At 47.0% G+C, this 60,948-nt stretch overlaps 1 protein-coding gene and 1 pseudogene across 1 annotated transcript; both read left to right on the top strand.

Annotated features, from left to right (window-relative positions):
• The first annotated feature begins 1,555 nt into the window (after positions 1 to 1,555).
• On the top strand, positions 1,556 to 26,951 carry LOC119923179 (olfactory receptor 14I1-like). The gene is made up of 4 exons (XM_038742688.1): positions 1,556 to 1,618; positions 1,740 to 1,808; positions 14,004 to 14,098; positions 26,720 to 26,951. Exons 1-4 carry the CDS (start codon positions 1,556 to 1,558, stop codon positions 26,949 to 26,951), a joined length of 459 nt encoding a protein of 152 aa, XP_038598616.1.
• A 22,153-nt stretch (positions 26,952 to 49,104) lies between these two features.
• On the top strand, positions 49,105 to 49,967 carry LOC119923178 (annotated as a pseudogene).
• The last annotated feature ends 10,981 nt before the right edge of the window (positions 49,968 to 60,948 follow it).

Below are 60,948 nucleotides of genomic sequence, written 5' to 3'. Positions count from 1 at the left end.
TTCCTGGCTCTGCCACTTACCTGCTCTGTGACCTTCGGCAAGTCACTTCACTTCCTCTGTGCTTCAGTTCTCTCACTGACACAATGGGGATTCAATGTCTGTACTCCATCTTACTTAAAATGTGAGCCCCATATGGGACCTGATTATCTTATTTGGAATCATCATGGCCTAGTGGAAGAAGCATGGTCCTGAGAGTAAAGGGATCTAGGTTCTACGCCCAGTTCCACCACTTGTCTGCTGTGTGATCTTGGGTAAGTCACTTAAATTCTCTGATCTTCATTTACCTCACCTGTAAAATGGGGATTAAGACTGTGAGCCCCATGTAGAACCATATTCCATATTCCACTGAGCCCAAACTGATTAGCTTGTATGTACCCCAGAGAATTGTACAATGCCTAGCACATAATAAGTGCTTAACAAATACCATAAAAAATAAAAGTAAAAATAAATAGTATTGATTGATTTATTGATCCCACTGCCTCCAGAAGTCCTTCCCCAATAAATTTCTAATCTTCCCATCTTATGTCATCTCTTGCAACCTCAGCCCTTCCACTCCACCTAAGGACTTGTCTCAGGTCCCATGAAACATATCCATATCGTATATACCCTATTACTCCCCTATCTGTAATTGATTTAGGCATTTGTCTTCTCTGCTAGACTTCAGGGTGAGGGACCATATCTTAAAACTTTTTGCACTCTTCTAAAAGCTTAGTAGAATGTTCTAAACCAAGTGTTTCCCCAATACATGGTATTAATGACAATGAAGTGAGGGAAGTTGTAAAACAGCTGTCCTGGTAAATATCTCAAAGTGGGAGCAAACCACCGAGTTTGTGATTTTTCATGGGAAGCTTGGGACTGGGAGTCAGGGGATCTGGGTTTCAATCCTAGCTCTGCCACTTACCTTCTGAGTGACTTCGGGCAAGTTACTTCTCTGTACCTGAGTTCTCTCATATGCAAAAATGGAAATTCAATATCTATTCTCTCTACTACTTAGACTGTGAGCCCCATGTGGGACCTGATCATCTTTTATATAATCCAACGCTCAATACATTGCTCAGTACATAGTAAGTGCTTAACAAGTACCACAGTTATTATTAGTGGGTAGTCCAGATATGTGAGAGTGAGGTACATTATATGGTTCTCAGTGGTCCCATCTTGTCAGATCTTCTGATCGAGATGATTCCCTTCTCTATGTCTGGTTAACATTGGCAGATCATAGTCAACAACACCACAGAGATGGAATTCCCCCTCCTGGGGTTCTCAGGAGTCGGGAGCTGCAGCTGGTCCACGCCATGCTGTTCCTCTTGGTCTATACCTGATGGTTCTGACGAGGAATCTCGTCATCGTCGCCATCATCACCCTTGACCAGCGCCTCCACACCCCCATGTACTTCTTCCTCAGACACTTGTCCATCCTCGACCTCTGCCTCATCTCCATCACCGTCCCCAAGTCCATCCTGGTCTATCTGACCACCTGCCGCTCCATCTCCTTTCTGGACTGTTGTTTGCAAGTCCTTCTGGTGGTTTTGATTGCCACTTCAGAGCCGTTCATCCTCATGGCGATATACTACGACCATTACACCACCAACTGCTGCCCCCTGCGCTACGAGGTCTTCATGGCCTGAGGGGGTCTGTGGGAAGGTGGCGACCGCTTCCTGACTCTGCGGGTGCCTCCTTGGAGCGTGCCTCTCAGCTGGTGCATTATCCTTGCGAATCTATGGGTCCCGTGAGATCCAACAGTTTTTCTGTGATGTCCCCTCCTTGCTGAAGATCTCTTGTTCGGAATTACATGCAAACCTCGATTTGACTGTAGTCATTGGTTTCTGTTTGACTTTGTTCTGCTTTGTTTCCATCGATGTCTCTCATGTGCACATCTTCTCCACTGTGCTGAGGATCCAGTCTGTAAAGGAACGGTACAAAGCCTTCTCCACCTGCCTAAACATTAATTACCTCTGTTCTTTTCACTACTTATTTGGCGCCTCCCTCAAAGTCCCCCTCAGCCATGGCTCTGTTGTTTACCGTGTTTTACACGATGGTGCCCCCCACCCTGAACCTCCTCATTTACAGTCTGAGGAACAGGGACATAAAGATCACACTGGGGAGGGTCCTCAAGGGGGAATTTAATCTCTGAGAAGAGGAGGCCCCTCCTTTTAGCATGATTTACCACAACATCACAACAGATGAGTTTCAGTTAATCGATCAATGGTATTTATTAAGCGCTTACTGTGTGCAGAAAACTATACTAAGTGCTTGGAAGATTACAACAGAGTTGCACTTCGTTCCCTCTTATCCAACTCTCAGACCCACAACACTTATGTCAATATCTGTAATTTACTTATTTATATTAACGTCTGTCTTCCCCTGTATATTGTAAGCTTACTGTGGTGAGGGAACGTCTACCAACTCTACGATATTGTCCTCTCCCAAGCACTTAGTATGGTGCTCCGCACATAGTATGCACTCAAAAATTACAATTGATTGATTGATTGGTAGACACCATTCCTTCCCACAAGGAGATTACAGTTTACAGGGAGATCCCCAGCAAAGACCATTCTGTTCTCTTTCAGTCTCTTCACTCCAGTTTTTACTGGCTGAATAGATTCGCAACCCACAATCCCCACCACATTCATGCACTAGAGCTTCTCCTCTTTCTAGTCTGATAATGTTCATAAATGACAAATCAATTGCGTGGGCCTCCACTCTCATGACCTCCCGCCTCCATCTTATTTTTATTCACTCTAATTCCAGCACTAACAATCTGTGGAAGGACAAGGCTCATCCTGCCAACTCTTCCTCATTTGTTTGACTCCTAGCCCTTCATCGATCTCATACCACTAACCCACAGCCCTAGGTCACGAGCACAGTCTGCCTCCTTTGCTCTTGTGAGTGAGAAGCAGAGTGCTATAGCTGGAAATATAAATATCAGGCCAATTTCGTCCACTTCATGTTTATCCTTGAGTGCTTTAACACTGCCCTCTTCTCCACCCTCATTGACACCCACGCCCATCACCCTCTCCAGTTGTTCCAGTCATTTAACTCCCTCTTCTGCCCCCCTGGCCCCCCAGCTCTCCCACCCCTTGTCCCCAAATACCTGGCCACCTATTAAGAAAATTAACACTATCAGGTGTGATCTTCCTAAAATCTTCCCTGTCCCTCCTCAGTCTCTCAACCCTCCTGCCCCCTCTTCAACATTCCCATCTTTACCAGCAGTATTTCTAGAGGTAATCTCCTGTCTTCTCTCAAATCCACCACCTCCACCAGCGCCTCTGACCCCATTTCTTCCAACCTATCGAAACCCATGTACTCTCCCTTCTTCTCACCCTAACAGTCATCTTCAACCGTTTGCTCTCCGATGGCTTTGCCGCTACTGCTTTCAAACATTCCCAACTCTCCCCTATCCTAAAAAACCCTTTCTTGTCTCCATGGCTCCCTCCAGTTATCACCCCATCTCCCTCCTACCATTGCTCTCCAAACTCCAAGAGCAAGTTGTCTAAACCTACTGTCTCAAATTCCTCTCCTCCAATTCTCTGTTCGACCCCCTCCACTCCACAGAAACCTTCCGTCCCCTTCACTCCACGGAAACTGCCCTCTCAAAGGACACCAATGATCTACTTCTTGCCAAATCCAACGGTTTCAAATCCATCCTAATCCTCCTCAACTTCTCGGCTGCCTTCAACACTGTCGTCCACCCCCTACTCCTGGAAACATTATTCATTCATTCAATCGTATTTATGGAGTGCTTACTGTGTGCGGATTACTGTACTAAGCGCATGGGAAGTACAAATCGGCAACATATAGAGACGGTCCCTACCCAACAACGGGCTCACAGTCAAGAATGGGGAGAAAAACAACAAAACAAAACAAGTAGACAGGTGTCAATACCATCTGAATAAATAGAATTATAGCTACATACACATGCTCATTGAATGACTCATCCTATCCCGACTGGATTACTGCATCAGCCTCCTCTCTGATCACCCATCCTACAGTCTATACTTCACTCTGCTGCCCAAATTATCTTTCTACAGAAACGCTCTGGGCATGTTAGTCCCCTCCTCAAAAATCTCCAGTGGTTGCCTGTCAACCTACGAATCTAGCAAAAACTCCTCACTCTGGTCTTCAAGGCTCTCCATCACCTCTCCCACTCCTACCTCACCTCCCTTCTCTCCTTCTACAGCCCAGCCCGCATCTTCCGGTTCTCTGTCACAAACCTCACTGTGCCCGTTCTCGCCTGTCCCACTGTCGACCCTCGGCCCACGTACTTCCCCTGGCCTGGAATGCCCTCCCTCCACGCATCTGCCAAGTTAGCTCTCCTCCTTCCTTCAAAGCCCTACTGAGAGTTCACCTCCTCCAGGAGTCCTTCCCAGACTGAGCCTCTTTTTTCCTCTCCTCCTCCCCATCCTTCCCGCCCTACCTCCTTCCCCTCCCCACAGCACTTGTATAAATTTGTACAGATTTATTACTCTATTTTACTTGTACGTATTTACTATTCTATTTATTTTGTTAATGTTGTGCCTATAGCTATAATTTTATTTGTTCTGACGATTTTGACGCCTGTCTACATGCTTTGTTTTGTTGTCTACATCCCCCTTCTACACTATGGGCCCTTGTTGGATAGGGACTGTCTCTATATGTTGCCGACTTTTACTTCCCAAGCATTTAGTACAGTGGTCTGCACACAGTAAGCGCTCAATGAATACGACTGAATGAATAAATGAATCATTAATAAAATAGAGTAATAAGTATGTACAAATATATACAAGTGCTGTGGGGAGGGGGAGGGGGGAGGGCAGAGGGAGGGAAGGGGGAGATGGGGAAGGGAGGAGGAGGAGAAGAAAAAGGGGTCTCAACCCTATCCAACCTTGGCTTCACTAACACTGTCCTCTTCTGGTTCTCCTCATCTCTCTGGCTGCTCATTTTCAGTCTTCTTTGCAGGCTTCTCCTCAACCTCCTACCTCCTACTTGTGGGGGTCCCTCAAGGTTTAGTTATGGGTGCCCTTCTATTCTCCATCTACACCCACTTACTTAGAGAACTCATTCACTCCAAATAGCTTCAAATACCACTTCTATGTGGATGATATCCAAATCTACATCTCCAGCCTTGATCTGTCTCCCTCTCTGTGGTATAGCATTTCTTCCTGTCTTCAAGACATCTTTACTTGGATGTCTTCCCATCACCTCAAACTTATCATGTCCAAAACAGAACTCCTTATCGTCCCTCTGAAACTCTGTCCTCCCCCTGACTTTCCCATCACTGTAGATGGCACCACCATCTCACAAGCCCATAACGTTGGTATTATCCTTGACTCTTCTCTCTCATTCAACCCACGTATTCAACCAGCACTAAATCCTGTCGGTCCCATCTTCACAACATTGTTAAAATCCACCCTTTCTTCTGCAACCAAACTGCTACCATGTTAATGCAATCACTCATCCTATCCCTCCCAGATTATTGCATCAGCCTCCTTACTGAACTCCCAGCCTTCTGTCTCTTCCCACTCCAGTCAGTATATCACTCTGCTGACTGGATCATTTTTCTACAGATACATTCAGGACATATTTCTCCACTCCGCAAAAAACTCCAGTGGTTGCCCAACCACCTCTGCACTAAACAAAAACTCCTCACCATTGGCTTTAAAGCACTCAGTCATTTTGTTCCCTCCTACCTCATCTCACTACTCTCCTACTACAACCCAGCCCACACACTTCGTTCCTCTAAAACCAATCTTCTGGAAGCAGCGTGGCTCAGTGGAAAGAGCCCGGGCTTTGGAGTCAGAGATCGTGGGTTCAAATCCCGGCTCCGCCACTTTTCAGCTGTGTGACTTTGGGCAAATCATTTAACTTCTCTGGGCCTCACTTCCCTCATCTGTAAAATGGGGATGAAGACTGTGAGCCCCATGTAGTACAACCTGATCACCTTGTAACCTCCCCAGCTCTTAGAACAGTGCTTTGCACATAGTAAGTGCTTAATAAGTATTATTATTATTATTATTATTATTATTATTATTATTATTATTATTATCTTAATCTCCTCTATCCCACCGCTGTCCCGTAGCCCAAATCCTGCCTCTTACCTGGAATGCCCTCCTTCCTCAAATCCGACAGACAATTACTCTCCCCCCATTCAAAGGCTTATTGAAGGCACCTCTCCTCCAAGAGGCCTTCCCAGACTAAACCCCTCTTTCCTCTTCTCCCACTTTCTTCTGTGTCACCCTGACTTGCTCCCTTTGTTGATCCACCCACACAGCCCCACAGCACTTATGTACATATAAGTTATTCATGTACTTATATTAATGTCTGTCTCCCCCATTAGACTGTATGCTTGTTTGTGGGCATGGAATATGTCTATTCATTGTTGTACTATACTCTCCCAAGTGCTTAGTAAAGTGCTCTGAACACAGCAAGTGCTCAATAAATACGACTGAATGTATGACAATAAATTTTAGACAGCCCTCCAATAGACAGTCCTTAATTTTTTTTTTCTAAATGGTATTTGTTAATTACTTGTTCTGTGCCAGGCCCTGCACTAAGTGTTGGGGCGGATGCACGTTAATCAGGTTAGACACAGTCCCTGTCCCACCTAGGGTTCACATTTACATTTATTCCCCATTTTGCAGATGGACAACTCAGGCACAGACAAGTGAAATGATTAACTCAAGGTCAGACAGCAGGCAAATGAAGGAGCCGGGATCAGAATCCAGGATAATAATAGTAGTAGTAATAATAATAACAATGGTATTTGTTAAGCACTTATTATGTGACAGGCACTGTACTAAGAGCTGGTGTAGATACAAGCAAATCGGGTAGGACAGTGTCCCTGTCCCATGTGGAACTCACAGTCCCAATCCCCATTTTACAGATGAGATAGCTGAGGCAAAAAGAAGTAAAGTGACTTGCCCAAGATTACACAGCAGACGAGTGGCAGAGCTGGGATTAGAACCCATGACCGCCTTTGATTCTCAGTCCTATGCTCTTTCCAGTACGCCATATTGCTTTTAACCTAATCAGTCTAATTTATTGAATGTTTACTGTGTGCAGAGCACTGTACTAAAGTTGGTAGACATGTTCCCTGCCCCCCCGCCATGAGCTTACAGTTTAGAGGGGGTGACGAGCATTGAAATAAAAATCAGATGGAGAAGTATTTACTCCTCATTTTACAGAGTTATACCTGAGGCACAGGGAAGTTAACTAACATGCCCAAGGTCACAGCAGAGAGTGGTGAAGCTAGGACCAGAACTCCAGTCTTCCAGGGATATATTTGCTGTCCACATTAGCCATCTCTTTTGAGGGATTTCTACTGGATCCACCCACCTCATACAATACTGATTCTTCGATCAGAAACCTCCACCACAGATGGCCCAGTGCCAGCCAGCTGAGATGGGGCTTGAAGTGGCCTAGTGGATACAGCCCAGGCTTGGGTGTCAACAAGACCTGTGTTCTAATCCCAGCTCCACCACTTATCTGCTGTGTGACTTTGGGCAGGTCACTTCACTTCTCTGTGATGCAGTTACCTCATCTGTAAAATGGGGATTAAGACCGTGAGCCTCAGTGAGGGACAGAGACTGTGTCCACCCCGTTTTCTTGTATCTTCCCCTATGCGTAGTTCAGTGCCTGGCACAGAGTAAGCGCTTAACAAATGCCAAAGCTATTATTATTAATATTAGTTAAGGATCTCTCAATTCCCAGGGGCAGGTTCTGTCCCCCAGACCCACAGCAGCGTGGTCTAGTGGATGGAACATGGATTTGGGAATCAAAAGGACCTGGTTTCTAATTCTGGCTCAACCACCTTTCTTCTGAGTGACCTTAGGTAAGTCACTTCTCTTCTCTGGGCCTCAGCTACCTCATCTGTAAAATGGGGATTAAAACTCTGTGCCCCATATAGGACAGGGACTACGTCCAACCTGATTAACGTATATCTACCCCAGCACTTAGAACATAGAACAGTGTCTGGCACATAGTAAGCCTTTTAGCAAATACCATAAACAAAGCAAGCAACAACAACAGCAGGGCTTAATGGAAAGCGAACTGACACTCTGGTGACTGTTCATTTTCCCCGGGGAGCCACCAGGACTGGGCTTGGGGCCCTCCAGAGAAACTCACCTATAAAGCTCTTCGATGACTTGCCAATAATGAGGTACCTGTCCCATCCCCCAAGGAGGCCCGTCCGCCATGGAATCCTGGCCTATCCTAATAAGAGGAAGTTAGAAGCAGTCGTTGATCTTTTTGTCCTTGATGAGCCAAGGTGAGTGGGGACCAAGAGGTCTGGAAAGCCTCTTCCTCCTCACCAAGGGTTTCCAGGCTCAAGCATAGAAACCAGAGATGTGAACCATTATGAAAACTGAAGCCCAGGCCTGATTCTGTGAGTCGAATGGAGGTACCGGAGGACAGCAGGCCAGGGAGGGAGTTTCACAAAAGAACTGCAATTGGCGAAAATGAAAATACGAAACTCATTTCCTTGTAGAAGACAAGACAAATAAAACCATACTCCCCATCTTCATCCTCCTCATTAATAATTATCGCTTTTATTGAATGCTTTCTATGTGTCAAACCCTGGCCTAAGTGCTGGGGTAGATTCAAGATAATTAAGTTGGATACAGTCCCTTCCCCAAGTGACTTTCACAGTCTAAGTCAAAGGGAGAACAGGTATTGAATATACATTTTCCAGATGTGGTAAGTGAGGCAAGAAAGAAGTTAAGCAACTTGCTCAAGATTACACACTAGACAAGTGGCAGAATTGGGATTAGAACCCAGGTCCTCTGACTCTCAGGCTTTTGCTCTTTCCACTAGGCCACGCTGCTTCCCAGGAATTATCTTCTTCCTCTGCTTCTTCCTCCTTTTTTTCATTTTTTAATGATATTTGTTAAGCACTTACTATGTGTCAAGCACTGTTCGAAATGCCTGGGGTAGATTCAAAGTAAGAAAGACAGACACAGTCCCTTTCCCATATTTGCCTCACAGTCGAAGTACTCAATCCCCATTTTACAGTTGAAGAAACTGAAGCACAGAGAAAATAAGTGACTTGTCCCAGGTCACACAGCAATCAAGTCGCAGAAGTATGTTAAGAAATGTGCCTTCTAAAGGTTTTGAATATGAGACAGACTAATTGTCTGTCGGATGTGAAGAGGGATGGAGTTCTAGGTCAGAGGCTGTGAGTCCACTGTTGGGTAGGGACCGTCTCTATATGTTGCCAACTTGTACTTCCCAAGGGCTTAGTACAGTGCTCTGCACACAGTAAGCGCTCAATACATACGATTGAATGAATGAGGCAGGACATGGGCGAGGGGTCAGCAGTGACGTAGATGAGATTGAGGCATAGTGAGTTGGCACTAGAGGAGCGAGAGTAGTGAGGAGAGATAGAAGGGTCAAGGTGATTGAATATTTTAAAACTGATGGTGTGGTGTTTCTTTTTGATGCAGATAGGATCCACTGTTCAGGTAGACCAGTGAGAGAGAGAGAAATATTGAACACTCTAATGGGCATTCCAATGAATGGTGTAGGGAAACTTGAATCAACTGTCCGTTAGACTGGTAAGATCATTTTTTGTTAGGGGCCATGTCTACCAACTCTGTCGTATTGTACCCTTCGTGAGCTTAGTGAAGTGCTCTGCACACAGTGAGTGCTCAATAAATACAATTGATTGATTCATTGATGTAGTATAATTTCGGGGGTAAGGTTTCTGAACAAAGTACCCCCTGGGGCCTTGTGGGTAGGAAACGTTTCTATCAACTCTGTTTCTTTCTTTAATGGTATTTGTTAAGTGCTTACTATGTGCCAAACACTTCACTAAACACTGAGGTAGATACAAGTTAATCAGGTTGGACACATTCCCCGTTCCAACTCGGGGCTCAGTCTTAATTTCCATTAATCCCCAAGGTCACACAGCAGACAAGTGGCAGAGCCAGGATTAAAATCCTGGTCCTTCTGATTCTCAGTTTCAAGGCTCTCCATCACCTCGCCCCCTCCTACCTCACCTCCCTTCTCTCCTTCTACAGCCCAGCCCGCACCCTCTGCTCCTCTGCCGCTAATCTCCTCACTGTGCCTCGTTCTCACCTGTCCCGTCATCGACACCCCCCGGCTCACGTCCTCCCCCTGGCCTGGAATGCCCTCACTCCGCACGTCCGTCAAGATAGCTCTCTTCCTCCCTTCAAAGCTCTACTGAGAGCTCATCTCTTCCAGGAGGCCTTCCCAGTCTGAGCCCCCTCCTTCCTCTCCCCCTCCTCCCCCTCCCCCATCCCCCCGCCTTACCTCCTTCCCCTCCCCACAGTACCTGTATATATGTATATATGTTTGTACATATTTATTACTCTATTTATTTATTTTACTTGTACATATTTATTTTATTTATTTTATTTGGTTTATATGTTTTGTTTTGTTGTCTGTCTTCCCCTTTTAGACTGTGAGCCCACTGTTGGGTAGGGACCGTCTCTATATGTTGCAAACTTGTACTTCCCAAGCGCTTAGTACAGTGCTCTGCACACAGTTAGCTCTCAATAAATACGATTGAATGAATGAATGATTCCCAGCCTCATGCTCTATCCACTAGGCCACGCTGCCTTTCAACCTAATCAAACAATCATAGTTACTGAGCACTTACTGTTTGCAGAGCTTCTCTGTTATATTGTACTTGCCCAAGAGCTACGTACAGTGCTCTGTGAAAAGTAAGCACTTAATAAATACCACTAAGTGCTTCCATGAGGTTCATCTGGAGTCTTCATTAAGAGTTAGCTAATGTGAGAAGGGAAGAACACAACTTTTGTCAAAGCAACTACCAGTTAGATCGTGGCACCTTGATACCAGGGAAGAAGTGTGACCTAGGGGAAAGAAAGAACACAGTCCTGGGAGTCAGAGACCCTGAATTTTAGTCCCTGCTCCACCAGTTACCCGCTGGGTGACTTAAGCAAGTTACTTCACTTTTCTGTGTTTCGGTTTCCTCATAAAAATGATCTGTGCAGCTGAGTAAAGTATGGACTGGAGTGCAGAGAAACAGGAAATAAGTAGGTCAGCAAGGTGGCTGATACAGCAATCAAGGCAGGAGAAGGTAAGTGCTTGGATTAGTGTGGTAGCAGTTGGGATGGAGAGGAAGGGACAGATTTCAGCAATGTTGTGAAGTTAGAACCAACATGATTTGGTGACGTTAAATGTGAGAGTTTAATGAGAGAAATGAGTCAAGGATAATACAAGGGTTATGGGCTTGGGAGACTGGGAGAATAATAATACTGCCTACAGTGATGGGAAAGATAGGAGAAATCAGGATTTGGATAGGAAAATGGGGAGTTCTGTTTTAGATGTGCTACGTTGGAGGCATCAGTGGGACATCTAAGTAGAGATGTCCTGAAGATAGGAGAAAATACAAGACCGCAGAGAAGAAGAGAGGCCAGAGCTGGTGATGTAGATTTGGAATCATCAGCATGGAGATGATAGTTGAAGCTATGCTAGTCAATGAGCTCTCCAAGGGAGAAGGTGCAGATAAAGGATAGAGGATAAATGAATATGTTTGAAAGCAGTGGGGAAGGAACCATTGGAAAGGGAATTGTTAAAGATCAAGGTAAGGAAGGGAAGAAAGGAGGGGGCAAGTGATTTTACAAAGAACAGAAGGATGGAGTTGGAGGTGCAGTTGGAGGGGGTGGATTTTGAGAGGGCTCAGGAGAGCTCCCTGAGATATTGCTGGGAACGATGGGAGACACGAAGGATTCTTCAACATCCTTTATCCTTCATACTCTCCCTTTATTGTTAATCGTACTTGTAAAGAGCTCACAATGTGTCAGGCATTGAACTAAGCGCTGGGGTAGATCAATCAATCAATCAATCAATCGTATTTATTGAGCGCTTACTGTGAGCAGAGCACTGTACTAAGCGCTTGGGAAGTACAAATTGGCATTAGATACATTCATTCCTTCACTCAATCGTATTTATTGAGTGCTTACCATGTGCAGAGCACTGTACTCAGCACTTGGTGAAGTACAATACAATAATAAACAGTGACATTGCCTGCCCACAACGAGCTTACAGTTTAGTCTTATCTGGAGACAAATACAGTTTGGCCACCACACAACATTTAATACAGTCTCCTAAAGGATGGGCTGGCCTCCTTGATTAAAATTTCTAATTTCTCATCTATCATTTCATTGTGGGACAGCGTGCTACCGTGCTACCTAAATAGCAGAATTTTGTGATGGCATCTAGCCCTGTGACCATAAAAAGTCTTTGATTGGGTGTAGATGTAGGCTGATTCAGCAAAACAGTTTGCAATTATCTGCAGATTGTCTTTGGTGTGTGATTCTAGGGCACAGCCATGTCTAAACAGCTATTCATGAATGACCATCTCTAGGATTTTGGTTGAGGATCCAAGTCGGTTGAGTCCCAAGAGCTACCCAGAAGAGTGAAAGGGTGTTGTACCACCTGCATCCATGTCTCTTGTCGCATTTTCCAGCAAGGTTGAGTGGTATAAGTTTAACACCAGGCCCATACGCAAGCCTGCTTCACTCCACTGGTGGTCGGGAAATGGATAATAATAATAATAATAATAATAATAATAATAATAATAATACTTGTGGTATTTGTTAAGCACTTACCTATGTGCCACGCACTGTACTAAGTGCTGGGGAGTATATAAGTAAATCTGGTTGGACACAGTTCCTGTCCCACGTGGGGCTCACATTTTACCCCCATTTTATCCCCATTTTACTGATGAGATTACTGAGGCACAGAAAAATGAAGTGATTTGCCCAAGGTCACACAGCAGGCAGGTGGCAGAGGCTGGATTAGAACACATGACCTTCTGAATCCCGGGCCCGTGCACAGCATCCCTGTCTCTGCCTTAATCTCAGAATCTGAATGACATTTTGAAGATGTATTAAGGTCATTTTCAGAGCCCAGATCTACTGATGCTGACAACGGCTTTCAAAAAATCTACTACGACATAACAGCTCAATGAACTTGTGAGGAAAAAAAAGCACTTGTTTTGTCATTTCCTCACAACTGTTTGATCCAGAGAGGGATAGATACTAGACCCGAGTAAGGAGCATTATAGAACCGGGGCCCTGGTGTTCTAGGCTCATTTAGTCAGAACTGTCTGGCAGTCATTTAAAGGGTCCTAGTTCCTTTAAATGTTTTCCCTGCTCTGCGGGAGGTTTAGAAGGAAAAAACGTTGCTTCAGTACAACTGAGTTTACCTAAGAAGAAGCCAGACAAGTCTCCCAAATCAGTTTTGTGTAGAGTTCTAATATGCAGAGCTGCCCAATTTTAACTTGTACAAGTTGAAGTGAGAGGAGAGTAGCAGGAAAAACACATATTCTACCTAGAGGCATTCTCCAGTAACGACATAGCAGAGGAACAGTTGCCCAGTATCAGTTCATGAGTTCCCATTGGTAATCAGGTTATACACAGTCTCTGTTCCACATGGGGCTCACAGTCCAAGTTAGAATCTGCCACCTTTCTCCATTGTTCTCTTCATCCTCCATTGTTCTCCTTCATCCTCCATTATTTTCCATCATCCTCCATCAACCTCTATCTTCCATCATTGTCTGTTATCCTTTGTCATCCCCCATTTTTCTCCACTGTCTTTTGTCATCCCGCATTATTCTCCATCATCCTCTGTCATCCCCCATTATTCTCCATACTCCTCAGTCATCCTCCATTATTCTCCATCGTCCTCCATCAACCTCCACCATCTATCATCATCTGTTATCTTGTCATCCTCCATTATTCCCCATCATTATCTGAGATCCTCCAGCATTCTCCTTCATCCTCCAATATCCATCGTCTTCTGCCATCCATCATCCCCTATCCACCATGTTGCACCATCCTCCATCCTTCGTTTTCCTCCATCATCCTTCATCATCGGTTATTCAATCTTTCAGCCAATTCTTTTATGACAGTTACTACACAAATGGCAAGTGGCCTCAAACTTTTGAATAGGGTTTTCTGAAAAGCAATATGCTAATTAACAGATCTTGGGTATCTTTCTTCTTCCTCCCTCAGCAGGTAACATGGAAGGCTCTGGTAGCTGAACAATCACACCTCAGTAACCAGATTCCTCCTTCTGGGGTTCCTGGAGGTCCGGGAGCTGCAGCTGGTCCACGCCACACTGTTTCTCCTGGCTACCTGGCAGCCCTGATTGGAAATTTCATAGTTGTCACCGTCACCGCCCTCGACTAGCCACTCCAACTCTGTGTCCCAAAACAGATCCATCTCCTTCCTGTGCTATGTCTTCCAGGTTTTGCTAGTGATTCTGTTTGATGCTTCGGGGATGTTTGTGCTCACAGTGATGTCCTACGACTGCTACGTGGCCATCTGCCACCCCCAGCGCTACGAGGTCGTCATGGACTGAGGGGTCTGTGTAAAGATGGTGATCGCCTCATGGCTCAGCGGGAGGCTGTTTGGGGTTTTATTCTCCACTGATGTATCCTTTCTGCCTTTCTGTGAGTCCCAAGAGGTCCAACAGTTTTTCTTTGACAACCACTCCTTATTGAAGATCTCTTGTTCTGATGAATATATGGCCGAAGACATAAGCATTGCCATGGGGCCATCTTCTCCTTTTGATTCGTATTCATTTCTTACATTCACATCTTCTTGGCTGCACTGAGGATGCTGTCTTTAGATCGGCGGTCAAAGCCTTCTCCACCTGCTCACTCCACCTGGTTGCGTTTTCACTCTTTTTGATCACTACAGGGGCCTATGCCTACCTGACACCACCCCTCGGCCTCCCCTTCGACGCTGAACCTAATGGTGTCCGTGTTCTACACGGTGCTGCCCCCCACCCTGAACCCCCTCATCTACAGCCTGAGAAACCAGGACATGAGGGCCGCCCTGGGGAGGGTTCTAGGATCTCATAAATGGTTCATTCTAATGTCATGAGCTTCCAATATGTAGAGAGTTTTCCCTCCCCATCCACTTAACGCTAACTGCATAGCACTTTTCCGGAAACTGCTAATCCCCTTTGCCTTTCAATCAGTGAAACAGTAACACAATCATATTCACTGAGCAACTATTAAGGGGGAAATCATTACGCTTAGCACTACAAGTGCTACTCCGGCCACCTGTGATTCTGACCCCATTCCCTCTCATCTAATGAAATCTCTCGCTCCGTCCCTTCTCCCCTCCTTAATTTCCATCTTCAACCGCTCACTCTCCACTGGTTCCTTCCCCTCTGTCTTCAAACATACCCATGTCTCTCCCATCCTAAAAACACCCTCTCTTGACCCCACCTCACCTTCCAGTTATCGCCCCATCTCCATCCTACCATTCCTTTCCAAACTCCTTGAACGAGTCGTCTACACACGCTGCCTCGAATTCCTCAACACCACTCGCTCCTCGACCCCCTCCAATCTGGCTTCCTTCCCCTACATTCCACGGAAACTGCCCGCTTAGAGGTCACCAATGACCTCCTGCTTGCCAAATCCAACGGCTCATATTCTATCCTAATCCTCCTCGATCTCTCAGCTGCCTTCGACACTGCGGACCACCCCCTTCTCCTCAACACGCTATCCAACCTTGGCTTCACAGACTCCGTCGTCTCCTGGTTCTCCTATTATCTCTCCGGTCGTTCATTCTCAGTCTCTTTTGCAAGCTCCTCCTCGCCCTCCCATCCCCGTACTATGGGGGTTCCCCAAGGTTCAGTTCTCGGTCCCCTTCTGTTCTCGATCTACACTCACTCCCTTGGTGACCTCATTCACTCCCACGGCTTCAACTATCATCTCTACGCTGATGACACCCAAATCTACATCTCTGCCCCTGCTCTCTCCCCCTCCCTCCAGGCTCGCATCTCCTCCTGCCTTCAGGACATCTCCATCTAGATGTCTGCCCGCCACCTAAAACTCAACATGTCCAAGACTGAACTCCTTGTCTTCCCTCCCAAACCCTGCCCTCTCCCTGACTTTCCCATAACTGTTGACGGCACTACCATCCTTCCCGTCTCACAAGCCCGCAACCTTGGTGTCATGCTCGACTCCGCTCTCTCATTCACCCCTCACAACCAAGCCATCACCAAAACCTGCCGGTCTCAGCTCCGCAACGTTGCCAAGATCCGCCCTTTCCTCTCGATCCAAACCGCTACCCTGCTCGTTCAAGCTCTCATCCTATCCCGTCTGGACTACTGTATTAGCCTCCTTTCCGATCTCCCATCCTCTTGTCTCTCCCCACTTCAATCCATACTTCACGCCATTGCCCGGATTGTCTTTGTCCAGAAACGCTCTAGGCATGTTTATCCCCTCCTCAAAAATCTCCAGTGGTTACCAATCAACCTGCGCATCAAGCAGACACTCCTCACCCTCGGTTTAAAGATTCTCCATCACCTCGCCCCTTCTTACCTCACCTCCCTTCTCTATTTCTACAACCCAGCCCGCACCCTCCGCTCCTCTGCAGCTAATCTCCTCACCGCTCCTCGCTCTCGCCTGTCCCACCGTCGACCTCTCGCCCACGTCATCCCCCTGGCCTGGAATGCCCTCCCTCCCAACATCCGCGAAGCTAGCTCTCTTCCTCCCTTTAAGACACTACTGAGAGCTCACCTCCTCCAGGAGGCCTTCCCAGACTGAGCCCCCTCCTTCCTCTCCCCCACCCCTCCCTCTCCATTCCCCCACCTTACTTCCTTCCCTTCCCCACACCACCTGCATATATGTATATATGATTGTACGCATTTATTACTCTATTTATTTATTTATTTTACTTGTACATATCTATTCTATTTATTTTATTTTGTTAATGTGTTTTGTTTTGTTCTCTGTCTCCCCCTTCTAGACTGTGAGCCCACTGTTGCGTAGGGACCGTCCCTATATGCTGCCAACTTGTACTTCCCAAGCGCTTAGTACAGTGCTCTGCACACAGTAAGCACTCAATAAATACGATTGATTGACTGATTACAAGAAAACCAGAACAACGTTCTGGTCAAGTAATACGTCCACCAATGGTATTTATTCAACACAATAAATAAGATTGAATGAATAAACACTTATTGAGAAGCAATGTACTAATGGATTTGGAACATATTGAACAGGACTGAACAGCTGTCCAGAAAATCAATGTCTAGTCTCTGGAGCTGGGGACAGGAATCATTTATTGGTGGAGAAAACACTTGAAAGAGTGGATGGAATAATGGAAATTTTTAAGAGCAGTTTTGGAACATTGGCTAAGAACCATTATCCTTGGAGGAGTGAAAGAACAGATGGAGGCCAGCCCTATTCAACCAGTAGCAGTAGTAGTAATAGTAGTATTCATAGTAGAAAATGGTAGCAGTAGTGATAGTAATAGTCATAGTAATTGCAGTAATAGTAGTAGTAAGAATAATAAGAACTGTGGTATTTGTTAAGCATTTACTATGTTCCAGGCACTGTACTATGTGCTGCGGTAGATACAAACAAATCATATTGGACTGTCTGGGTCCCACATCAGGCTCACAGTCTTAATCCCCATTTTACAGATAAGATAATTGAGGCACAGAGAAGTGAAGTGACTTGCCCAAGCTCACACAGCAGACTAGTGTGAAAGATTCAAACCCAAGTTCTTTCTGATTCCCCGGCCCTTGCTCTGTATACTAGGCCATGCTGTTTCTCTTAGGAATTAGTAGTATTACTAGTAGCAATAGTAATAATACTAACGATAGTAGTAGTAGTAGTCGTCATAGTAATAGCAGTAATAATAATAATAATTGCATTTATTAAGTGCTTTCTATATGCAAAGCACTAGTGTAAGCGCTGGGGGGATACAAGGTGATCAGGGTGTCCCAAGTGGGGCTCACAGTCTTAATCTCCATTTTAAGATGCAGTAACTGAGACCCAGAGAAGTGACTTTCCCAAAGTCACACACTTGACAGGTGGCGGAGCAGGGATTTGAACCCAAGACCTCTGACTCCAAAGCCTGTGCTCTTTCCACTGAGCCAATAGCAGTAATAGTAGTAGTGGTAGTAGTAGTAGTAGTAGTAGTAGTAGTAGTAGTAGTAGTAGTAGTAATGATAGTAGTAGTATAGTAGCAGTAGTACCAGTAGCAGTAATACCAGTACTAGTAAAGTAATAGCTGCAGTAATAGTAGTAACACTAACAGTAGCAGTAAGAGTAGGTTAATAATAGCAGTGGTAGTAGTAACAACAATAGTAGTATAGTAATAGTAGTAATAAATTTATTTATTGAGTGTAAAACACTTTGAGTGTAAAACACTGTGGTCAAGAAAGCACAATGGAAGGACGAGTAAAAGTCTTTGCCTACAAGAAGTGCTAACAGAAGGTAGATACTGATAGTGGAATCAGAATATATAATCGACTACACATTCATGAATCAAATCAATGATAGCAATCTAATTGATTGATTCATTAAATTCTACACATCTTGATGACAGGACAGTACATTTTGTATTCTCCTGTTACTCTTTTAGCACAAAGTACTAAATAGGCACTTAGTAGGTGCTCAATAAATGCCACTGGATTAAAAAAATTGAATATGCATCTAACCAAAAGTGCTATGACAGAGGGAAAAAAGATCTAGAATACTAGAACAACCAATATTTGTCGAAAATGAAACCAATCTTCCCTATTCCAGACTGACATTATTGGTCGCATGTAAGTCAGTCAATCGTATTTATTGGGCACTTACTACGTGTAAAGTACTGTGCCAAGCACTTGGGAGAGTACAATATAACAATACTACAGCCACAGCACATTTCCTGCCCATAAAGAGCTTACAGTCAAGAGGGGGAGACCAACATTAATATAAATAAATTACAGATATGTACAGAACTGTTGTGGGGCTGGGATTGGGGGGTGAATAAAGAGAGAAGTCAGGGTGATGCAGAAAGGAGTTTAAAAAAAGGAAAAGAAGGCTTAGTCAGGGAAGGCTTCTGGGAGGAGATGTGCCTTCAATAAGGCATTGAAAGTGGGGAGAGTAATTGTCTGTTACGAGGAGGGAAGGCATTCCAGGCCAGAGGCAGGACGTGGGCAAAAAGTCAGCAGTGAGATAGATGAGTATGAAGTAAAGTGAGAGGGCTAGCATTAGAGTAGAGAAGTGTGTGGGCTGGGTTGCAGAATGAGAGTGACGAAGTGATGTAGGAAAGAGAGAGGTGATTGAGTGCTGTAAAGCCAATGGTGGGGAGTTTCTGTTTGATGCGAATGTTGGATGGGCAACCTTTGGAGGTTTTTGAGGGGAGGGGAAACATGGCCTGAATGGGTTTTTTTTTAAACTGCTGTCAGTGGGAAGCTGTTTCCACAGAGCAGCAGAGTGGCCTAGTGAGTAGAGCACTTCCTTCTGAAAGTCAGAAGGATCTGAATTCTAAATCCAGCCACTTGTCTGTTGTGTGACCTTGGGCACTTGACTTAACTTCTTTGGGCTTTCAGTTTCCTCAACAGCAAAATGGGGATTCAGTAACTGTTCTCCCTCCTACTTACAGACTGTGAGCATCATGTGGGACAGGGACTGTATCTATCCTGAACAATTTGTAAATACCCCAGTGTTGAAGGCAGTGGGCACTCATAAAATCCCATTACAGCTACTAGACTGTAAGCTCACTGTGGGCAGGGAACAAGTCTGTGAATTCTGTTGTATTGTACTCCCCCAAGCACTTAATAAAGCGTTTTGTATCCAGTGGGCACTTAATTAATGCAATTACTCATTGTGGGCAGGGAATGTGTCTATTGTTATATTGTGCTCTCCCAAGTTCTTAGTACAGTGCTCTGCACACAGTAAGCGACAAATCAATACAATTGAATGAATGAATGAATGAATGAATAAACTCTGCGGCTACTGTTACTACTGTTGCTGCAATTATGACCACTATTTGGCCCCAACATTTATGTCATCGTACACATGCACAGGCAAAAGTCACAATCAAACATCTCAGGTGCACAGTTGGGACTACAGTGAAAATAGCAGGGAAGGTCATGCCTCTAAGTTGCTTTGTTAAGTGGTGGTAACTTCCCCAGTGGATCTATAATCAAAAATTTATCCCAGACATGTTTCTGATTTAGGAGCCTCTCTCTACAGCCCTCAGTTAATACCATTTTTTTTAACTCCTTAGAAACAAATCACCAGACTCCCCTAGGAAGTTCACTGGCATCCTCAGCTCTGCCCTTCTTAACTAAACTTCCATAAGTCCCTGTCCCCCAGGCCGGGAGGGAACAATACATTCTATTTCCCAGAGGCCCTTGACTCAATGCCCTGGAACCAGACATTATAAGGGACCAACGGATCTATCTTCAGGCTCACCGGCAGCCTCCTTTTTCTTGTTCCTCAGATCCCTTTGAGCAGCAGGCGGGCTGAGTCTGAAAGCTATGTGGAGACTCTCCCCTTACCACGGTTAGCATCCTTGAGCTGTAGAGAAAGGAGGCCAAATCAGTGCAGCCCAGACGACCCCGATGCTGCACATCTTCTGGTGAGTGCAGAACCTGAATCAACGATTAACCATTGTCACCGTCCCCTTGCCCCTCACATCCACACAGAGACCATTCTGGGCCCCACTCTCGACCTCACAACAGAAAGTGCAGAGTCAAACCAAGGGGACGGTTTAAGTATACATCATTCAGGCAAACGTCCACTGTCCTGGGGTGTTGTTGGGTGATTTGTGGGGTGTTGGGAACTCCCTCCAGGCACTTCAGAGAGCCCATGCCCCTACTTAGCCAGCCCCAGGATGAATTCCAATCCCCAAATCGGATCCCAGGGAGTGTGCCCATGCTGCCCTACCTTCTCCGGTGCTCCATCCTGGGAGTCAGGAAGCAGCATAGTCTAGGGAAAGAGCATGGGCCCTGGAGTCAGAGAGCCTGGTTTGCAATCTAATCTCCACTAGTTTTCTGATGAGTGACCTGAGGCAAGTCACCTAACTTCTCGGTAACTCGGTTTCCTCATGTGCAATATGGGGATTAAATCCTCCTGTGTCTGATTTAGACTGTGAACCTCGAATGGGACAGAGATTGTATCCAACCTGATTAACTTGTATCTACCCCAGTGTTTAGTACAGTGCCTGGCACGTAGTAAAGACATAGCAAATACCATTAAAAGCGAAACAATCTGGGTAGCTGGACCGGGGCTGGAGTTGGTGCTGGGGCTGGTGAGGCCAAGGTCAAAGGTCTTTGAAGGGTGGAATCTGCTCAGAAAGATGGGAAGTGGTGTGAGTGAGAGGTGGGTGAGGAGCAGAGGCTGTTTTGTCATGACCTTGGAGATCCAAGCTCTCCAGGTATTGAGGGTGAATAATAATAACAATTGTGGTATTTGTTAGGCTCTTACTATGTGCCCAGCATTGTACCACGCACTGGGGTAGATTCAAAATAATCAGCTCCCATAAGTGGCTGACAGTCTGAGCAAGAGGGGTAAAGCAGCACAGCTCAGTGGAAAGAGCACGGGCTTAAGAGTGAGAAGATGTGGGTTCTAATCCCCTCTCTGCCCCTTGTCTGCTGTCTGACCTTGGGCCAGCCACTTCACTTCTCTGTGCCTCAGTTACCTCATCTGAAAAATGGGGAATAAAATTGGGAGCATCAATAATTGTGATTACTCTGTTTCTACCCCAGTGTTTAGAACACTGCTTGGAACATAGCAAGCACTTAACAAATGCCATTATTATTTTATTATTATTAAAAGTTATTGAATCCCCATATTGTAGATGAGGGAACTGAGGTACACAGAGGTAAAGCAACTAGCCCAAGTTCACACAACAGACAAGTGACAGAACTTGGATTTGAAACCAGGTCCACTGAATCAGAAGAGATTCTGCTTCCCGTTTCTGTGCACCTAGAGGTTGGGCAAACCCATTTAGACATTCACCTGTTTGGAGACCGAGGGCTTGGTCCAAGAGAGCTGTTGTGGTCACTTCATCCTCTGGACGTCCACTATTCCAGAAAGGTCACAGATCAGAATGTTAAAATGAAAAAAAAAATTTAAAAAAGATGTGCAGCTCTTTCAGGTGGAAAGAACTGGGAGCTGGAGCTGGAGGACATGAAGTCAAAATGTTGGAATTGACTGTCATAAATCATCTTTGCCAGACTTCTACCTCCTGGCTAAAGTCTAGAGAGTGGTGGCCGCCTTCAATGGGAGAGGAAAGCACTGTCAGTTCTAGCCTGGAAGTTCTAAACTGGAAGCTTCCTCACTGGACTGTAAGCTCCTTGTAAGCAAGGAATGTGTCTACCAACTATGTTATATTGTACTCTTCCAAACGCCTAGCACGGTTCTCTGCACATAGTAAGCTATAGATACCAACGATGATGATGAGTATTATTTCATCCCTCAGAGAAGCAGTGTGGCTTAGTGGAAAGAGCATGGGCTTGGGAGACAGAGGTCGTGGGTTCTAATTCTGGGTTCGCCATGTCAGCTATGTAACTTTGGGTAAGTTACTCAACTTCTCTGTGCCTCAGTTACTTCATCTGTAAAATGGGGATTGAGACTGTGATCCCCATGTGGGACAACCTGATTACCCCGTATCTCCCCCAGCGCTTAGAACAGTGCCTGGCATATAGTAAGTGTTTAACAAATACCATCATCATCATTATTATTATTATTACCTTACACTTTTGATGGTAGAAATCAATCAATGTATCAATCTTATTCATTGAGCACTTGCTACATATAGAAACCGGTCCTAAGTTTGCAGGAGAGTATGAGAGAACAGAGTTGATGATGATAATAATAATAATAATAATAATAATAATAATAATAATAATAATAATAGCAAGGGCATTTGTTTAGTGCTTACTATGTGCCAAACAGTGTTCTAAGCATTGGGGTAGATACAAGGCAATCAGTTGTCCCACGTGGAGCTCACAGTCTTAATCCCCACTTCACAGATGAGATCGCTGAGGCACAGAGACCTTAAATGGCTTGCCCAAGGTCACACAGCAGACAAGTGGTGAAGCCGGGTAGATAGGTTCCATTCCCACATCTAGTTTATAGTCAAGAGGGGGAGAGAGATATATTAATATAAATAATTTATGTATGTATCGCCTCACTCCCCACTCTTCAAAACTCTTCAATGCATTCCCATTCTTCTCCACAATCAAAAAGAGACACCATCTTCATCTCTCTCCCTCTTACTTATCCACACTCTTCTCCCACTAAAAGCCCCAGCTTGCATTCTTTGTGCATATTCATCTTACTAGGCCTAGTTCCTTAATAATAATAATAGCGGTATTAAGCATTTACTGTGTCAAACGCTTTTCTAAATGTTGGTGAGAGAAACAAGATAATCGGCTTGGACACGGCCCCTGTCCCACAAAGGGCTCATAGTCTTAAACCCCATTTGTCAGATGAAGAAACTGAGGCACAGAGATGTGAAATGACTTGCCCAAGTTCACAAAGCAGACAGGTAGGGGTGCTTCTGACTGCCAGGCCTGTGCTCTATCCACTAAGCCACGCTATTTCTTCTTTCCTAGTTTTATCCCCAAGTTCACACACTCCGTCAGAACTCTTCCCACTTCAAAGCTGCCATACCTCAGCTCTTCCATCTTCAAAAGCCCTTTGGAAAAACCACCTCCTCCAGGAAGTTTTTTTTTAATGGTACTTGTTAAACACTTATTATGTCCCAGAAAGTATACTAAGTCCTGGGTTAGATGATACAAGATGATCAGTTTGGACAGAGTACATGTCCCACATGGAGCTCACAGTCTAAATCAATCAATCAATCAATCAATCAATCAATCAATCGTATTTATTGAGCGCTTACTGTGTGCAGAGCACTGTACTAAGCGCTTGGGAAGTACAAGTTGGCAACATATAGAGACAATCCCTACCCAACAGTGGGCTCACAGTCTAGAAGGGGGAGACAGAGAACAAAACCAAACATATTAACAAAATATAATAAATAGAATAGATATGTACAAGTAAAATAAATAGAGTAATAAATATGTACAAACATATATACATATATACAGGTGCTGTGGGGAAGGGAAGGTGGCAAGACGGGGGGATGGAGAGGGGGACGAAGGGGAGAGGAAGGAAGGGGCTCAGTCTGGGAAGGCCTCCTGGAGGAGGTGAGCTCTCAGTAGGGCCCCGAAGGGAGGAAGAGAGCTAGCTTGGTGGATGGGCAGAGGGAGGGCATTCCAGGCCAGGGTGATGATGTGGGCCGGGGGTCGACGGCGGAACAGGCGAGAACGAGGCACGGTGAGGAGATTAGCGGCAGAGGAGCGGAGGGTGCAGGTTGGGCTGTAGAAGGACAGAAGGGAGGTGAGGCAGGAGGGGGCGAGGTGAAGGAGAGCCTTCGGTCAAACGATAATTAAAGGTCCTTTATAAAGAAGCAGGCAAACATTGCCGTTTCCCAGATACAAGAATGCGTGGACAGTGCCCCAGAACACTGGGGTCATCGCCCAGACACAAAAGTCAACCATCCAAATGTGAGGTCTAAACTGGAAGGACAGCAGAAAAATGGTGAAGCCAGGATTCATTCATTCAGTCATTCCTTCTTTCATTGTCATTCCTTCTTTCAATCATTTACTGAGAGCTTACTGTGTGCAAAGCACTGTATAAAGTGCTTGGGAGAGTACACTGCAACAATAAACCAGACACATTCCCTGCTCACAGCGAGCTTAGTCTAGAGTGGGAGAGACAGACATCAATACAAATAAATAAGTTATAGATATGTACGTAAGTGCTGTGGGGCTGGGAGTGGGAAGAACAAAGGGAGCAAGTCAGGGTGATACAGAAGAGAGTGGGTTAAAAGGATGGGAGTGTTTAGTCTGGGAAGGGCTCTTGGAAAAGATGAGACTTCAATAAGGCTTTGAAGGGGAGAAGAGTACTTGTCTGTCGAATTTGAGGAGGGGGGAGTTCCAGGCCAGATGCAGGACGTGGGCGAGTGGTCGGCGGTGAGACAGGCGAGACACAAGCACAATGAGAAGGTAAGCACAAGAGGAACGAAGTGTGCATGCTGAGTTGTAATAGGAGAGTAGTGAGGTGAGATAGGAGGGGGGCAAGGTGATGGAATGCTTTTAAGCCAATAGTAAGGTGCTTTTGTTTGATGCAGAGTTGGATGGGCACCCACCGGAGTTTCTTGAGGAGTTGTGTGGCATGTCCTGAAGGGTTTTGTAGAAAAATGATCCGGGCAGCATAATGAAGTATGGACTAGAGTGGGAAGTGACAGGAGCTTGGGAGGACAGTATGGAGGTTGATGGAGTAATACAAGCAGGATAGGATGAGCGATTGCATTATCGTGGTAGCAGTTTGGAAGGAGAGGAAAGGCCGGGTTTTTGCAATGTTATAAATGTGGGACCAACAGGATTTAGTGATGGATTGAACATGTGGGTTGAATGAAAAGGAGGAGTCAAGGATAATGCCAAGACTATGGGTTTGTGAGCCAGGAAGGATTCATTCATTCAATCGTGTTTACTGAGCGCTTACTGTGTGCAGAGTACTGTACTAAGCGCTTGGAAAGTACAATTCGGCAACATATAAAGACAGTCCCTACCCAACAACGGGATGGTGGTGCCAGCTACACTGATGGGAAAGTCAGGGGGAGTACAGGGTTTAGGTGGGAACACAAGGCGTTCTGTTTTGGACATGCTAAGCTTGAGGTGTTGGGAGGACATCCAAGTAGAGATGTCTTGAAGGCAAGAAGAAATGCGAGATTGGAGAGAGAGAGAGATGGGTGGGGGGAGAGAGAGAGACCAGGGCTAGAGATACAGATTTGGGTATCATCTGCATAGAGGTAGTAGTTGAAGCCATAGGAACGAATGAGTCCTCCAAGGGAGTAAATGGAGAATAGATGGGGATTAGAACTCAGATCCTCCGACCCCAGCCTGGACTCTTTCCACTAGGCCACGCTGCTTCTCTTGACCCAAATCCTTTCATAAACACCTGGAATGCCCTCCCTCCTCAAATCTCCCAAGCAATCACACTTCCCCCCCTTCAAAGGCTCACCTCCTCCAAGAGTCCTTCCCCGACTAAGCACCCCTATTCGTTAGCTCCCACTCCCCTCCATGTCGCCCCGACTTGTTCCCTTTGCTCTAACCTCCGCTCCCTGCCCCAGAGCAACTGTTTATATATGTACATATCTGTAATTTATTTATATTGGTGCCTGTTTACTTGTTTGGATTTCTGTCTCCCCCTTCTAGACTGCAAGCCCCTACTGAGAGCTCACCTCCTCCAGGCGGCCTTCCCAGACTGAGCCCCCTCCTTCCTCCCCCCTTCCTCCCCCTCTCCAGTCCCCCCGTCTTACCTCCTTCCTTTCCCCACAGCACCTGTATGTATGTATATATGTTTGTACATATTTATTACTCTATTCATTTATTTATTTTACTTGTACATATCTATTCTATTTATTTTATTTTGTTAATATGTTTGGTTTTGTTCTCTGTCTCCCCCTTCTAGACTGTGAGCCCACTGTTGGGTAGGGACCGTCTCTATATGTTGCCAACTTGTACTTCCCAAGCGCTTAGTACAGTGCTCTGCACACAGTAAGCGCTCAGTAAATACGATTGATTGATTGATTGATTGCAAGCCCGGTGGAGGCAGGGATTGTCTCTCTTTATTGCTAAATTGTGTTTTCCAAACGCTTAGTGCAGTGCTCTGCACGGAGTAAGCGCTCAGTAAATACGATCGAATGAATGAATGAATGAATGAGAAGTTGAGGAATAGTGTGTTTTAAAATTGGGCATCCAGCTGGAGTTTGAAATGAATTCCAGTCATCCACTTACTCATTTCCTGTCCACATTATTCCCAAGAAATCCAAGTAGAAAATGGCCATTGTCTCCATGGTGACAGAATTCTTCCTTCTGGGTTTCTCGGATGTCAGGGAGCTGCAGTTGGCCCACGCTGCGCTGTTCCTCCTGGTCTACCTGGTGGCCCTGACGGGGAATCTTCTTATCATCGCCATCACCGCCTTTGACCAGCGCCTCCACAGTCCCATGTACTTTTTCCTCAGGCACCTGTCCGTCCTCGACCTTTGCCTCATCTCCGTCACTGTTCCCAAGTCCATCCTCAACTCCTTGACCAACAGCAGATCCATCTCCTTCGTGGGGTGTACTACACCGCTACGCAGCCATCTGCTGCCCCTTGCACTATGACATCATCATGAACCGAGAGGTTTGTGCGAAGATGGCCGCCGCCTCCTGGCTCAGCGGGGGTCCCCACTCCCTGATGCACACGGCTACCACGTTTTCCTCACGCCTTTGCGCTCCTCGCATCATCCACCAGTTTTTCTGTGAAGTCCCCCAGTTGCTCAAACTCATATGTCTTGGAGAGGTCCAAGCAGAGGTCACTGTTCTTGTTGTCAGTGTTATTTTGTTTTGGGGGCTTCTTTGTATCCATCCTCGTGTCTTATGTCCACATATTCCTGGCAGTGCTGAAGATGCCAGCCACGGAGGGCCGGACCAAAGCCTTCTCCACCTGCCTGCCTCACCTAGCCGTGGTCTCTGTTTCTTTTCACGAGTGCGTTTGCCCACCTGAAGCCACCCTCATCCTCCCCATCGACGCTGGTCCTGCTGGTGTCCGTGTTCTACACTGTGCTGCCCCCCACCATGAACCCCTTCCTCTACAGCCTGAGGAACAATGACATGAAGGCCGCCCTGGGGAAGATAGTCTCTGTCCACTTCATTTTCGGGTAAACTGATCCTCTCTATTTGCTGTGGATGTGTACAGAGAGCTCTCCTTCAGGGAGGGTTTGGCCAAAATGGTCCTCAATATAGAGCTTTCCCTTTCCCTTCCCTCCACTCCCCCCTGGCATTCCTAACCCTCTAGATAAGCAGTGCTCAATAAATACCATTAAGTGATTGAATTATTAATTTATTGATTAGGATAGTACAATGCAGCAGAATTGGTAGACAGGTTGCCTGTGCACAAGAAGCTGACAGTAGAGAGAGTAAAACTTGTTATGGGCAGGGAACATCCCTGTTAATTATGTTGCATTGTACTCTCCCAAGCACTTAGGTCAGTGCTCGCATAGCAAGCACTCAATAAATACTATTAAAAAAAAGAGATCATGTGAGAGAAGAATCTTCTTGGTTATTTGGCAAGAAGGTCAGGCAAAGCCGAAATCCTAAAAGCGATAGTAGTAGTAATAATATTTATTAAGCACTTACTATGTTCAGGGCACTGTATTAAGTACTGGGAAGGAATAAACAGATAATAATAATAATAATAATAATGGCATTTCTTAAGCGCTTACGATGTACAAAGCACTGTACTAAGCGCTGGGGAGGTTACAAGGTGATCAGGTTGTCCTTTGTGGGGGGGGGGGGGCTCACAGTCCTAATCCCCATTTTACAGATGCGGTTACTGAGGCACAGGGAAGTGAAGTGACTTGCCCAAAGTCAAACAGCTGACAATTGGTGGAGCTGGGATTTGAACCCATGACCTCTGACTCCAAAGCCCGAGCTCTTTTCACTGTGCAACGCTGGAAATTAGACATGGTCCCCTCCCCAGGGGATGCTCACAATGTAAGATCGCTCATTACAGGGGAACCCATAGCTGTGGAACTTACCAAATGATCATTTGGGATTTTTATTTTGTTTTATTTTTATGGTAGTTGTTAAACACTTGCTATGTTTCAAGTCCTGGTTTAAGTGCTGGGTTAGATACACGTTCATTAATGGCAGAGCATTGACATTGGTTGTGGCATTAATGGCACCACCCGGAACAGTGCCAAGCACTTAGAACAGTACCCTTAGCTTAGAACAGTGCCTGGCACATAGTAACCGCTTAGCAACCACCATAAAAAATAAGGAACATTGGAACTATGTTCTAGTCCTTTGAATATCAATGGAACCTAATAATGATCGTATTTGTTAAGCGCTTACTTTGTGTCAAGCACTGTCTCTCAAACACCAGTGAGTAGGTATAGTGAATACACAGGCATTGGAGGAGTGAACTGTTGTAGTAGATGAGCCAAGTATTGTAGGAGGGGGCAAGCTCCCTTCTCTATACTCTAAGCTCAGTGTGGCCTAGTGGACAGATCCCGGGCTTGGGAGGCAAAATAACCTGGGGTCTAGTCCCATTTCCACGATCTGTCTGCAGTGTGACATGGGGCAAGTCACTCAACCTCTCTAGGCTTCAGTTACCTCATCTGTAAATTGGGGTTTAGGACTGTGAGCTACATGTAGGACATGGGCTGTGCCCAAACTAATTACCAGCGTGGCTCAGTGGAAAGAGCACGGGCTTTGGATTCAGAGGTCAAGGGTTCAAATCCCGGCTCTGCCAATTGTCAGCTGTGTGACCTTGGGCAAATCACTTAACTTCTCTGTGCCTCAGTTACTTCATCTGTAAAATGGGGATTAAGACTGTGAGCCTCCTTGGGACAACGTGATCACCTTGTAACCTCCCCATCGCTTAGAACAATGCTTTACACATAGTAATAAATGTGCACTTAATAAATTCCATCATTATTATTATTATCTACCACAGTGCTTAGAACAGTGCCTTGGCATATAGTAAGAACTTAAAAATTACCTTAAAGAAGTTCACTGTGGGCAGGGCATGTGTCTATCAATAGGTTACATTTACCCTCCCAAGTGGTAGAGCTCTGCAATGTATTTATTTATATTAATGTATGTCTCCCCTTCTAGACCGTAAGCTCGTTGTGGGCAGGAAAATGGATTGTTGTATAATACTCTCCCAAGCACATAGTACAGTACACTCCACACAGTAAACACTCAATAAATACGGTTGAATGAATGAATGAAGGGGAAGCGGCATGGCTTAGTAGAATGACCATGGGCTTAGGAGTCAGAGGACCTGAGTTCTAAACCCAGCTCTACCAATCATCCGGTGGGTGACCTTGGGCAAGTTACCCTCTCTGAGCCTCAGTTTTCTCATCTGTAAAATGAGTATTCAATACCTGTTCTCTCCTACTAGACTGTGAGTCCCAAGTGGGGCAAGGACTTTGTTTATCCTGATGAACTTGTATCTACCACAGTAGCTTGGCACAAAGTTTTCTGTGGGCAGTGAACCTGATACCAACTCTACCAACTCTTTCACATTATACTGTCCCAAATGCCTAGTATAGTGTCCTGCACAAAGTAGATGCTCAATAAATACAACTGATTGATTTAGTAACAAATGCCACAATTATTATTAGTAGTAGCAAAAATGTAGAAGGATGAAAAATAGCTGAATAAATCATAAAAATACGAAATATATGAAAATATACGTAAGTGCTAAATTTAGGAATGCCATATATATTAAACAATGGGCTGGAGAAATTGGGGTCCTGTGAACTAATCAGGGGAGGATTTCTGAGGAAGAGGGATTTGACATTTGGGAGAGTTGTGGGGTTGGATTGGGATATGGGTAGGAAGGTGATCAGACTATTAAAGTCTTCTTAAATAATCTGGAGGACTGAGTGAGAAGCAAAAATCCTCACCTACAAAATGGGGTTCCTTATCTGTTAAGTAGGTTTCAGTTCTGTTCTCCCTCCTACATAGACAGTGAGCCTTACATGGGACAGGGACTGCATTCAACTTGATTAACCTGTATCTACCCCAGGCTTAGACCAGTGCTTGACATTCAATTCATTCATTTTTATTGAGTGGTTAGTGTGTTCAGAGCACTGTACTAAGCACTTGGAGAGTACAATAAAACAATAAACAGACACATTCCCTGCCCAAAACGAGTTTGTGATCTAGAGTTGGATATAATAAAGGCTTACGGCACATGGTAAGCACTTAGCAAATGACATTATCATCATCAAAATATCCAAGTTCACCCTAATTGAACTTGGAGTTGATTTTCTTTTGTAGCTACATGTTCTAAACTAGGATTTATTCCAGAACCCATGGGAAAAGAGTATGAAATTCCACTTTGTGCTATGTTCTTTACATTAACATTGAACTACTGTTTAATCTTTATTAAGTAGCTCATAGCATAAAGAGTTCTATTACTGAGATGCAGCATGGCCTAGTGGAAAGTGCCAGGATTGTGGATTGTGTTCAACCTGATTAGCTTGTATCTACCTCAGCACTTAATACAGTGCCTGACAAATAGAAAGCCCTTTACAAAAGCCATTAAAAAAGGAGGATACCGAAGGTCCTGGAAGCTGGTGGTCAGCAGGATTCCAAAGGAATCGGGGATCTGTTTGGTCCAGAGACAAATCAGTAGTGGCTAATGGCTATGTGATTTGAGTATTTATTAAAGCACTTACTATGTGCCAAGCATTATGCTAAGTGTTCTTAGTGACTGCTAAGAATAGCAGTCTTGCCTAGTGAAAAGAGAATGGGCCTGAGAGTCAGAGGATTTACGTTCTAATTCTGGCTTCACTACCTCATTCATTCGTTCATTCAATCGTATTTATTGAGCGCTTACTGTGCGCAGAGTACTGTACTAAGTGCTTGGGAAATACAAGTTGGCGACATACGTGTCAGCAGTGTGGCTTTGGACAAGTCATTTCACTTCTTTGTGCTTCAGTTACTTCATCTGTGAAATAGGAATTAAGATTGTGATCCCCATTTGGGTCACCTGGTTAACTTGTATATACCCAGTACTCAGTGCTTAGCCTGGTACGTAGTTAGGACTTAACAAATACCATAAAGAATACACCAGTGAGAATTAGAAAGGGATCCTGGACCTCAAGGGGTTCATAGCCTAATTAACTTGTATCTACGCCAGCCTTAAGTATAGCATTTGGCACATAGTAAGTGCTTAGTTAAAGAAGCAGCATGGTCCAGTGGTAAGAGCCCTGGCCTGGGAGTTAGAAGTCCTGGATTCAATCAATCAATCGTATTTATTGAGGGCTTACTGTGTGCAGAGAACTGTACTAAGCGCTTGGGAAGTACAAGTTGGCAACATATAGAGACAGTCCCTACCCAACAGTGGGCTCACAGTCTAGAAGGGGGAGACAGAGAACAAAACTAAACATATTAACAAAATAAAATGAATAGAATAGATATGTGCAAGGAAAATAAACAAATGAATAGAGTAATAAATATGTACACACATATATACATATATGTATATATATATATGTGTATTAAATGGACGCTTAACCGATGCTTCACTGCTTTTGTACTTCGTTATTCATCCATTTATTCAGTCGCATTTATTGAGCACTTACTGTGTGCAGAGCACTTCCAAAGCGCTTGGGAAGTACAGGTTGGCGACATATAGAGACGGTCCCTACCCAACAACGGGCCCCCAGTCTAGAAGGGGGAGACAGACAACAAAACAAAACATTTGGACAGGTGTCAAGTCGTCAGAACAAATAAAATTATAGCTATAATGCACATCATTAACAAAATAAATAGAATAGTAAATATGTACAAGTAAAATAGAGTAATAAATCTGTACGAACATATGTACAAGTGCTGTGGGGAGGGGAAGAGGTAGGGTGGGGGGATGGGGAGGAGGAGAGGAAAGAGGGCCTCAGTCTGGAATGGCCACTTGGAGGAGGTGAGCTCTCAGTAGGGCTTTGAAGGGAGGAAGAGAGCTAGCTTGGCGTATGTGTGGAGGGAGGGCATTCCAGGCAAGGGGGAGGACGTGGGCCGGGGGTTGACGGAGAGACAGGCGAGAACGATGTACAGTGAGGAGGTTATCGGCAGAGGAGTGGAGGGTGCGGGTTGGGCTGTAGAAGGAGAGAAGGGAGGTGAGGTAGGAGGGGGAGAGGTGATGGAGAGCCTTAAAGCCGAGAGTGAGGAGTTTTTGCTTGATTTGTAGGTTGACAGGCAGCCACTGGAGATTTTTGAGGAGGGGAGTAACATGTCCAGAGCGTTTCCGCACAAAGATGATCCGGGCAGCAGAGTGAAGTATAGACTGAAGTGGGGAGAGACGGGAGGATGGGAGATCAGAGAGGAGGCTAATGCAGTAATCCAGTCGGGACAAGTTGAGAGGTTGAACCAACAAGGTAGCAGTTTGGATGGAGAGGAAAGGGCGGATCTTGGCGATGTTGTGGAGGTATGACCGGCAGGTTTTGGTGACGGAATGGATGTGAGGGGTGAACGAGAGAGCGGAGTCGAGATGAAACCAGGGTTGCGGGCTTGTGAGACGGGAAGGATGGAAGTGCCGTATGCATTGATGGGAAAGTCAGGGAGAGGGCAGGGTTTCGGAGAGAATATAAGGAGTTCAGTCTTGGACATACTGAGTTTTAGATGGCTTGCAGACATCCAGATAGAGGTGTCCTGAAGACAGGAGAGGACACGAGCCTGGAGGGAGGAAGAGAGAGCAGGGGTAGTGATGTAGATTTGGGTGTCATCAGGGTAGAGATGATAGCTGAAGCCCTGGAAGAGAATGAGTTCACCAAGGGAGTGAGTGCAGATAGAGAACAGGAGGGGACCAAGAACTGACCCTTGAAGAATCCTTACAGTGAGAGGATGGGAGGGTGAGGAGTAGCTCGCAAAGGAGACTGAGAATGAACGGCCGGAGAGATAAGAGGAGAACCAGGAGAGGACGGAGTCTGTGAAGCCAAGGTTGGATAGCGTGTTGAGGAGAAGGGGGTGTTCCAGTGTCGAAGGCAGCTGGGAGGCCGAGGAGGATTAGAATAGAGTAGGAGCCGTAGTGACCTAGGAGAGGGTAGTTTCGGTGGAGTGAAGAGGGCGGAATCCAGATTGGAGGGGGTCAAGGAGAGAGTTGGCGTTGAGGAATTCGAGGCAGCGGGTGTAGACGACTCGTTCAAGGAGTTTGGAAAGGAATGGTAGGAGGGTGATAGGGTCAAGAGAGGGTTTTGTTAGGGTGGATAGAGGAAGTAAGGGTAGGAGGGAGATAGGGCGATAACTAGAAGGGGAGGTGGGGTCAATAGAGGGATTTTTATGATGGGGAGACGTGGGCATGTTTGAAGGCAGAGGGGAAGGAACTAGTGGAGTGTGAGCGGTTGAAGATGGACGGTAAGGAGGGAACGAGGGAAGGGGCGAGAGATTTCATAAGGTGAGAGGAATGGGTTCTGGAGCACACGTGGATTGAGAGGAGGGAGGAGATCTCATCTGGAGATACAGCTGGCAAGGATGGAAGAATAGCGGAGAGGGTTGAGAGCGAGGGGGTTGGAGATGGGGGAGGAGTGACTTTGGGGAGCTTAGACTTGATGGAGTTAATTTTACTAATGAATTAGGAGGCCGGATCGTTGGGGGTGAGGGATGGAGGAAGGGGAGGAATAGGGGGCCTGAGAAGGGACTTAAATGTACGGAAGAGCTGAAGGGGATGATGGACATGGGTGTCAATAAGGCAGAAGAAATACTTTTGCCTGGAAGAGGAGAGGGCAGAGTTAAGACAGGAATGGATAAACTTGAATTGAACAAGTTTGGCTTCGTGTTTACACTTTTGCCAGCAGCGTTCAGCAGCTCAAGCATAAGGGTGAAGGAGGCGGACAGTGGCAGTGATCCAAGGCTGTGTGTTAGTGGTACGAGAACGGCGAAGAGAAAGGGGAGCGAGCGAGTTGAGTTGAGTAGAGAAGGTAGAGTTGAGAGCAGTAATTTGGTCTTCAAGATTGGGTAGAGAGGAAAGGGAGGCGAGGTGGTGTGTGATGCGCTGAGAAAGATCGATGGGGTCGAGAAAGTGGAGGTCTCTGTGATGTAGTAATATAGATTTACAGGGGAAAGGAGTGTGAGTGAGGAGGCAGGTGAGAAGGCTATGATCAGAGAGAGGGATTTCAGAGTTGGTGAAGGTGGAGATAGTGCAGTGGTAGGAGATGATGAGGTCCAGGTGAGTGGGCGAGGTGGGGTGGAGCAGGAGGTTGGCAGCATCAAGGAGAGATAGAAGGCAGGCGTCAGAGGGGTCATCAGGGACATCCATGTGGATGTTGAAGTCTCCGAGGTTCAGAGTGGGCATGGAAAATGTATATATGTTTGTACATATTTTTTACTCTATTTATTTATTTATTTATTTTATTTGTACATATCTATTCTATTTATTTTATTTTGTTAGTATGTTTGGTTTTGTTCTCTGTCTCCCCCTTTTAGACTGTGAGCCCACTGTTGGGTAGGGACTGTCTCTATATGTTGCCAATTTGTACTTCCCAAGCGCTTAGTACAGTGCTCTGCACATAGTAAGCGCTCAATAAATACGATTGATGATGATGATGAAAAGGAGAGAAAGAAGGCGAGAAAGGGGACAAAATCGTTAAAGAAGTTGGAGGTGGGGCCGGGGGGCGGTAGATGATGGCTACAAGAATCTGGAGGGGGTGGTAGTGGCGAATAATGGAGGGGAAGGAAAGGGAAGTGGGAGGGAGGATAGTGTGAAAGCGACTCTGGGTAGCGAGAAGAAAACCTCCTCCTTTTCCGGTGAGTCTGGGGGAGTGTGAGAAGCAGAGGCCTCCACTGGAGGGAGCAGCAAAAGAGACCGTGTCACCCGGAGGAGAGCCGTGTTTCAGTTAGGGCGAGGTGGAGTAGAGATCTGGAAAGGAATAGGTACAGGATGAGAGGGAGCTTACCTGTAATGAATAGGGGGTTCCAAATGCCACATTTAGCAACAGCTGTGAGGAGGGGAGGGAGGGTGAAAGGTGTTAGGGGTGGGTGGGGAGGGTTTGGATTGGGATGAGTTGTCTGGGGCCTGGGCGGGGAGAGGGGGAAAAGAGGTGGCAATGAGAAAGGAGAAGTGGGATGGGGTGGGGGCGGGGAGGAGGGTAGGGAGGGGTTGGAAGGGAGGACTTGAGGGTTGGCGCTGGTACAGAGGGATTCTGGGGAGGGGGTGAGGGTGAGGGGTGGGGTGTGGGAAAGCGAGGGAAAGAGCTGGGTGGGAGAGGGGAAGGGTAAGATGAGGAATGGGAAGGGCAGTTGAGAGCAGGGGAATTGATAGGTCATGGTGAGGTCAGCAAGGTACTCCTCACTCTTGGCTTCAAGGCTCTCCATCACCTCGCCCCCTCCTACCTCACCTCCCTTCTATCCTTCTACAGCCCAGTCCGCACCCTCCGCTCCTCTGCTGCTAACCTACTCACTGTGCCTCGTTGTCGCCTGTCCCGCCGTCGACCCCAGGCCCACGTCTCCACTTGGCCTGGAATGTCTTCCCTCCGCACATCCACCAAGCTAGCCCTCTTCCTCCTTTCAAAGCCCTACTGAGAGCTCACCTCCTCCAGGAGGCCTTCCCAGACTGAGCCCCATTTTTCCTCTCCAACCCTCCCACCCGACCTCCTTCACCTCCCCACACCACCTGTATATATGTTTGTACAGATTTATTACTCTATTTATTTTACTTGTACATATATACTATTCTATTTATTTTATCAATGATGTATATCTAGCTTTACTTCTATTTATTCTGATGAGTTGACACCTGACCACATGTTTTGTTTTGTTGTCTGTCACCCCCTTCTAGACTGTGAGCCCGTTGTTGGGTAGGGATCGTCTCTATACGTTGCCAACCTGTACTTCCAAGCGCTTAGTACAGTGCTTTGCACACAGTAAGCGCTCAATAAATACGATTGAATGAATTAGTGAATGAATGAAATGACAGTATAGCGGGTAGTTTAAAATTAACATGCAGTAGCAATATCGAAATAAGTAGGCTATGACACCACAGAGAGTGTTTAACAATTAACATGCTATGGCAATAATAAAAGAAGCTGATGATGATGTCACAGAGAGCAGATAACAATATGTGATGGCAAAAAACACAGAGATGACATCACAGAGAGCAGTTAACGATTAACATGCGATGGCAGTACAATAAGTAGGTGATGACATCATTGAGAGACGTTAACAACTGACATTCGATGGGAATAATAAAATGAACAGATGATGACATCACAGAGAGAAGTTAACAATTAACATGCAGAAGCGACCATAAAATAGGCACATGATGCTCAAAGCAGAAGGATGAATTGTCCATAGGTCAGTCAAATCAAATCAAAGAGGTTAATGGCAAGGAGAGTCCAGGGGCTCGTAGCAAAAATGCCTCTGATGTGGAGGAGGATGGAGTCCTATGGACGACAGTTCTGGAGTAGGGTGGAACTGTTAAGGGGTGTTATGGGAGAGGAGATGCCTGGGGAGAGGAGTAAACAGCCAAATCATCATCAATCGCATTTATTGAGCGCTTACTGTGTGCAGAGCACTGTACTAAGCCAAATAGCATGGGTGGGCTGACTAGGTGCAAATGAGATTGTTGTTAAAGTAACAAAAAGGGCCTTTCTCCCGGGGAAGGGGAGCGGGGGAAATCAGTCAGGTCCGGACCGGGAAAGGCCGGGAAAGGCAGAGTGGCGGGGGGGGGGCTCCTCAAAAAGGTCGCTTATGGAGTGGGGGGGATGGAAGCAGGGGGACACAATGTCCACAATCAAGCAGGGAGACACAATATCGCACGATCCCAGTTGGCTGTTTAGACAGAGTGGAGGTGGCTTCGAGGGGTGAGTGTAGTGATGCTGGGGGCCTCGGGCCTCGGCGTCCTCAGGCGGGGATGCAGATGTCCTGGTGGGGGGGGGGGGGGTCGGCCAGGAGCCCGGTCGTGGGACATGAGCGCCCGGTAGCAGGCTGCTCGGGGACGGACGGATGGAGGGAGGGAAGGTGGGGGAGCCCCGGCCCTCGCGGCGGTGTCCGGAGGAGAGGATTCTACCGGGATCGGCAGGGGCCGCGCGGTGTGATGGCGGGCGGGCTTCTCAGGATCGGGATACCAGGCTCATATGGCGGCGCTCCTGGCAGCGCTCTGAGGAGAGGATCCTACAGGGAGCAGCAGGGCCGCGCGGTGTGATGGTGGGCCGGCCTCACACTGTATTAAGCGCTGGGGTCGATACAAGCTAATCAGGTGAGATACAAGCCATGTAATAATAAGAATAATGATGATGGCATTTATTAAGCGATTACTATGTGCACAGCACTGTTCTAAACGCTGGGGAGGTTACAAGGTGATCAGGTTGTCCCACGGTGGGCTCACAGCCTTAATCCCTATTTTACAGATGAGGGAACTGAGGCACAGAGAAGTTAAGTGACTTGCCCAAAGTCACACAGCCGACAATTGGTGCAGCTGGGATTTGAACCCATGACCTCTGACTCCAAAGCCCGTGCTCTTTCCACTGAGCCACGCTGCTTTTTCACCCACATGAGCTCACAGGCATAATTTCCATTTCACATATGCGGTAACCGAAGCCCTGAGAAGTGATGTGACTTGCCCACGGTCACCTAGGAGACAAGTGGTGGAGCCAAGATTGATATCGTATCGTCGGAGGAGCTCTCCTCCATCCTCTCAAGTGCTACTCCGGCCACCTGTGCTTCTGAGCCCATTCCCTCTCATCTCATGAAATCTCTCGCTCCGTCCCTTCTCCCCTCTTTAACTTCCATCTTCAACCGCCCACTCTCCACTGGTTCCTTCCCCTCTGCCTTCAAACATTCCCATGTCTCTCCCATCCTAAAAAACCCCTCTCTTGACCCCACTTCACCTTCTAGTTATCGCCCCATCTCCCTCATACCATTCCTTTCCAAACTCTTTGAACGAGTTGTCTACACGCGCTGCCTCGAATTCCTCAACACCAACTCTCTCCTCGACCCCCTCCAGTCTGGCTTCCTTCCCCTACATTCCACGGAAACTGCCCGCTTAGAGGTCACCAATGACCTCCTGCTTGCCAAATCCAACGGCTCATATTCTATCCTAATCCTCCTCGATCTCTCAGCTGCCTTCGACACTGCGGACCACCCCCTTCTCCTCAACACGCTATCCAACCTTGGCTTCACAGACTCCGTCGTCTCCTGGTTCTCCTATTATCTCTCCGGTCGTTCATTCTCAGTCTCTTTTGCAAGCTCCTCCTCGCCCTCCCATCCCCGTACTATGGGGGTTCCCCAAGGTTCAGTTCTCGGTCCCCTTCTGTTCTCGATCTACACTCACTCCCTTGGTGACCTCATTCGCTCCCACAGCTTCAACTATCATCTCTACGCTGATGACACCCAAATCTACATCTCTGCCCCTGCTCTCTCCCCCTCCCTCCAGGCTCGCATCTCCTCCTGCCTTCAGGACATCTCCATCTAGATGTCTGCCCGCCACCTAAAACTCAACATGTCCAAGACTGAACTCCTTGTCTTCCCTCCCAAACCCTGCCCTCTCCCTGACTTTCCCATAACTGTTGACGGCACTACCATCCTTCCCGTCTCACAAGCCCGCAACCTTGGTGTCATGCTCGACTCCGCTCTTTCATTCACCCCTCACATCCAAGCCATCACCAAAACCTGCCGGTCTCAGCTCCGCAACGTTGCCAAGATCCGCCCTTTCCTCTCGATCCAAACCTCTACCCTGCTCGTTCAAGCTCTCATCCTATCCCGTCTGGACTACTGCATCAGCCTCCTCTCCGATCTTCCATCCTCGTGTCTCTCCCCACTTCAATCCATACTTCACGCCACTGCCCGGATTGTCTTTGTCCAGAAACGCTCTGGGCATGTTACTCCCCTCCTCAAAATCTCCAGTGGCTACCAATCAATCTGCGCATCAGGCAGAAACTCCTCACCCTCGGCTTCAGGGCTCTCCGTCACCTCACTCCCTCCTACCTCACCTCCCTTCTCTCCTTCTACAGCCCAGCACGCACCCTCCGCTCCTCTGCAGCTAATCTGCTCACCGTGCCTCGTTCTCGCCTGTCCCACCGTCGACCCCCGGCCCACGTCATCCCCCTGGCCTGGAATGCCCTCCCTCCCAACATCCGCGAAGCTAGCTCTCTTCCTCCCTTCAAGGCCCTACTGAGAGCTCACCTCCTCCAGGAGGCGTTTCCAGACTGAGCCCCCTCCTTCCTCACCCCCTCTTCCCCTCTCCATCCCCCCGTCTTACCTCCTTCCCTTCCCCACAGCACTTGTACATATGTTCGTACAGATTTATTACTGTATTTTACTTGTACATATTTACTATTCTATTTATTTTGTTAATGATGTGCATTATAGCTATAATTTTATTTGTTCTGACGACTTGACACCTGTCCACATGTTTTGTTTTGTTGTCTGTCTTCCCCTTCTAGACTGGGGGCCCGTTGTTGGGTAGGGACCGTCTCTATATGTCGCCAACCTGTACTTCCCAAGCGCTTTGGAAGTGCTCTGCACACAGTAAGTGCTCAATAAATGCGACTGAATAAATGGATGAATAACGAAGTACAAAAGCAGTGAAGCATCGGTTAAGCGTCCATTTAATACTCCAGAGTTACCACAAGATGGCAACTGTCCGGATTCATCTGGCCCCGAACGGCTCTTCTGGATTCCCAGAGCCCCGCCGTCATCGAAAACAACTAGCACCACCCTCGAGAAGCAGCGAAGCGAGTTGGAAAAGGCGTCGTACTGGGATGTGGCAGACGTGGTACCATGTCCCAGTTGCGACACTTTTGTGATGTGTGACCTTGGCCAAGACACTTTGGAATCCATGTGCCCCAGCTGACACTCCTGTAAACCTGAGGATGAATTGCGTGTTAAGCCTCTTCCACAGGCTGCGAGCCCCAGTGTGGGACGCAGGCTGCCTTTGCTTTGATCATACTGTCCCCACACCTGTGATTGGCCTAGAGGAATCACTGAACCAACAGGATTGCGAGAAAGTGGAGGCAACAAAGGCCAGTCCAGACACCCACCCAAACAATGCGGCCAGGTCGCGGTGGGAGGGAGCGTGCCGTGCCATATGGGGGCACAAAGACCGCTGGGAGTCGTAGGCTGATACTCGCTCTTGATTGGCGTTCACCTCTGCCTCCCGAACATCCAGTAGTATCGTGCCCCGCGGCTGGGCCCGAGGCCATGGGCCAGAGAGCGGAAGGTATGTGCGGCGGTTGTTTAGAAGATTTTCCAATTGAGATCGATATTAATTATAGTATTTTTGAGTACTTCATACCACTCCCTGTGAGGTGTAGCGCAGAGAGCTCAGACACCCCAAATTCCGTCCAGATCAGCCTCCTTTCATCACATTTGATCTAGCGGGAGTTTACCACACAACTAACCATCAAGTGGTTCCGTGTAATGAAGGCTGTTCCCTTAAATCGGGAGGGGGTTTACACATCCTTTCATTGGCATGAGGCTGCTCGCCGCTGGTCCAGACAGCTGCCCTTGGCTCTCCCCAAGGTGCTTCCACGGAAGCGAACCCTCATTAGTACCCCGCGCCCTCCGTCTGATCCCCCATGGAACCCAGCCCAGGGACCGATCCAGTCAATCACCTGTCGGGAGGGTTCTATAGAGGCTTGAGGCCCAAAGCCTTCTGGGAATTGTAGCCTTATGCTATCTCTACCGAACTACCATCCGCATCGGGCTGGTTCGGAAGCCTTTCCCATGCTTGGGGCACCCGGGCGACCTCTCTCCGGCGTGGATTTCCCAGGGCCCAAAGAGGATTGGCCCGTGGTTGGAGGCTCTCTCGGGGTCACTGTGTTGGAGCTGGTTCTATCTGTTGAGCGTCCCCGGGTGCTCCGCCAAGTCGGAGGAGGTCCGCAAGGTTTTCCGACACTCGGGGCTCTCCTGGGGACCCTGTCCGGTGGGCCTGTCACCAGAGCCTCTCCCGCAGGCACTGGCTTGGTCCGGTTCCTCTCCCGCGAGGGTCCCCAGGTGGGTGACGCCCCCGGGGCCCCGTGTACACGCGGCCGACCGGGGGATTCCCGGCCTCGAGGACGCTGCGGCCTTGGGCCAGCCGGGACCGGTAAGCGCAGCCCCGCTTGTAGTGGGCCGCTCGGGGCAGGGCGATGGAGCACAGCCTCGCGGTGGTGCGATCCTTGCTATTCGTGTCTTTTCCTGTGGGGGCTCCCCCTACCGGGGCCGGCGGCCGAGAGAAACCTACCTGCCGAGCGGGGATTCTCTGCAAGCTCCCACCATGGGATCCGTCCGGTGGCTGTGCTTCTCGCCAGCGGCCGTCTCCTCTGTCCGTCGGAGACCAGGACGCCTCTGGCTCTGCCTCCAAAACGTCAGGGTCAGGCCGCCACGGTGGGGTCAAGGGTCCGGTGTCTCCACCTGATGTAAGAGATAGGTGAGTCGGGGTGGCCAGGGAGGGAGAGAGGGAAAACATGAGAGAAAGAGAAGGGAAAAGAGTGAGAGGAAAGAGGAGATGGAGAAGGGGAAGAGAGAAAGAGAAAAAGGACAGACAGAGAGAAAGAAAAAGAAAAGGAAAGACAGAGGAAGAGAAAAAGGAGAGACAAAGAGAGAAAGTGAGAGAGAAAGAGAAAAAGGAGAGACAGAGAAAGACAGACAGGTAGAAAGAGAGAAAAATGGAAGACAGCGAATTAAAGAGAAAAAGAGACAGATAATAAAAAGAGAGACAGAGAGAGAAAGAAAGAAAAAGCAAAGACGAGAAAGAAAGAGAGAAAAAAGAAAGACAGAGAAAGATAAAAAAGAGAGATGGAGAGAGAAAGAGAGAAAAAGGAGAGAAAGAAATAGAGGGAGAGACAGAGACAGAGAGAGAAAAAACGTTTGTGTCATATGGTTCCAGCAGGATTAAGAATAGTTTGAGTGGAGGACTCGTGTCACCATGCCTATTTTGGTGGTAATTGTTAAGCGCTTTCTGTGAGCCAAAGCACTGTGCTAAGCACTTGGGAGAGAGCAAAGCTCGTCCTCGAGACTGTACGCTCATGGTGGGCAGGGAATGTGTCTGTTTATGGTTGTATTGCCCTGTTCCAAGCGCCTAGTCCGGTGGTCTTCACGTAGTAAGCACTCAATAAATACGACCGAAGGAGCGAGCAACTCTGAGGCAGAGGGGCGAGGAGGGGTATCTTGGGGACTCGAGGCAACCTCGCCGGAAATTGTCTGGACTGGGAGCTCCAGGTCTGCCTGAGCTGCTCCTCTGAGGTTCCCAGACACCTACCCCTCGTAGGCCTCTCCGACCAAGCTCTCCAGGTCGCCGCCCCCTGTAGGGCCTGAATTTCGGGGACCCGGAGTTCCCGCGACCTACCTCCTCGTCAGGAAATATGAACTCCCAGACGGCCCTTACCTAGCGACGGCACGTTGCGGTAGTTGTCCAGGATCACGTCCCGGAACAGCTGCCTCTGGGCCCGGTCCAGAAGGCCCCAGTGCCAAGGACACGCCCTCCAATGACACCGGCCCTGCAACGACGGGTACGGGGTAGGGCTGCCCCGAGCGTGGGGAGGGGGTGGGGAAGTGGGCCGACCAAGGTTACCCATCCTGCCTACGGCAGGGACCCCTGGGAGGTTCGTATGCACAGGCTCCTGGAGGAGGAAAATGAGACTCGGGTCCCCTCGGCGTGGGGAAGGAAGGCGCCCGGTCCCACAGTGGGTAGCGCCGCTGGTGTCACGGGAAGGGCACGTTGATATGGCTCTACTCTAGCGCTTAGTAATAATAATAATAATAATAATAATAATAATAATAATAATAATAGCATTACTCAAGCGCTTAATATGTGCCAAGCGCTGTTCTAAGGGCTGGGGTAGATATGAGGTCATCAGGTTGTCCCACTTGGGTCTCACAGACTTAATCTGCATTTTACAGATGAGGTCACTGAGGCACAGGGAGGTTACGTGGCTTGCCCAAGGTCACAGAGCAGAGAAATGGCACGTAGTAAGTGCATAATAAATACCACATAAAGAAGTGGGGGGTGGACAGGAAGGATGAACAGCTCACTTGGGTCCTCCAGGTTGTCTGGGTCTTGTGCTTTGCACTTCAGGGTCTCGAGCGGCCTTCTTCCGGGAGGAGGGTCCCGGGGGCAGCGAGATAGGCTGAGGGAGGAGAAAGAGGTCCTTCATTCATTCATTAATTCATTCAATCGTATTTATTGAGCGCTTACTGTGTGCAGAGCACTGCACTAAGAACTTGGGAAGTAAAATTCAGCAACAAAGAGAGACAGTCGCTACCCAACAACGGGCTCACAGTGTAGAAGCGGGGAGACAGACATCAAAACAAGTAAACAGGCATCAATAGCATCAATAGAAATAAATAGAATTATAGATATAGACACGTCATTAATAAAATGAATTGAATAAGAAATGTGTACATATATACACAGGGTCGTCAGTGGGACCTGGCCCTCCCTGGAAAACAGATGGGAAAGTGTTCTAGCCCCGACCGGGGAAAAGTGGGGCCCACGAAAGCCCCTTCCCCATGGCCGGCGTGAAGGAAATCGCCCCAACCTCCCAGCCTGGGCCTGGGACGTCTTCCCGACCCCTGCGAGGGGCTATGGAGGCAGGGGGAGGACGGCCCAACCCCAAAGCCAAGAAATTTTGCTGGTGATTCGCCGTCATCCCCTCTCTGTCCTCTTCCCTTCCTACATATGAGGCTGTACACCACTGTCCTGCACGAGGCGCGACCCCCAGAAGCCCCCGGGCCGGAGCCGGAAGCTGGCAGACTCTTATGCAGCTCTCAAGGAAGCCTTCTCCTTACCGAAGCCTTTCTGCTTCGGCTTCAGGCCAGGCTCTGCAAACAATAATGATGATAGTACATCATTAGTATTGTGTGCAAAGCACAGAGTAAGTGCTCAGTAAATACGATTGAATCAATGAATGATAATACTGATAATAATTGTAATAGTTCTGGTGTTTGTTCACTGCCTTTTAAATGGCTTTTGTTAAGTGCTTAGTACTTGGCAGACTCTGTACTAAGCACTGGGGTAGACATAGATATAGGTAGATATAGATAAAGAGAAGAAACGTGGCTCAATGGAACGAGCCCGGGCTTTGGAGTCAGAGGTCATGGGTCACAACTTCTCTGGGCCTCAGTTACCTCATCTGTAAAATGGGGATTAAGATTGTGAGCCCCCCATGGGACACCATGATCACCTTGTAACCTCCCTAGCGCTTAGAGCAGTGCTTTGCACATAGTAAGCGCTTAATAAATTCCATTATTACTATCATTATTATTTAGGCAATTGGTCCCTGTCCCACTGGGGCTCAGTCTTAACCCCCATTTTATAGATGGGGATAACTGAAGCACAGAGAAGTGAATAATAATAATAATTGTGGTATTCATTCATTCATTCACTCGTATTTATTGAGCGCTTACTGTGTGCAGAGCACTGTACTAAGCGCTTGGGAAGTACAAGTCAGCAACATATAGAGACTGTCCCTACCCAACAACGGGCTCACAGTCAAGAAGGGGGAGACAGACAGCAAAAGTAAACATGTGGACGTGTCAAAATAGAACAAATAGAATTGAAGTGCTTACTATCTGCCAGGCAGTGAACTAAGCGCTAGAGTAGATATAGGTAATTGGGTTGGACACAGTCCCCTGTCTCAGGTAGGGCTCACAGTCTTAATCCTCATTTTACAGATGAGTGAACTGAGGCACAGAGAAGTGAAGTGACTTGCCCAACGTCCTTTTGGGGGATGGGAAGGAAGGTTCTGGAAAGCGAGGCAGCAGCTGAACGGGGCAAAGATTCTGGGAATTCCGGGGACCACGTAATCCTCCGTGGAGGGGCTGGTCAGAGGTCGGGCCAGGGAGAGCCGGAGGGCGTGAGAGATTGGACAAACCTTTTCCCTTATCGACTGGGAGCTCGAGAAGGTCCTTTTGACTCCCTCGTCCGGGGTCTGTCTACTAGGCCACGCTGCTTCTCAGCATTTACTACGTGCCCAGCGTTGTATTCTGCATAAAGTGCAGATATAAGATAATTAGAACAGACACAGTCTCCGTCCCACTTGGGGCTCACAGTCCAAAAGCAGGGAGGACAGGTATGGAATCCCCATTTTACAGATGAAGAAAGTTAAGCCCAGACAAGTCAAGTGACTGGTCCGAGGTCACAAAACAGGAAAGTGGATGAGCCGTGATTAGAGGTCTTGCCTTCTAAGGGTCCACACCCACCAGAGTGAAGGGGGGAGGAATTGCTGAGGGGACCGGGAATCCAGGAAACTGCCGGGCGGGGCGGGCACGGTTTGTAGAAAGGGGTAGAGCCAGTCCTTAAGGCGGTGTGATCTAATGGATAGGGCCCGGGCATGGGAGTCAGAAGAACCTGGGTTCTCATCCCAGCCCCGCCACCTGTCTGCTGTGTGATCCTGGGCAAGTCACCTCAATTATCTGGCTTCAGTCGCCTCGTCTGTTAAATGGGGGTTAGGACTGTGAGTCCCCTGTGGACAGGGACTGTGTCCAACCTGATTAGCTTGGATCCACCCCAGGATTTACAACAGTGCCTGGCACATAGGAAGTGCTTAGCAAAGACCGTTAAAAATCGTATTTAATGAGTGCTTACTATGTGCAGAGGACTGTACTAAGTGTTTGGGAGAGCCCAACGTAACACTGTTGGTAGACACGTTCCCTATCCACGAGTTCCCAGTCGAGAAGGGAGGAGGTTTGTCCAATCTCCCTGATCCGGGTCCGGCCTCTCCGACCCAGGTTTCCCGAACATCCTGGCTCTCCCTGGCCCGACCCCTGAACAGCCCCTCCACGGGGAGGATTCCGTGGTCCCCGGAATTCCCAGAATCTTTGCCCCGTTCATCTGCTGCCTCGCTTTCCAGAACCTTCCTTCCCACCCCCACGACGCTTCTTCCCGGCCTTCTTCTCCCCACTCACTTGTGGTCCCGGCCCTTCTGTCTCCCTCTCCAGCTCCTCCACCATTTCCACGGCCTCCTCCCCGCTCAAGGGGCGCTGGACCTGCACCCAGGCCCAGTGCTGGCGGGCAAGACAGCGAGGAAATAGTCGAGGACCAGCAGGTCGAGGATCTGTTCCCTGGTGCGCTGGTCCAGTCTCAGCCACAGGCGGCCCAGCTCCCGCAGACGTCCCAGGGCCTGGAGGGGACCCGGCGCCTTCCGGTACAGGAACTATCGGAAGCGCTGGCAGAACCTCTAGGGACCGGAGACGTCTTCTTCTCGCGGGCCAGGCTCCCGCTCCCAGGATCCTCCATCCTCCCCCTTCAGCACTGGAAGACCTTCCTCCTGCTCCTCCTCCTCCTGCTACTGATCTTCTTGGCGACCCTGGAACCCATCTGCTGCCATGACTCCAGTCTCGGCCGGGAACATCTTGAACATCACCAGACTCTCATCTTCATTACCACAGGAAGGAGGGTTATTCTTTCATTCATTCATTCAATCATATGTACTAAGCGCTTACCATATGCAGAGCACTTTACTAAGCGCTTGGGAGAGTCCAATTAGGCAAGAAACAGCCACATTCCCGACCTACAACGGCTTACAGTCTAAGGTTAGACTTGAGCAACCGTTATTCATCCTTCCCTCAGCCACAAAGCACTCATGCCCAAAATCTGTCGTGTATCAATCAATCATATCTGTTGAGCAGTTACTGTGGGCCGAGCATTGTGCTAAGCCCTAGAGAGATTACAATAGAACAAAAGTCTAAAAACTGTGAGTCCCATGTGGGACAGAGACTGTGTCCAACTGTATTAACTTGTATCTCTCCCAGCACTTGATAATAATGATAATAATAACAATAATAGTAATGGCATTTGTTAAGCGCTTACTATGTGTCACGCATTAAACTAAGCGCTGGGGTGGATATAGTATCTGCCACATTGTAAACACTTAACAATTGCCAAGATTATTATTATTTTGCAGATGAAGTAACTGAGCCAGAGAGAAATGAAGTGACCTGCCCAAGGTTACCCAGCAGGTACGTGGTGGACCTGGAATTATAACCCATGTTCTTCTGACTCTCAGGCCTGTACTCTAGCCATTAGGACACCCTGCTCATTTATGGAGCATTTTACCATGTGCACAGCACTATTCTAAATGTTTGGGAGATTGCAAAGCGACACAGCAGACAGTCACTTCCCGGCCTTGCCACAGGTTTTCAGTCTAGAGGGGGAGACAGACCGACATTAATATACATAATCTGTGCTGTATAATTCATTTATGCAATCGTAATTATTTAGCTCTCACTGTAAACAGAGCACTGTACTAAGCGTTTAATTCGAAGCTCTCTGCATAATGTAATCAATCAATCAATCAATCGTATTTATTGAGCGCTTACTGTGTGCAGAGCACTGTACTAAGCGCTTGGGAAGTACAAATCGGCAGCACATAGAGATAGTCCCTACCCAACAGCGGGCTCACAGTCCAGAAGGGGGAGACAGAGAACAAAACGAAACATGCTAACAAAATAAAATAAGTAGAATAGATATGTACAAGTAAGATAAATAAATAAATAGAGTAATAAATATGTGCAAACATATATACATATATACAGGTGCTGTGGGGAAGGGAAGGAGGTAAGATGTGGGGGATGGAGAGGGGGACGAGGGGGAGAGGAAGGGAGGGGCTCAGTCTGGGAAGGCCTCCTGAAGGAGGTGAGCTCTCAGTAGGGTCTTGAAGGGAAGAAGAGAGCTAGCTTGGCGGATGGGCAGAGGGAGGGCATTCCAGGCACGGGGGATGATGTGGGCCGGGGGTCGATGGCGGGACAGGCGAGAACGAGGTATGGTGAGGAGATTAGCGGCAGAGGAGCAGAGGGTGCTGGGTGGGCTGTAGAAGGAGAGAAGGGAGGTGAGGTAGGAGGGGGCAAGCTGATGGAGAGCCTTATAGCCGAGGGTGAGGAGTTTCTGCCTGATGCGCATATTGATTGGTAGCCACTGGAGATTTTTGAGGAGGGGAGCAACATGCCCAAAGCGTTTCTGGACAAAGACAATCCGGGCAGCAGCATGAAGTAAGCACATAAGAGCTTAGAGAAATAGTCTGAAAGAGCTTAGAGAATTAGTTTGGGCTAGTGGAGAAATCAAAGGCCTGGGGGTCCTGCCTCTGGCCTCTTCATACCCCCCCTACATTGTGAGCTTGTTGTGGGCAGGAAGGTATCTGTTTTTATATTGTCCTCTCCCAACTGACAGACATCAGAACAAGTTTTGTTAAGCACTTACTATGTGCCACTCACTGTTTTAAGCACTGGGGTAGATGCAGGATCACCAGATTCCACATGGAACGCACAGTCTAAGGAGGAGGAAAGACGGGTAGGGAACCCCATTTCATAGATGAGGAAGGTGAGACCCAGAAAGGTGAAGTGACTTGTCTAAGGTCATTCAACAGGCAAGTGGTAGAGCCGGAACTGTGAGCCTGTTGTTGGGTAGGGATTGTCTCTATCTGTTGCCCAATTGCACTTTCCAAGCTGTTAGTACCATGCTCTGCACACAGTAAGCATTCAATAACTACAATTGGATGAATGAATGCATGAATGAATGAACACGGGTCCTCTGACTTCCAGCCCCAGACCTGTCCTCGTCCATGGATATTTTTTTTCTTGAGGGTATTTGTTAAGCAATGACCGTGTGCAGAGCACTGTACTAAGCTCTGGGGTAGGTTCAAGCTAACAAGACTGGACACAGGCTCAATCACCATTTTACAGATGAGGTAACCGAATCCCAGAGAAGCGAAGCGAGTCACCTACGGTCACCCAGCAGAAGAGTGGGATTAGCACCCAGGTCCTTCTTGCCCACGGTCGGATCGAGAAAGAGCACACAGTAAGTGCTCAATCAATACGATTGAATGAATGAATGAATCGAGTTAACCGCCCGCGGATGGCAGAGAGAAATGGGCCCGGGGTGACCAGCTTCCTCCTGACGGGACTGTCAGACCGGCCGGAGGTGCGATTCGCGGCCTTCCACGCAGTCTACTTGGCCATGCTCCTGGCCAACGGTGCCCTCCTCCTCGCCCTCCACGCCGACCGCCATCTCCAGACGCCCATGTACTTCTTCCTCGCCAACCTGTCGTTGCTGGACGTCTCCCGCCCCACGGCCGCGGTGCCCAAGTGACTGGCGATCTAGTTGGCCGGGTGCGCCCTTCAGCTCTATTTCCTGGTGTCCCCGGCGGGGATGGTTGTCTTGCTCTTGGCGGTCACGGCCTCTGAGCGTTGGTTGGCCATCCTCTGCCCTCTCTGCTATGCTGTTCTCATGGACGGGAGCGTGTGCGTCGCGCTGGCGGCCGGGGTCTGGCCGGCCCGCTTTCCTGCACGTGTCCTTCACCCTCACGCTGACCTTTTCCCGCTCCACCCGGGTGGACCAATACTACTGCGACATCCCTCCGGTGACGGGCCTGTCCCGCTCTGGCGGTGGGCGGGATCGGCGCCTTTTCCATCACGTTAGTCTCCTACGTCCTCGTCGCGGCCGCCATCTTGAAGAGCCGCTGGGCCGAGGGGAAGCGCAGGGCCTGGTCCACCTGTACCTTCTGCCTGCTGGCCGTCGGCCTCTTCTACGGCCCCGTCATCTTCACCTACATCCGGCCATCTTCCGGTCCCTCTCCCAGAAGCGACGGGCTCGTGAGCATGCTTTATGGCGTCCTCAACGCCCTCCTCGACAGCCTGCGGAACGTGGAGGCCAAGGGGGACCTCCGGAGGTTGCTGAGGCAGACGTTAGGCCCGCTGGGATCTCTTTGGCACCCGTAGGACCGCTATGGACTGGACTCTCCCGGGAGCCGGTGCGCTGGACTGAGCGCTTGGTAAAATGCAACAAGAGACTCATTCCCTGTCCACGGGGAGCTTACACTCCTCGGAAGCAGCGTGGCCTAGTGGAAAGCTCACGGAGCTGGGCGTCAGAGGACTTCATTCATTCATTCATTCATTCAGTCAGTCAGTTACTTTTATTCATTGAACGCTTCCTTTCATTCCTTCATCCATTCGACTGTATTTATTGAATGCTTACTGTGTGCAGAGCACTGTATGCAAAGTACTGTACTAAACACTTGGGAAAGTACAATGTAGCAATAAGCAGACCCTTTCCCTGCCCTCAGCAAGCTAGCTGTGTGTTCTGATCCTGGCTCCGCCACATACCTGCTGTGGGCCTTTGGGAAAGTCATTTCACTTCTCTAGTCTGTAGCTCTAGAGTGTAGCTCTACACTGTGAGCTCGTTGTGGGCAAAGAACGTGTCTGTTTCTTGTTACATCATATTCTCCCAAGCACTTAGTTAAGTGTTCTGCACACAATAAGCGCTCAATAAATACGACTGAATGAATTAAATGAACTCTCTGTGTCTCAGTTCCGTCATCTGCAAAATGGGGGTAAAATATCTATTCTTCCTCCTACTTATACTGTGAGTCCCATGTGGGACCTGATCATCTTGTGTTTACCCCAGTGGTTAGTACAATGCTTGGCATATAGTAAGCACTTTAATAAGTACTCCAATCAGTGAAACAGAGCAAAGGGGCTGACAGCTGGTAGACTCAGAATAAAGGATTAAAGGGGCAAATGAATCTATGTTTTATTTGAATGTCTGTCTTCCCCTGTTGTCCGTAAACTTATTATACTCTCCCAGGTGCTTGGTACAGTGCTCAGTACACAGTCTGTATTCAATAAATACCACTGCTTAATGGCTTGATTGACTGATAGATATACATAAATATATAGAGAAGTTTAGAGAAACTGTATGGCCAAGTAGATAAAGCACTGGCATGGAGGTCAGGGTATTTGAATTCTATTGTCAGCTCTGCTGCTTGTCTGCTGAGTGACCTTGGGCTTGTCACTTCATTTTTCTGTGCTTCAGTTTCATTTCTATAAAATGGAGATTCAAATCATGTTGCCCCTTTTACATCGACCTGAGCCCCATTTAGGGCAGGGACTCTGTCTGACCTGATTAACGTGTTTCTACCACATCACTTAATATAGTGCTTGACACAGAATAAACACTTAACAAATGCCATAGTGTTGATGCTGATGATGATAATAATACTAATACTGCTATTAATGATATTATGATTATGTGTGAGACTGGAATACTAGCCACTTCACTTCTCTGTGCTTCAGCTGCCTCATCCGGAAAATGGGGATGAAGACTGTGAGCCCCACATGGGACAACCTGATTACCTTGGATCTACCCCAGAACTTAGAACAGGGCTTGGCATATAGTGAGTGTTTAACAAATACCATTATTATTATCATTATTATTATTATTATTATTATTATTATTATTATGTGTTTTGCTACGCTTTTATGTACCCTCTCCGGCGTTTAGTACAGTGTCTACCACTCAGTAGGTCTTTGATAGAATGAAAAGAGCAAAACTGATTGCACGTTATCGTCTTTGGCCTGTAAACATCTTGAGGACGGGGACAAGTGTCTTGCACTCGTCCAAACATTTAGTACAGTACCTAACACTGAATAGGTGCTCAATAACTGCCAGTGATGGATTGATCTCATGGATCTCCATTATACTCTAAGTTACTTGAGGGAAAGAAACGTATGACTTACTATTTATTCAATCTTATTTATTGAGCGCTTGCTGTGTGCAGAGCATTGTACTGACCGCTATTGTCATATGTGCTTCAAGAATTTGAAGCAGCACGGTCTAGTGGAAAGAGCATTGGTCTGCGTGTCAGAGGAGCTGGGTTCTAATCCCGGCTCCCCCCCTTGTCTGTTGCATGACCTCGGGCAAGTCGCTTCATTTTTCTCTGCCTCAGCCTCCTCTTTGTAAAATGGGGATTCCATCCCTGTTCTCCCTCTCCTCTACACAGAGAAGCCAGTTAACTTCTCTGTGCCTCAGTTAACTTATCTGTAAAATGGGGATTAAGACTATGAGCTCCATGTGGGACAAGGACTGTTTCCTATCCAATTATTCATTCATTCATTCAGTCGTGTTTATTGAGCGCTTACTGTATACAGAGCACTGTACTAAGCGCTTGGGAAGTACAGTTGGCAACATATAGAGACTGTCCCTACCCAACAACGGGCTCACAGTCTCCCCCAGAGTTTAGTAAAGTGCCCGGTACGTGGCAGGTGTTCAAAAAACACCATGAAATAAGCAGAAAATGAAACAGACTGTGAGGTCAGTGTGGGACAGGGAATGTGTCCGACCTGATTTAGTTGTATCTACCCCTCTGCTTAGTCCCAATATCATAAAGATAATAGTAAGTATAACAATGATAAAGTACTTAGTATAGGGCTAGCACTCAGTAAGTGCTCAATAAATGCCATCAAGTCATCGATCCTGTATTGTGTCTTTGGTAGTTCCAAATAGCACAAAAATGGCTAACACAGAGAGCTTGTTTACCTGGAGCATTACAACACTTAGGTTAGGGAAGGTTGAAATCCTGATTCCAAGCTTTTTTTTTTCCTAAATGGTATTTGCTGAGTATTTGCTATGTGCCAGGCACTGTTCTAAGCGCTGTGGTAGATACAGGTTAATCAGGTTGGAACAGTGCATGTCCCACATAGGGCCCACAGTGAACTTAACAGTCTAGAAGGGGAGACTGATACACTCCCAAGCCTTTAGTACAATGCTCTGAACAGAGAAGAAATTCAGAAAATACTATCAGTTGATTGATACATATGTATGTATATGTTCATCGATTGTTATATTTATCCTTATACATACTTATACTTATCCAATTTTTTTATTCAATCATTTCATCCTGACACATTTCCTGTTAAATCCTCGTTTTCCTTCTGCTTTTATTCTTTAAAATACTTTTGATCTCTTCCCCCCCCGCCACTAAATTGTAAGCTCCTTGAGGGCAAGGCAATGTGTTTCTTGCTTCTCTTGAACTCTTCTCAGTGTTTAGTACTTGGTGCTGAATGCTTAGTACAGTACAGAACTCAATACTTAGCTCAGTACTAAGGACCCAATCGGCTCTGGATAAACATAGCCCTTTGATTGATTGGATAGGGGAAAAACCAGCTGGAAACCAACCTTGTCCTGCACAGAGATTTGGTGAATGGCCACTCTAGTGTGCGTGTATGCATGTAGTATGCATATGCATGTGTGAGAGTGTAGGTAATAATAATAATCATGATGGTATATGTTAAGGGCTTACTATGTGCTGTGCACAGTTCTAAGCACTGGGGGAGATACAAGGTAATCAGGTCGTCCCATGTGGGGCTCACGGTCTTCATCTCCATTTTACACATGAGGGAACTGAGGCACAGAGAAGTTAAGTGACTTGCCCAAAGTCACACAGCTGACAAGTGGGAGAACCAGGATTAGAACCCATGACTTCTGACTCCCAAGCCTGGGCTCATTCCACTAAGCCACAGCTGCTTCCTCCGCATAAGTGTGCACTTATACATCTGCATATGTGTTCATGTATATGTTTGAGTGTAGTCATGTACATTTGTGAGTGTGCATGCATTCATAGATACATATGCACTTACATGTATGCCCGTATACATGTGGGTGTGTTTGCACATATGCATATATATGCTTACATATCTGTGCACATGTACATATGCACAAATTCATTCAATTACATTTCATGCAATTGTATTTATTGAGCGCTTACTGTGTAGAGAGCACTGTACTAAGCGCTTGGGAGAGGACAATTCAGCAACAGAGACAATCCCTACCCAACAACAGGCTCACAGTCTAGAAGGGGGGAGACAGATATCAAAACAAGTAAACAGGCATAAATAGCATCAATATAAATAATCAAAATTATAGATATATGCACATCATGTATATATTGTATATAATGTATACAAATGTGTGCGTGTGGATGGGTGTATAAGTCACTTCAATTCTTTTTGTCTCAGTTACCTCATCCGTAAAATAAGGATTAAGACTGTGAGCCCCACGTGGGACAACCTGATTACCTGGTATCTACCCCAGCGCTTAGAACAGTGCTTGGCATATACTATGCGCTTAACAAATACCATTATCATTATTATTATTATTATTATTTGCACATATGTATGGCTGCATACAAACATATGCATATATGTACATCACCAACATGTATGTGTGTGAGCATGTTTATATGTGTATGGGGCTATGTACGTATGTATAAAAATATAAATGTATGTATATGTGTGCATTTGTGTGTGTTTTGAATAACCTCGTCCATCGCATTTTAACAGAGCCTCGAGGCCTACACGAGAATACAACTCGTCAGCAGAGGAAATCTGTCCAAAGGGGCTTTGTCTGAGAGATGAGAGCTGAAAAGACTTTGCTCCAGTGAGGAGTAGAGCTGGCTGTTTTCCCCGGCAGACTCCATCCTCGGCGTCCTCTCTGCTGGGGGTCACTCCTAGGACACAGTGCAGTTGGGTGGAGAGGGTGTCAGCGTCTGCCGACCCCCGCCTCGGCCCTCCCGGGGACCCTTCCCCCCCTCCAACCCAGCAGCCCAAGAGCCACCAGAAGCATCTCTATTGCTCTCCGCAGGCTAAAGCGAGTTCGGTGAAAATTAGCAACCAAGCGTTGCCAATTGCAGGGAGGCTCTCATGGACTCGTTAAAAATGCAACGCATGGAGCACTTCAGAACGTTATTAATAGGATGCAAGGGGGTGGACTACCTATCGAGGTCTCAAGTGCCAACCAGCTTGACGGAGCAATCAGTGGAAGCCACTCGGGGCTGAGAGAAACGAAAAAAGGAGACGGCAGCTGCAGGAAGAGTTTAGCCCCTCTCCTTAGAGAGAAATCAAGTCAGACGGAGGTCTAGTTCTCATGCAATGAGGAGGGAGATGCGGGGAAAATGAACAGCAGATGCGAAAGACTTCTAGACTGTGAGCCCGTTGTTGGGTAGGGACCGTCTCTATATGTTACCAACTTTTACTTCCCAAGCGCTTAGTACAGTGCTCTGCACACAGTAAGCGCTCAAATATATACGATTGGATGAATGAATGAATGAATGAATGAAAGAATGCTGGACTTTATCCTGATTCCTTCTCGGGCCTGGTTCCCGCCTGCCCCTCCAAATTCCTCAGATCACTGGACAGTTTCGGCACCCCCTGGCCAGCAGGAGAGATTTTCTTTTCTTCTAGAGAGGATCCCCCCAGCTCACACCCCGACGGAGAGGTGGAGGAGGAGCGTGAGAAGCTGCATGGCCTAGTGGCAAGAGACCGGGACTTAGACTCGGAAGGACCTAATTCCTCCTCCTCCTCTTATCTGTTGTGTGACCTTGGACAAGTCACATCGCTGTGTCTCAGTCCCCTCATCTGTCAAATGGGGATTAAGACCGGGCCCAAACTGATGAGCCTGTATCTGCCTCAGTCCTTAGTACAGTGCCTGATACATAGTAAGTGCTTAACAGTGATCACCTCCTCTGTTATGCTGTACTCTCCCAAATGTTTAGTCCAGTGCTCTGCCCACAGTAAACACTCAATAAATTTCATTGATTGATTGTTTGACTGACTGATTAACCTTTGTGCTACTGTCATATGTGACTTTACAAATTCTAGCCTAGTCCAGGACTGAAAGACATGAGATATGGGTTCGAGAACCGGCACTGCTATTTTCGGCTGTGTGGCTTTTGGAAAGCCCCTTAACTTCTCTGTGGCTGTTTCCTCATTGGTAAAATGGGGGTACAATACCCGTTTTTTTCCCCCTCTTACAATATTAGTCCAGGGACTGCGTTCAATCAGTTTCTCTTGTATCAATCTCAGCACATATAACACAGTGCTGGGTCCATAAATAACAGCATTATAAAAATTGCATAGGCGTATGCGCTGAGGAAAGGAAAGAAGTATGAAAATGCAAAGACGTGTTGGAAGGAAAGCTTGGGAATTAATCTGAGAAGTCTGCCTGGAGGAGATGGGATTTTTTTAAAGAAGGCTTTGAAATTGAATTCACCGAGTCCAGTTCTCTTCTGTGGTATTAAAGGTATTTATTAAGTACCCATTGTTGGCAGTGCACTATATTAAGCTCTTGGCAAAGTTCAACAGGAAGCGAAGCACTAAGTACAGGGCTCTCGGTTTCAATCCCAGCTCCCTCTGCTGCGTGACCTTAGGCAAGTCACTTAACTGCTCAGGGCCTCATTTTCCCCATCTGTAAAATGAAGGTTCAATACCGGTTCTCCCCTCTAGACTGTGGGCTCATTTTAGGTGGGGAATGTGTCTACCAACTCTGCTATAGTGTTCCCCCCCAAGCGCTTAGTACAATGCTCTGCATATAGGAAGTGCTCAATAAATATGGTTGATTGACTGATTGAAAGATTCTCCCATCTACTTAGCCTTTGAGTCCCTCATCAAACAGGAACTGTTTGTTTGATTATCTTATATTTTTCTCTGTGTTTAGTAGAGTGATTGGCACAGAGTAAGCGCTTAATAAATACCACTACTATTGTTATGAGATTATTTATTATTAACTGATATTAATAATGAAACTTATTTATTAAGTTATTATTAATAAAAATCAGCTTCCTCAGCACTTTGGCAATCACAACCTCCCTTGGTGTTTTTGTACACGTTGATATGCCTCTTCAGCTATACCAATCAATCAATAAATCATATTTATTGAGCAATTCCTGTGTGCAGAACACTGTGCTAAGCGCTTGGGAGAGTAGAGTATAATAGAGTTGGCAGATATATTCCCCACCCACAACGAGCTTACAGTCTAGAAGGCGTCACACGGCAGACAAGGGGTGGATCCGGGCATCGAACCCAGGTCCGTCTGACTCCCAAGCCTGCACTCTATCCATTACACTACGCTGCTTCCAGGGATTAGAACAACGCTCGGTACCTAATAAGTGCTTAACAAATACCATAATTATTATTCTCACTGGAGCAGGCAATAATCACTTCTAACCTACAATGAGCTCAGTGCTGTAGCCTCGGTATGCTTTACCCATGCGCTGTTTCTCGTGGACAGGGCCTCTTGGGATCGATCAATCTGTCAATCAATCAATCAATGACCAATAGTGTATACTGAGTGCATTTTGAGTGGTAAGCACTGCACTAAATACTTGGGAGAGTAAACAGAAACAAGACCCAGGGTCAAGGAATCAATGGCATTTATTGAGCAGCTACTACATACAGAGGATTGTGCTATTACTACTACACCTACCCCTAATTATGGCATTTGTTTAGCGCTTACTAGGTGCCAAGCACTGTTCTAAGCACTGGGGTAGATACAAGGCAATCAGATTGAACACGGTCTCTGTCCCACATGGGGCTCACAGGCTCAATCTCCATTTTATGCATTCATTACATTCATTCAATCACATTTATTGAGCATTCACTGTGTGCAGAGCATTACTAAGCGCTTGGAAAGTACAATTCAGTAAGTGAGATAATCCCTATCCAACAACGGTCTCACAGTCTAGTAGGAGGAGACAGACAACAAAACAAAACAAGTAGACAGGCATCAACAGCATTTTACAGAAGAGGTAACCGAGACATAGAGAAGTAAGAGACACAGACACAGTGGGACACGCTGAGAAGCAGCGTGGCTCAGTAGAAAGAGCACGGGCTTTGGAGTCAGAGTTCATGGATTTAAATCTCGGCTCCGCCACTTGTCAGGTGTGTGACTTTGGACAGGTCACTTAACTTCTTTGTGCCTCAGTTCCCTCATCTGAAAAATGGGGATTAAGACTGTGAGCCCCACGTGGGACAATCTTAATTACCTTGCATCCCCCCAGCGCTTCAAACAGTGCTTTGCACATAGTAAGCGCTTAGCAAACGCCGTGTTCATCATTAATAAATGTCATCATCATCATTATTATTAAAGTGACTTGACGAAGTTCACACAGCAGACAAGTGGAAGAGTCGGAATTCGAACCCACGACCTCTGACTCCCAAGCCTGTGCCTTAGCCGCTGGACAGTACTCAGCACTTGGGAAGGTATAATAGAGGTAGAAGACCTGCACCTCCTTATCCTCAACTCCCCCTTCCCTCCCCATCACTCCACGTCGTTCCCTTGGCTCTACCCTATCTCGCCGCCCCACAGCACTTGTGTACATATATATATATATATATATATATATATATATATATATATATATATTTACGTTAACGCTTGTTTGTTTTGATGTGTATAGATCTATATTTCTATTTATATTGATACTATTGATGCCTGTTTACTTGTTTTGAAGTCTGTCTCCCCCCTTCTAGACAGTAAGGCTGGTGTGGGCAGGGATTGTCTTTATTGCTGAACCACACTTTCCAAACGCTTAGTACAGCGCTCTGCACACAGTAAGAGCTCATTAAATGCGATTGGATGAATGAATGAATGGTTCTTACCCTCAAGAAGCTTACACTGTAATAGGATGAGCATATACTGTGTCCCGAGCACTCTACTCTACACTTGGGAGAGTAGAATAGACTTTACACTCTAGTGGTATTAGTTGAGCACCTACTGTGTACAGAGCACTATACTGACCGTTTGGGAGAGTAGAATAGACGTAGAAAACTTGATCCTTGCTTTCAAGGAACTTCCAGTCTAAACGGGATGGCAGACATGCAGTGAGCAGTGGGAAGCAGTGTGGGCTAGTAGAAAGAGCCAGGACTTGGGAGTCGGAGGACCTGAGTTCTAATCCCGGCTCTGCCATTTGTCTGCCATGTGACCTTGGGCAAGTCGATTAGCTTCTCTGGGCCCCAGTTAGCTTATATCTACCCAACGCTTACAACAGTGCTTGGCACTTTAGTAAGTGCTTAACAAATGCCATCATTATAAATATTATGGGACAGAGACTGTGTCTAACTTCATTCATTCATTCATTCAATCGTATTTATTGAGCACTTACTGTGTGCAGAGCACTGTACTAAGCGCTTGGGAAGTACAAGTAGAGAAGCAGCGTGGCTCCGTGGAAAGAGCCCGGGCTTTGAAGTCAGAGGTCATGGGTTCGAATCCCGGCTCTGTTAACTGTCAACTGTGTGACTTTGGGCAAGTCACTTCACTTCTCTGTGCCTCAGTTCCCTCATCTGTAAAATGGGGATTAAGACTGTAAGCCCCACGTGGGACAACCTGATCAGCTTTTATCCCCCCCAGCGCTTAGAACAGTGCTTTGCACATAGTAAGCGCTTAATAATTGCCATTATTATTACGATTATTATTACTATTATTATTATTATTATTACATGTCGGCAACATATAGAGACGGTCCCTATCCAACAACGGGATCACAGTCTAGAAGGGGGAGACAGACAACAAAACAAAGCATGCAGACAGGTGTCAAAATGGTCAGAACAAACAGAATTATGGCTATATGCACATCATTAACAAAATAAATAGAATAGTAAATATGTACAAGTAAAATAGAGTAATAAATCTGTACAAATATTGTTGCCGTCTGCCTTCACGTGTCCGGCGCAGCGGGGAGACGGGCACACGCAATGGAATTACACAGGCCAGGCGAGTCTCAAGGTGGACAAGGAGACTGTTTATTCAGCACACAGTGGAGGATTTTATACAGTGAGGAGCCTCAAGGGAGTCAGGGGACAGGCGGATGACTGCAAGCTTATCAGCAAGGCTGAGCTCATCGGCAAGGCTGAGCTTATCAGCAAGGCTGAGTTTACCAGCAAGGCTGAGCCAGCACGGCTGAGTTTATGCTTAGATCGGCACGTTCCTAAGGCAATTCTCAGAACAGCGCCAAGTTATTTATCTAGCAGCCTGACTTCCTTCATTGTTCCTTGTAGGTCTTCCTGTGAGCACGGAAGGCCGGGGGGCCTGGCTTACTACTTAGACCCAGATGTTAGGTCTGCCACAAGTCCCCCTTTTTGTTTTTGAAACAATTGCAAAGCATGGAGTTGAGTAAGAAGCGGGCGAAGGAGGACAGATAGCCATCGGGCAACGCAGGGCAGGCAAAACAGGGCCAAGATCAACAAAATAATATATGGGAGACTATGAAGCAGCATTGAGAGCCAATTTAAAGGATTAACCACCTCAAGGGCAGAAATGATCGGTGACGCAATATCGGCAGGAATGGCCAAGGGAGGGGTAGGTTGTATAGCATCGGAGAGTGAGGCAAGGTGTGATAAATCAAGGGAGACATTCGAAGAATGCCAGGCTCCTTGGAGCCGATTTCGGATTGCGGGTCACGAAAACCCGGGAAATGTGGCATTATAATAATATGGGGTCACACAGATATGAGGGTAACGATAATCACAACGTTGAAAAGAAAGTCGAGTGCGCAGAGCATCAACCTCATTTCCTAATTCTATAAGAGAATGCTGTATAAGAGAGAGGCGAGCGGTAAAGTCTTTATCTAATCGTAACTGTGTTTGCAGAGCATCAGAAACATTTCTTGCAAGGGAATTAACAAAGGAGGCCTGTGTTATTTCAGTATGCAGGGTAATAGAGGATAAGGTGGTAGCAATAATAAGGGATGCCAAAGCGATAAACCCAGTAATTAACAATCCAACAAACCGACGATGTCGCCGTTTTGGAATACGAAAATGATCAGCTAGCATCTGCAGGGCAGAATCCATAGGGGACTCAGCCCCAGGGTGGGATAATGAGGTGGGTAGTATAGCATGACGAGGTTCTTCTACTCTAAGAATAGTAGCAGTGGCATCATGGGCGGATATACATTGGGTAAGTCTACAATTATCACATGTAATATTCCAGAGGGAAGGGAAGGGGATAAGGGACGGGTAGCCAACAGGGAAGGCTTGCGGTGGCAATATACATGCTCTTATTTGCCGTTCTTCCATATGGACTGGGATAGAATCGAAAGGGACCAGTAATCGAGCAAAGGCAAGCGTGATTTGACCCAAAGCAGCAAAAGCC

The sequence above is a fragment of the Tachyglossus aculeatus genome, unplaced genomic scaffold (assembly GCF_015852505.1).
Source record: "Tachyglossus aculeatus isolate mTacAcu1 unplaced genomic scaffold, mTacAcu1.pri scaffold_152_arrow_ctg1, whole genome shotgun sequence".
NCBI classification, from domain to species: Eukaryota; Metazoa; Chordata; class Mammalia; order Monotremata; family Tachyglossidae; genus Tachyglossus; species Tachyglossus aculeatus.
Note: the sequence above shows the minus strand (reverse complement) of the source record. Positions and strands in the feature narration are given on the sequence as shown.

Excerpts from the sequence above, each read along its gene's own strand:
- LOC119923179 (XM_038742688.1), top strand. The coding sequence starts at position 1,556 with ATGGCGATATACTACGACCATTACACCACCAACTGCTGCCCCCTGCGC. Across the intron at positions 1,619-1,739 it reads TGCGCTACGAGGTCTTCATG|TTTTTCTGTGATGTCCCCTC; the intron begins GCCTGAGGGGGT and ends GAGATCCAACAG. Across the intron at positions 14,099-26,719 it reads GCCACACTGTTTCTCCTGGC|CTACCTGGTGGCCCTGACGG; the intron begins TACCTGGCAGCC and ends GTTCCTCCTGGT.